This window comes from Vipera berus (assembly GCF_964194415.1).
Source record: "Vipera berus genome assembly, chromosome: 1".
NCBI classification, from domain to species: Eukaryota; Metazoa; Chordata; class Lepidosauria; order Squamata; family Viperidae; genus Vipera; species Vipera berus.
The window spans coordinates 163,996-226,620 of NC_138202.1; the positions used below are offsets into that span (position 1 = coordinate 163,996).

Genomic DNA, 62,625 nt, shown 5'->3' on the forward strand with positions numbered 1-62,625 from the left:
TAACCCCCCCCTCCTAGCCGCTGAGATTCCATCTAAGGCAAGATGTAGCTCGGGCAAGCTTTGAGCACCTCTGCCCCAAATCCAGCCCTCTGCCCCACATCCGAGTCCCATGGCCGCCCTGGGTGAGGTCACCATCCTGTACTGGACGCAGGAAGTGGTGGTTGGGGAGCCACTGGGTCTTGTGGGAAATCGGGTGATCCAGTCCTCACGATGGTGGGTGGGAAGCTGACCTGCACTTGTGGGGGCCGACTGAGCGCAGGGAAAACCAGGCAGAGCCCCCCCCCGCAGTGCCAGTTAACACAGCAGGCGCCGTGTCCCCGTGGCACTCCAGGCCGACAGCCCCTTCTCATTCTGCAGGATCCAGTCTGGATCGCTCAGAGGGACCGGCTGCCTCCGCTTCCCGTTCTTCCCTGCCTCTCCCCAAAACAGCCGCATGAAACAAGGACTTGTGCTGGGCTTTTCTCTCCTCCTCCCGGGAATGTGACCCGTTTTGGGATGAAGAGGAAGGGCAGACGAGCCCAGCAGCCCTGCCCCCCCCCCCGAGAGTCCCGGCAGGTGGCCCATCCCTCTCCTGGCAGCTGAGCTGCCCCCAGGCAGGCCCCATCCCTTGGGAAGCCCCCCCCCCCGCTGGCCGGGGACCCTCCTGTCCTGAGCCCTAAGGGGGGGGAGCGGACAGCCCAGGACCAGCCGAGCTTGGTGTCTGCATGGCAGGCCGCTTGAACAGGAAGAGGCCAGCTCTGCCCCGGGCGGGCGAGAGGGTCCGGGAGGGAGGCCCAGGACAGGCCTGGCGCAGGAGCCTCTCTAGGCCTCCGGCCTGACCAGACAAGCGTCTCAGCCCGGGATGGGACAATTCAGCCAACCTATTTAATCATTTTAAGTAACTAAAACATTATTTTTCGTCATTCACATTTCATTCTGTCCCTCCTTTAGCATCCTTTCTTTAATGATTCTATTCCACTGTTTCTTCGATATTAGTGTCACACACACACACACACACACACACACACAAACACACAGGACTGGCTCCTGCAACAGCGCTGAGGCACCGATGACCGTCCGTCCCCCTCCCCCCCCCCATGCCCAGCAGGAGGAAACCCAGCATGTACGAGGCAGAAGCCCCGGGGACCAGTCGGTCCTAATAAGGGAAGCCCAGAAGCTGGACGACGGCCTCACGCCGAGCGCCCTGGCCAGGATCTGCCCTGCGGCCGATGGACAGGTGGGAACTGCTGGACTCAGCCAGAGGAGCTCCGGGCAGAAGGAAGATGCCAGCCCTGCAGGCTCCCCCTGCCCACCTTGGCCATTCCCAGGCCAGCAACACAGGCTGTGGGGGCCACCCCCGGCTCCCGGAAGCTCCCTGCCCCTCGGGAGAGGCTCCCTCCAACCCGTGGACCCACAGAGCCTCCTCGGGAAGCCAAGCTGCAGCTGTGTCGGGGTGGGGGCAGACCCCCGGCTCAGAGGGGCACAATCCCCGGGCACCGCAAATGCTGCCCTAACCTTCCCCCACCTGGGGTCTCCCCCGGGTAGAGCAGATACTCTCCCCAGAAGGTGCTTCCGTCCACGCCTCACCCCCCCCCTCGCCCTCCCCAGCACCGCCAGCACAGAATGAAGGTGAGCAAGCAGTTTAATAATGTTGCCCCCCACCCTGTAAAGGAGTGGGGGCCAGCTTCAATCCAAGAACACCACTAGATCTACCACGGCAGCACCACGGGAGAGGGCCATGCCCACGGCGGTCTCGCGGAGGGGCAGCAGGGGCTCAGCATGCCGAGGGCAGGGGGCCGGGGGCCACGGCCAGCCCCTTGCTCTCCAGGAAGGCGTCCTGGTTGGGGGCCCTTCCCAGGAACCGCAGCAGCATCTCCACAGCGTCCAGTGAGCCGCCGGGCCGAAGGATGCAGTTCCGGTAGTCCAGCCCCACCTGCAAAGAGCCAGACAGGTTCTTTCGGGGGGGTTCCTGCCCCTCGGCAAATGGGGCCCATTGCTGTGGGGGAAGGGTCCGTACCTTGGAGCTCATGACCCCCTCCTGCTTGAAGCGGGTGTAGAACATGTCCATGGAGTAGACCTCGCTCCAGAGGTAGCCGTAGTACTGGGCGTCGTAGCCTCCTGCTAAGTGGCCGAACGTGGCTGGCATGTTGGTGCCTGAGGGAGAGGAGGCATCAGGAGAGGGCAGCATCAGGGCCCGCTGCGGCTTGGGGGGGGAGGCGGCCGACCCCTCCACCTGAGGCTGCGCACTTGGGGGGGGGGTCTCTTAAAGCCCTTCCAGGGCCGGCTCTGAGCAACTTCCTCCGCCTGGCTCTCCCCTGGGAACCCAAGGGGCTGGATTTGGTGTTGGGGGGGCACCCAGTGAGGTCCCTCACAAACTGGACCTCCTGGCCGAAAATGCCCCCCCCCCCATGGATAAGCTTCTGCTGTGCCTCCGTGAGGACGGGCCGTCCCCAGAAAACTGGCCCGGTCCACGAAGGAAGGTGGCTGCTCCCTGCGTGGACTTTGGGGTACCCTGACGAGCGCCCCGTCTTCCATCTCCAGTTCTTAGAGGCCGGCAAGGCCTTGGCTGGCAGAGCTGCTGCTGAGGTTGGCGCTTTGCTTCCCAAGGCCAAACTCTCCTCTTGGACGTGGCCGATGCTCTGTGCTGGCAACTGCCTGCCAGCCGCCCTACTTCCCAAGCCCCCAAAGCGAGGGTCGAGAGGATGAGGAGAGGGGGGACGCTCTCAGCATGCCAGGCTGCCCGCGGCCTCCCTGCCTGCTACCTGGGCTGGCTGGGATGCCCAGGATCTCCTCGCTGAGCCGGGCGTATTCCTGCGCAGGATCCGCTTTCGTCTGCGTGTGCAGCGCCTGGTCGAGCTTGGCCAAAACGATCTGGCGCAGGTTGAAGAGCCCTGAGGAGCCCAGGGGAAGAGACGGGCGTGGGCCGCAGGGCTCCCCTCCGAGGCTCCCCAGCCGGTCCCTGCACCGCCCTGGGCCAGCAGGGGTGGGTTTGGTCCCTGCCGGGGAGGAGGCCGTGCACCGTGGGACAGGCAGACCCCATGGGGACCCTGGGAGAACCATCCCTGCAGGAGCGCGGCTCCCCCGTGAGGGTGGGCTCCTTGCCCCGGAGACCCCCTCGTCTCCCCTCCCTCGGCTGCCAGGGCGCTGCTCACCTGTGTTGGCCTGGCGGGAGCGGATCAGCTTCTCCAGCAGCTCGGAGGGGATCCGCTCACCCGTCTTGTAGTGGCTGGACATGCGCTGCAGCGGCCCCTTCTCCCACACCCAGTTCTCCAGCATCTGAGAGGGGGCCTCCACGAAGTCTCGCTCCACGTGGGTCCCGCTGAACATGGCGAAGTCGGCCTGTGGGGGGAGGGGGTTAGGACAGCCCCTCCTGGAGGGCACTCCCTGCCCCCTCCCCTTCCTTGGGGCCGGGGGGGGCTCCCCTCCGGCCCCCGCCTCACCTGGGAACACAGCTGGTGCATGACGTGGCCGAACTCGTGGAAGTAGGTCTCCACCTCGTCGTGCTGCAGCAGGGAAGGTGCCTCCTGCGTCGGCTTGGTGAAGTTGGCGACCATGGCAGCCACGGCCATCTGGCGGCTGCCGTCCGGCAACAGGCAGCCAGGCTGCAGGCCGAAGCAGGCCGCGTGCCCGTACTTGCCCTCCCTGGAGCAGAGACGGGAGTCGAAGGGGGGGTCAGGGCAGCCCAGAGCGGGCGATGGTCACTTCCAAAGGCTCAGAGTGGCGGCCCCTTTGGCCTCTGTGTGCTCCAGCCGGCAGGCCTCAATGGAGACCGGCCGGCTGCCCTTAGGCAAAGAGCCCGGAGGCAGGAAACCTTTCAAGAAGAGGCTGGACAGCCCCTCGTCTGGAACGGAGTAGTAGGGCCTCCTGCCTGAGCAGGGGGTTGGACTAGAAGACCTCCAAGGTCCCTTCCAGCTCTGATAGTTTGTTATCAGCCTGGTGGTGCAGTCGTTAAGAGTGCAGTGCTGCAGGCTACTTCTGCTGACTGCCAGCTACCTGCAGTTCGGCAGTTCAAATCTCACCGGCTCAAGGTTGGCTCGGCCTTCCGTCCTTCGGAGGTCGGTAAAATGAGGACCCCAATTCTTGGGGGGAGGGCAAACAGGCCGACTCTGTGAACCGCTTAGAGAGGGCTGCAAAGTCTAAGTGCTACTGATATTCTGTTGTTTGGATATACAGTAATTGCAGTGTGCTGATCCCCACAAAAAGCAGGTTATTCCCCATACACAACCTTTGAAAAGCTTAGTGGTTATTTCGAAAAATAAACAGAGGCCTTGAATAATATTGTTTTGTTATTTCTTATAAACTTCATGGAAACTTACAGGGGCGCTATAAAAAAATCTGCAAGAACGGCTGCGGGACTGGGGTTTGGCTGGTCTAAAGAAAAGAAGAAACGGGTGACATGAAAGCAGCATTCCAGTATTTTAGGGGCTGCCCCAAAGAAGAGGGGGGTCACGTTATTTTCCAAAGCACCAGAGGGCAGGATGAGAAACAATGGTTGGAAACTGACCAAAGAGAGAAGCAACCTGGAATTAAGGAGAAACTTCCTGACAGTGAGGAGAATTAACCAGTGGAACAGAAGTTGCCTCCAGAAATCGTGGGCGAAGAGGCTAGACAGTCACTTGTCTGAGATGGTATAGGTACCTCTCCTTGAGTGGGGGCTGGACTAGAAGACCTCCAAGATCCCTTCCAGCTCTATTCTATTCTGTTCTAAATTTGGTATCTGCATATTTTGCTCAGACCGTTTTCAGGCTCCTGCTTTTAAATAAGAACAGGTGCTGCTCTGTCTGTTGAGGCAGGAAGTGATTCCCCCCTGGGGGCCCGATCCACCCTTGTGCAAGGGGAAGATGAAGCCAGAACTTCGATGAGGTTCCTGCCGGGGATCTAGAAGGCAAAGATAATCCGCCCTCACCAGGCTGCAGAAAGTGATGGTGGCTCAAGCAACAGACGAAGTTCCTAGGCCAGCAAACCTGGAGAACAACACAGTGGCCAAAACCCATTGCACGATTTAAATCTACACTCCGACGCACACAAAAGGAAATTCAAGAGAACGACCCTACGTTTCCCACGTTGGCAAAATGACGCTTAGGATCACGCAGCACAGATTAGATCCTGACACGGAAGAAAGTGATGCCAGGTGCTCAAGCTGGCTTTAGAAAAGCCCGGGGGTGGGGTGGGGTGGGGTGGCATCCCTGCTGATGCCTGCTGGCTAATTGAGAAAGCCAGGGAATATCAGAAAGAAATCAGAATCAGCTCCACCGATTGTAGAAAGGCCTCTGTGCTGATCAGACGAAGCAGTGGGATGTTGTCAAAAAAACGGGAATTCCAGGTGGTCTAGTGAGAACCTGACAGGCAGGCCAGGAAGGCGGAGAAGCAGGAGGGGTCCAGGCTGGCCAAGGGGGAGGGGGGGAACAAGGTGACACACCCCCTCCCTTTATTTATTCAACCTGTGCGCAGAATGGGTATCAGGGACCCTGGGCTGGCAGAGGAGGGGCAGGGCCTGAAAGGCAGAGGGCGGACCCTTGGCAGCCTGCCAGCTCTGAGGAGAGGGGCCGAAGGGCTGGAGAGATGGGGGGCAGGTGAAGGCCAAACCAGGGTCAGCAGCCTCAGGATGACCCACCAGGAGGTTATCCGGGGTCAGTTCTACCGCCAGCCAGGGAGGAATCGGCCGTCAAGACACACGCCAAAGGCTGAAGGCAAAGCAGCCACGGGGGCCTTGGAGAGGCCCGGGGGCCGCTCTCCCTACGAAGAGGGTTCGATCGGGGAAGCCGGGGGGCTCCCCTCTGACCCTCCAAGGGGGCGAAGGTGGGACCCTGCAGGGGAGGAAGGGGACTGGTGGCCCTGGACGCTGGGGCCGGAGGAAGCCGGAGGGTCCCTGCACCAGCCGCCCGGAGTTCCCCCTGGGGGCATCAAGGACCCCGCCCCAAGTGTCCTCCTCCAGCCGCCTCAGGCCAAGGCCCGGCTCTGCTGGGAAAGGAGGAAGGAGAGGAGGATGAGCAACAGCCACGGGGAAGACTTGGCCACGGGGGCAACGGAGGCTCTGTCGGGAGACCTGAAAGATCAAGGCGGGGTCTGGCCCTCAAGGAAAAAAAATCCATGTGGTCGAGCAAGACTGACGATTTTGTCAATTTCTCTATTTTTCTCTTTCATTTTACGTTTGAACCCAGGAGCGCTGCAGCAAACTCACAGAGGCTCTGCGGGATATTTTAAACTCACAAGAGAAACGTGACAACATTCACCGTCTGCCAAATTCCACGCAAACCACCAGCCTAGACGTGCCACGACACGATGGCTGAGATGTTGGGGGTGACACAAATCGAAAGAATCAGGGAACCTCTGCTCCATGTGGCCACTATGCCCCCCAACCCCTGCTTCCCAGCTTCTGTATTTCAGGAAAAGGGCTTCAGACATCGCCTCACTACGCGTTTCTCCCTCCCCAGAGCAGGGCCTCAGCCGTGCCAGTGCCGTGAATTTGGAAAGGGGCAGCCAGAGCTCTGCAGGGACCCCCAACGGCCTCTGCATGGAGGGCAGCCCAGCAGCCCGGCCTTCCCGGAGCAGCCCACGTCCTACTGCCCACCAGGCTCACCGCGGGTAAAGGTCCAGGTAGAACTGGCCGAGGGTCTCTCCGGAGGCCAGGTCCTGCACGCTGTAGAGCTGGACGTCCTCGTGCCAGGCCTGGGCGTCCTCCTCCTGGTGGAAGGCCAGCCCCAGCAGCTCCTGGTAGATGCCCAGCAGGCCGGCCGTCACCACTTGCATGGGGAAGAACTCCTTCAGCAGGTTCTGGTCCACGCTGTACTGGGTCTCCTCCACCTGGTTCATGTAGTAGCGCATGTCCCAGGCGTTGATGCGCCCGTCAAAGGGCAGCGCCCGCTGCTCACACTCCCTCTGCTTCAGGCTCAGGACCACCGCCCGCTCCTTCTCGCCCAGCGGCTTCAGCTTGGCTGCCAGGTCATCTGTAGGGTGCCCAGGAAGTGAGCAGGGACTGCCCGATCGCCCGCGAGTGCCCAGGCTTGCCCCCTCCCTAATCCTCCAGCCTGGCATAGGGGAACCCCTGCCAGGGCCTTCTGGGGGGGGGCCTTTCTGGCCACTGCAGCCAAGTCTCCTTTCTGCTCAGACGACCCTCCGACCCGCAGTCACGGGCTCTTCCGAATTTCAATCTATAAGCTGTTTCCCCTTTATTCTCCCTCGCCCAGCAGACACGACCCCCGGCATTGCTGTAAGAGCTCCACGCATCCCAGGAGAAAGGAGTCCTCAATCCCTGAGTAGCCAGAAGATGCCGAGGCAGGCATGGCGCCTCGTTGCCTCGCCCCCCCGTCTCTCTGCTGACCACTCCTCACTGGCTCCCTGCAGCCCTCGCCGTCCTCTCCCTCGCCTCACCCAGGAAGGCTGCCACAGTCTTGCAGTCCTTGGCCATGTTCATCTCCAGCACGAAGGCCGCGTGCGTCTCGAACCCCAGGAGCGCCGACTTCTGGGCCCGCAGCTCCACCAGCTGCTGGAGGATCCGGCAGTTCTCCTATGTCGTTCGGGGGTGGGGAGCAAGCTCAGCCTCCAGGTGGTGGAACTCTGCCCCGCCAGTGCGCGTGCAGGGAAGGGGACCCGCCGCCCCCTCCCCCATACCTCTTTGCACCGGGAGTTGAAGCGCTCCTCCATCCGCCTACGGGTCTCGGGCACGTGGCACTTCTTCATCAAGGGAAAGTAATGGGGGTACTTGAGGCTGACCTTCAGCTTGCCGTCCTCTGCCTTCTCCAGGGAGGTCAGGAAATCCTCGGGGAGACCCCCTGGAGGGGAGAAGAGGGGGCCCTGCTAGGCGGGCTAAGCGCTGCGCAGCGCCTCCAGGCCGGGCCCAGAGACAGCCCAGAGCCGGGCCCTGGCACGCCTCCGTGATTCATGGCGAGGACCGGCCTTTTCTCACCAGGCCCGCTGAAGGCCGTGGGCGCAGTTCTTCTGTAAGCCCCCCACCTCCAGCCCCCCAGCCGTGTGACTTTGGGTCCCGACCCGTTACAGCTGGGACAGGAGAAGCGCACCGAACAGGGCTGGAGGACCCAGAGAGGCAGCCCAGCTGCACTGCCCTAAGCGTCCCCGGAGGGGCTCACAGGCAGAGGGGATGAGGCAACCTCCTGGCCCTCCTGCACTCTCTCAGGGCCAGCCAGAGGCCTGGCACGGAGGCCCTTCGCCTTTGGCTGCTTGAGCAGGGAAAAGCAGCAGGGAGGGAGGGGGGGGAGAGGAGGAAGAGATTGCAGGCCAGGAAGCAGGGCCAACCTCCCACCGGAAGCCAGAGGGAGAAGGGAGGGAGAGGAAGGATTACTGAAGTTCTGACAGAAGAGAATCTCTGTAGCTCAGGGTTCAACTGGGGCGGTGTCCTTGGTGCTCTCTCAGCTGCTTCTTGACGATGTTTCATTACCAAACCAGGGAACATCAGCAGTGCGAGACAAGATGCTCAGCTGACGTTGCCGGCTGTACCGACAAGACACGTTATGCTAAGCCTGCGAGAAGCCTTCCTTGGACTAATTCTCCTCGACAGGGCCGCGACGTGGCTCCCAGCCCTCTTTGAGGGGGAAACGTGGCACCCCAGAAGCTACGGCCGAGGGCCAGACTCCTCCCCACCATGGCAGCCAGGCCTCACCCAGCTCCTCCCTGCTAAAAGCCAGGAAAGTGGCGTCTTCGTTGAGGTTTTTGTTGAAGTCGATGCAGAGCACGCTCAGCTTCTTCTTAATCTCCTTGATTTCCTGAGAAAGCGAGGAAACGATGTGAGCAGCCCGGGGATGCCCAGCAGAGATCCCACCCCACCCCGGACTCCTGTGCCTCGGTCTGCCCGCTCACCTCCTGCACCTCCTGGGCCAAGTGGAGGCCGCTCCGTTGGCCCAGCTTGACCAGCCTTTCCAAGTAGCGCTTGGCTTCCGGCTTTAGGGAAGCACCGTCCAGCTTCTCCTGGGGAAGGAAAGGGGTCTCTGAGAGAGCAGGCGGCCTCACCCGCCCAGGGCTGCCTGGGGCTCTTCTGAGCGGCGGCCACTCTGGCCCCAAGGTGCCCGGGTCCGCAGCGCCCACTGGCGCGCTGGGCGTGAAAAAGTCCGAGTAGGAAGCAGCCAAGGGAGTCACAGGAGCCAGACTTGGGGGGGGCGCTGGGGGGCGGAGTTCGGAGCAGAGGTGCCCTCCGAGGCTCCTGCAGGTGTGGGTGCGAGGCGGGCTCTATCGCCAGAGCCTTCTCCGCTGGCCGAGGGCTCTCGACTCGCCCTCCTCGTGGCCGCACAAACCGCCCCGTCCGGTCTCGGCGGGGCGAGTCTCGGCTCCTCCCTGACCCTGCCCGAAGCCAGGCGGGGCCAGGCGGGGCGCGGAACGGAGCCGGCCGACTGACCTGCAGCCAGGTGATCCGCTGGTAGACGTCCTGCCGCATGCTGGTCTCCACGTCGAAGGCGGAGAGCTGCTTGTCCGCCTCGGTGCTGGCGGCGCGGACCTCCCGGCTGGGGGAGACGTGTTGCGGGAAATCCAGCACGTTCCGCTGCACTGCGGGGCGGGGGGGGCGCGCTCAGTCCGGGTCGGGGATCCCCCGCCGCCCCCCCCCCGCCGCCCCCCGCCCACCTGTGTACTCGCGCTCGGCGGCGGCCAGGGCGCGCAGCGTGTTCTCGCAGGAGACCTCCCGGCGCTCGAGGGCGCCCACCGCGTCGTACACCCGCCGGGTGCGGGCCACCAGCTGGGCGGCGGCGCTGCGGATCTGCTGGGCGCCCAGGTCCCATCGCAGGCGGCTCCCGCGCGGCGCCGGGCTCTCCGGGGCGCTTCCTGGGCGGGGGAGGAAGAGCGCGGCGCCGTCAGACCCCCCCGCCCCTCCCCCCTCCCCCCCCCACGGAGACCCCGGCCCCCCAGTTACCCGTCGGGGGGGCCATGCCGCCCGCTCGCTCTCGCCGGGGGGGAGGAAGCCGGGGGGGGGATCGGGGCCGCCCCCGGAGGGTGGAGCTCCCCTGCGCCCCGCCCCCAGCGCAGTGGCGGGGGGGGTTCCGTGGGCCCGGCGCTCGGAGGGGAGCTCCGCCCGTGTCCCAGACCCCCCCCCTTGCGCTCCCGCGGGCGCCGGCCCCCTCCACTCCCGCGGGCGGAAGGCGGGTCCCGCGTGTTGGCGCTCCACGAGCGAAGCGGACCTGGGTGGGCCGAGCGCATGGCGCTCCCTGCGCGCGGTACTCGGAAACGGGCTCCGTCCGACAGGGGCGGCCCCTCTGCGCTTTCCTAGCTCCGGCGGAGGGGACCGGCAGAGCGGCGGCCGGCGGAACTTCGCCCGGCGCGCAGGCGCGGCGCCCTGACCCGGCCTGCCCCGCTCGCGCCTGCGCAGTCGGCCGGAGGGCGGACAAGGGGCCGAGCACGCCCGCTGCGACGCTGGGGCCGCCGCCGCCGCCGCCGGGGGTGAGCCGGGCCGGGAGCCGCGCAGGGCGCCGGGGGCGGGGGGGGAGGGTCGGGGGGAGGGGATCCCGTGCTCGCCGGCGGGGGGGGAGGGGCGGGGAGAGGGGCGGGCCCTTCCGGGTGGCCTCCCCGCGGACCCCCCCCATCTGGACGCCTCCCGCTCCCTCCCCTCCCCCCCCCGCAGGAAGCGCCTCCGCGAGGGACCCCGGGCCAGCATGGCGGAGCAGCAGAAGCGCCTGGCCTTCGCCATCATCGAGTTCCTGCAGGAGCAGCTGCAGCACGGCGGCCTCTCCCCGGACGCCCAGGAGAGCCTGGAAGGTGGGCGGGGAGGGAGGGAGGGAGGGAGGGAGGGGGCGGCGACCCCCCCCCACACACACACCTTCCCCCTCCTCTCCTCCCCCCCTCCCCTGCAGGGGCCCGGGGGGGGGAGGGGGCTGCTGCTGCCAGCGACGCAGCCCCCCCTCTCTCTCTCTCCTTCCCCCCCCTTCCCGCAGTGGCCATCCAGTGCCTGGAGACGGCCTTCGGGGTGTCGGTGGAGGACCGGGGCCTGGCCATCTCGCAGAAGCTTCCGGATATTTTCGAAGCTGCGGCCGCCAAAGTGAGCGTCCTGGGGAGGCTCTTGGGGTCCGGGAGGGGGGAAACCTCTTCGCGCCCCTCCCTCCCGGCTGAGCGAGGGAAGACCCGGGGGGGGCCGGGGGGGCAGGGCTGACTCTGGGGCCAGACCCCGGAAAGGGGCGCTTGGCGAAACGCACCACCAGCCGGGGGGGGGGGGGTGAAGCCGGCATCCGCACCTTTCTCCCCCTGCAGGAAACTCTCCTTTCGTTCCTTGTTAGTTTCCGAGTTTGGGGCTGGCGGTTTTACTTCCCAGCACTGTTCTGTAAGGAAGCAGAGACCTGTAAGTCGACTCCTGGCCTGGCCGGAGCGGACGGTTGCTGCCTTTTGCGGGATCCGCTGCAGTCGCACGGGGTCTGCGGCATTGTAAAAGATGCCCGTCTAGGATTCTTTAAAACCTTAAGCTGTTGATTGGCTAAAATACGGCACTTCGGTTCCCCTTTTATCGCCTGTCAGCTTGCCCCAAAACCGTTTATTGGCAATTCTCAAACAAAGACTGTCCGTGAGGGTCCGTTTCCGACAGACCTAGGGATTAAATCCCAGTTTCCTTCTCTGTACGATCCGCATCGATCTTGAGGCTTTAATGCAGGAACAGCGGCTGCTTCTTGAGTAAACCTGGAACCACCCCCGTGATCCAATGGCAATTATACTGGCTTTCAAGTTGCGCCAGAGGGGATCCGGAAAACAAACTCGAGAAGAACAGGTCAAAACTCAAGGCCTGGAAGATCACGTGCACAGGCGGCCTTCTTGATTAGAGAGCTGTAATCGCTGGCTGTCTCTCCTTGTGCTAGCCTTCTGAAGTCCCTGGCAGGGATTGAGATGAAGCCGCTTCAAAGAGCGTTTACCTGGGCCAGGTTGCTCTTTGCAACGTCTTCCGGGGCACTGAAGACCATTTCTTTCTAGAAAGGCAACCGAGACCCGGGCTGGGTTCCCACCATCCGGGGGAGGAAGAGGATGGGAAGGGTGCAGGGCTGGGGCCTCTGGAGGGGGCTGGGCAACCGGCAGCTGCTGGATTAGGCCCACCCTTTCCTAACTCGGTGCCCTTCAGGGCAACAGGCGGCCATTCCCATAATCCCCGGCCAGCGTTGCCTTTGAAGGAGACTCGTACAGACCTTTGGAGGAGAAGCAGCAGCAGGGGTGACAACAGGGGAGGCCATCCCAGGCCCTACTGGCCAGAGGTTCTGGACAGCCACTCTGACCTTGCAAGTCCTGGGCTATTCAGAGTGTCCGTCACACACACACGCACACACACACACACACACAGGTGCCTTCCCTTCTTCCCAACAGGAGCCCTTGCAGAGCTGCCCCGTTGCTGAGCCCGCCCCTCCCTCCGAAGAAGATGCGGCTGAGGCTGAAAGATTGAAAACTGAAGGTGAGCCTTTGGGTGGGTGGGGTCCTTGGCACCCAGGGAGGGTGGTGCGGGCAGCAGGGCGCTCCCTCTGAGCATCCCCAGCACCTGGACGGAACATCGGGGGGGGGGGGAGGCTGGGAGGACGTCATTGTCGTGCACCAAAGAACAGGAGAGACACGCCGAGTTGCTTCAGAGCCGTTCCCTGTATTGCTCCTTGCCCAGAGGCAGAATCCTGTCCCAACTCCAGCGACTGTTTGCATCATCCTAGAATGGCTGGGGGGGAGGCCCTCCTCCGCCTCACTTCCTCCTGAGCAAATTCTCTGAGCTTCTTGCTGCTGCTTTGCCCTTTGGAGTACAAGGCCCCTCCCGGGAATCCAGGCTGCATTCCGCCCCAGTCATGCTCCCATTAAAAACTGCATGGGGGGGGGGGCAGGAGCCTCCATTGGCCTCTAATTAACTGTAGCCCGAGAAGCCACCATTGCTGAGGGAGGCTTGTCATCCGGCCCAGGCAACGTTCTCTGCCTCCCGCAATGAGGAGGGGGCCTTTCCTGCAGTACCCCTGACTGCCGAGCCAGACAAGCAAGGTCGCAAATGGAAAAGGCCCTTAGGAAGCTGAGGGGCTGGCAGCCCTGGCACAGGTGGGAGGAGGCGCCCAGGCTTGCCAGCAGCGACCCTTCAGGCGAGACCCGGCTGGGGATCCCCAGAGCAATGTTGGGAGTGCGGCTGGGGTGGGGGGGGGTCAGAATTCCCCTCTGGCGAAATTTAAGGCAGCTTCCCCCTCGTTTCTTCTTTCCAGGAAACGAGCAGATGAAAGTGGAGAACTTCAAAAGTGCCGTCTCATTCTACGGAAGAGCCATCGAACTCAACCCGGCCAACGCCGTGTATTACTGCAACCGGTGAGAGGGCTTCTGCCTCCCTTCTCCAGCAGCCCGATGCGAAGGGCTGCCTGGAAAGGGGGAGGGCGCCCGGGGAAGAGAGAAAAAAAGCCCCACCCTGGCTCGTGGGTGCCGAAGCAGCGGGGGCCGCCTAGGGCCCAGCTGGAGAGCCCCTCCCAAGGAGCTCCCTCTCCCCCCTCAGGGCCGCCGCTTACAGCAAGCTCGGAAACTACGCCGGGGCAGTGAGGGACTGCGAAGAAGCCATCCACATCGACCCCAAGTACAGCAAAGCCTACGGCCGGATGGGGTGCGTGGCTCCAGCGCTGTCCTCGGGCCTGGTGGGGGAGGGGAGAACCTGGGGCTTCAGAGGAAGAAGAAAGGCGCCTGCCCCTCCCTTCCTTCAGAGGCCGTGGGGAGTCCCTCCTTTCGTGCTGGCCGTGCGTGGGGGAACGGTGGCTTGTGGCTCCACGGGCGAAAGAGCAAAGACGACCCAGCATTTATTTATTTATTTATTTATTTAATTAGATTTGTACACCGCCCTTTCCCAAAGGACTCAGGGCGGTTTACAGGGTAATTAAAACAAATATAAAAGTTAAAAACGATTTTAAAAAAATTACAACAGTCCCTGAAAAAGTAAAAGCCCCAAATTAAAATTAAAATTAAAATTCTCAGCCTGGGCCAGAGAGCTCGAAGAGCCAGGTCTTCAGTTCCCGGCGGAATGAACGGAGGTCGGGGGCAGTCCTGAGCTCCACGGGCAGCTGGTTCCAGAGGGCAGGCGCACCCACTGAGAAGGCCCTCCCCCTGGGTGTTACCCGCCGGCAATCTTTTACCGGCGGCACCCTGAGAAGTCCCTCCCTGTGGGAGCGCACTGGACGAAGGGAACTTGATGCCGGCAGCAGGTGTTCCCTCAGATATCCCGGACCCAAGCCATTTAGGGCTTTATAGGTCATCACCAGCACCTTGAATCTCACCCGGATGAATTGGGCACAAAGCATTTCTGCCTCCCCGGAAGGGGCGTTGTCTGGCTCCGTGCCCCTTTCCTCGGGAACGGCACAGGTTGAACGCTCACACAGAGGTGGCAACCTGGATGTGTGTGGGGAGGTGTTTCCCTGTCATCCGGGTCACAGTTGTCCCGAAGGTGCTGCCTCGTGAAAAAAGCGCCCTTGGGTGGCCGTGCAGGGCCTGGTGGTGCCCCTCCCTTTCTGGGGGCCTCTTGCCTGCAGGAGAGCGGGGGGGGGGGGAGGAGGCCGCCTCCCTCATCGCTGCCCGTGTCCTCTGCAGGTTGGCCCTGTCCAGCCTCAATAAGCTCTCGGAGGCCGTCTTCTACTACCGGAAGGCACTGGAGCTGGACCCAGAGAACGAGACCTACAAGTCCAACCTGAAAGTCACCGAGCAGAAGATGAGGGAGGCTCCGAGCCCGGTGAGTGTCCGGCTGGCCGGCTAAGACCCCGGGGGGGGGGAAGCCTCTGCCCTCAGACGCCTGGCAGGGGGCTGTGCTGATGCCACCTTCCCACGTTTCCCCACAGACGGGCAGCGCCGGAGGGTTTGACCTGGCTGGGTTGCTCAACAACCCCGGCTTCATGAGCATGGTGAGCGCGGGGCCGGAGGTGGTCTTCAGCTGCCTGAGGCGGGTGCTTCAAACTGAGGACTCGGCTGAGGCTGAAGGCCGGGGAAACTGCCCGTGTGCGCCCCAGAAGAAGGGACAGTGCTCACTGTGGGGCACATTTTGGGGGGCTGCGAGGGTCAGTCAACCGGCCTCTCCGTGGCACCGGTGGCCTCAAAGGGCCACTTCTCCCAGGTGCTTCTTGCCTTGGCAGAGGATTGTGGGAAGGGTGGTTCCCCTCGTCTCGGGGGCAGCCCAGAAAGGCCGGCCAGGCTCCTGGGCTGCTCTCTGACCGGATGGTCCGGCTCCACTGAGTCAGCAACATCCCTTCCCTCCCTTCACAGGCCTCTAACCTGATGAACAACCCACAGGTGCAGCAGCTGTGAGTGTGCAGGGGGATGGTGGGCCTCCCCACCCTTCCGGAAGGATCTGCTCTGGGGAGGGGCGGTTGAACAGCCGGCCTCTCCCTGGCCACGCGACCCACACGGAGGGTCACGGATCTCCCCCTCCCTTTTGCAGGATGTCCGGGATGATCTCCAGCAGCCAGAGCCCCATGGCCGCCCCAGGAGCCAGCGCTGCCCCCCACGATCTGGCCAGCCTCATCCAAGCGTGAGTAGATGGGGCCGCTTCCTTCCCCCCCAACACCCCCCCCTTCGTTCCTTCAGGCGCAGGAAAGCAGCCGCCGGCTTGGCCCCCTTCCTTGCTCCCCTTGCCTCCTTCCCATTGTGACCCCTCCTCGCCAAGCCCCACGGGGGATTTCCCCACAGGCCACTCCTGGCCTGACGGTCAGTACGGGTCATCCTTTCCAAATGACCCCTCAGCCCATTCCTCTCCTAGCTGGTGTCCTAAAAAGGGGGGGGGGGCGGCACAGCAGAGCCCTTCCTGCCTGGCAAGTCCCAAAGAAGCTGGGGAAGCCCCCCAGCCCTCGGGTGGGACACGGGTTCCCCTGTCCTTCTGTTCGGACTCTCGTGGGCCCCTCACCCTTCCCATAATTGCAGTCCAGCTTTCCGGGAGGAGCAGATCTTCTGTTATGCCCCCCTTCCCACCCCCACCCCGGGTCTTCTGGTCCCAAGGCTGAACCAGCTCTTCCGCTGCTCCTCGTAGGACTTTGTTTCCCCTCCCCGGGCCTTGGGTCTTGCCCTTTGCTGAGCTGGCCTCTCGTTTGTTTGAATCCTGAATGCGGCCCAGTTCTTGAGCTGGGGTCCAAGCAAGGACCGGTAGAGCGGAATGGTGGCTTCCTGCGATGATGGCTTAGCAGTTACACTGCAGCTGTGGCCTGACACCCTGCCTGCCCCGTTTACGGCAACATCACTGCTGGCGCCTGTGCCGTTTGTGATCGGAGTAGCTCCCTTTGTCATGTGCCCCGAGACCTCCGATCCGTCTCTCAGGTGGAGGACGCTGTGCTTGTGTCCCTGATCCGTTTGGTTCTCTACCTTTTGCCAGATTTATCTTGCCTATCGAGGGAGCTTTGCATTTCATTCCTGCCTTCTGCAGCTGTCCACCCATTTATTTATTTATTTATTTATTTATAAATAATTTCTATACCGCCCTATTCCCGAAGGACTCAGGGTGGTTTACAGGGCAGCATAAAGTACAATATAAAAATAATATATAATTAAAATACATTAAATTAATTAAGCCCAATTAAAACAATATTTAAAAAGCTAAAACCCCTTCAGTCCAGGCCCGATAGATCGAAAAACCAGGTTTTCAGGTCCCGGCGAAATGAACGCAGATTGGGGGCGGTCCTAAGTTCCACGGGTAAATCATTCCAGAGGGCAGGCGCGCCCACAGAGAACGGTCTTCCCCTAGGAATAACCCGCCGGCATTCCTTAACCGGCGGTATCCTGAGAAGGCCCTCCCTGTGGGAGCGCACGGGACGAAGGGAGCTTGATGGCGGCAGCAGGTGTTCCCTCGGATAACCCGGACCCAAGCCATTCAGGGCTTTATAGGTCATCACCAGCACCTTGAATCTCACCCGCAGATCTAGGAAGGACTGGATTTTGTTACTTCGACAGACACCCTCTGTCTCCCGCCCGCTTAAAGAGGGGTGTTTGCAAAGTAGCTTCTAAGTAGCTTTTGAGCCAGCTCTGTGCCCACCTGGCTACTGTGCCGTCCAATAGGAACGTCCCCTGGATCACACCCACAGTCAATGGTTAACGTGACTGTTTTCTCTCCAGGGGCCAACAGTTTGCTCAGCAGATGCAGCAGCAAAATCCGGAGCTCATAGAACAGCTGCGCAGCCAGATCCGGAGCCGGACCCCCAGCGCCAGCAACGAAGAGCAGCAGGAATGAGGCAGCCACCGGTGAGGGGGTGGGGGGCATCTGTGTCTCTCTGCGAGGTACCGTGTGGATGACCTTCCTGGGCCCCCTTGCATGGCTCCTGCCAAGTGAACGGAGGCCAGGAGGGTTACGGGGGTGGGCTTACATGGGATGCTAAAGGCCGACCTCAGGGCAGGAACGCAAAGGGAAGCCTCCTTGGCGCATGGCAGCCTCTCCAAGGTGGGGGAGCCCACCCCCCTCCTCGGGAGAGACACCAGGGCAGGGGAGCCATCCACTCCTGGCCGGGAAGGGCTTATGTTCGTCTCCATCTTTCAGGACCCCGCTCCTGGCCAGGAAGACCCCCTTTGCCCCAGGGGAAGGACCAGCTGAAGAGCCTCCCAGCTGCTGCCACTGCCGGCCATTCCTGCCTTGGAAAAGCCCACAAGGAACCGGGGGGGGGGGGGGGACTGGTCCGATCTGCATGTTAGAGACTGTAGCCTCCCCACCCGCTTCCTCCCCGCCTCGCCCCTGCGTGGACTTTGCCAGGGAGCGGAGAGCTACTGACCGCAGACCAGCATCTCCCCCCACCCTGGACCCTCCAAGGCAAGCTGTGGGGAAGCGCTGGGGCCGTCAACGCCATCCATGCCTTTCCTATTGCTCAGAAGAACACACACACCCTGAGACTGTGCCCTCCTCCAGCAGGGAGAGTCACCTTTTCCAGACTGGGATTTCCTTCTCGTTACCATTGCTGGATCCCGGCAGACCGAGGCTGGATGGCCCCCCTCTTGGGGAGAGGCCCAGTTGACTGGCTGGGAGGGGCAGCTGCTGGGACTGGCACCGGTGCCCGGGGAAGAAGACGTCTCCTGTGCTTTTCAGTAGGACGTTTCTAAGGATCGTAGCTAGTCTGATGTGACTTTTCTGGGGGGGGAGCGGACTTGCTTGCTTTCTTTGGGTCGGGGCCTAGGGGGCTGGGCTGGCTAACAGGGCACTCTGTGCCCAGCATGAAGGGTGCCGGGGGGGGGGGGGGCTCGGCTGCCTGCCTGCCTGCCCGCCTGGGATTGGGCCACACCAAGCAGCTCCTTCCTTAAAGTGCCCTCCTTGTGGCCGGGACTCCCCTTGGCCTCTGGTGTCCAGAGGGCGGCTCTCGCCCCTTGAGGTGCCCCCCCCAGAGGGTTAGTTGAACCTGTTGAAACTCCCGGATCCCCTCCAGCCAGTAGGATGGACAGGAGGGCAGCCCAAGGAGCCTGGGGGAGGAGGGTCACCTGCCAGAAGCCCCCTGGAGACTGCCCCCCCCGTGTTAGCCAGGGGGCCCCTTTGCTGGCCAGAGGAGCGACAGGCCCAGGAGCCCTTCCCGTGCCCCCTTGGTCAGCCTGGGTGCGCCTGCCCCACGGCTGAACCTTGCAGGGTGCCTTTCTCACCCTGGCCTTGGCAGGGGCCACCGGCCAAAACCCAATTGTGGAATGATGGGGGGGGGGGTGCAGATGGAGATTTTAGGGCAGCAAAGCAGGTAGAGGGTGGGGTGGCCCCTTCCGGCATGGCGGGGCACAAGGAGGGGGGAGCTGCCGGGCTAGTAATTTGGGGTGGGTGGGGGGGACCTGGGGTGCTTCCAGTAAGCAAGGGGGGGGCGCTGAGGAATCGCCGTTTTGTCTCCAGCAGTGGCTTTTCTTTGATGTAGGAAATAAAACTTATTTGGACACTGGCTGGTGCCTGGAGGGCAAAGGGGGTGGGGTGGGGACCGTGACCCCCCCCCAAGCGGCTGCCTGCGGTGAGGGGGGTGGGGGCTTCTGCTCTGTGGGAGGCCAAAAGCGGGGGCGGGGCAGGGAAGTCTACCCTAGAGCTGGGGAGGGGGGGATGGGAGCGGCCCTCGGCGCCCTTTTTTTTTTTTAAATCCCATTTATATCCCGCCCTTCTCCGAAGACTCAGGGCGGCTTACAAGCTTAGCAGTAGCCTTCATTCTGTGTATATGCCTGCTTGTTAGGGCTTTCACACACACACCCAAGCGGCATTATTACAAAGTCAGCTTAATTGCCCCCAACAATCTGGGTCCTCATTTGACCTACCTGGGAAGGACGGGAGGCTGAGTCAACCTTGAGCCTGGTGGGACTCGAACCTGCTCTAATGGCAGGCAGCCGGGGTGACCTCCCAGGGCGGGCGGTGCGGGGGGGGGGGGTTTCTGTTTTCGGCCTTGGCGATCGGAGAGCTTCAGCTGGGGCCGGAGGAGGGTTTTCCGCGGGGGGCGGGGGGGCAGCGCGGAGGGTCGGTCCGTCGCCCGGAGAAGCGGCCGCTGAGCGACGGGGGGGGGGCGGCCTTCCCTCCTCCCCACGCGCGCAGAAGGCCGGCCGGGGGGGGGGGAGGGAGAGGCCCCCGGAACCTCCGCGCGGGGCCCGAGTTCCGCCGGGGAGCCTCTTCCGGCGCGCACCGTGGGCGGGGCCTGGTCTCCCGCGGCGTCGGCGGGCGGGGGAGTCGGCCGGGGCGGAGGCCGCGCGCGGGGGAGGGGGGGCGTCCCGCGACCCCCTTCGCAGAGCCTCCTGGGGGGCCTCGCCCTCCGCCCTTCCCCGGGGCGGCGGCCATGGAGGCGGCGGCGGCGAAGGCGCTGTGCCTGGTGGGCACGCTGGTGCTGATGCTGGCGGGCGCCCTGTTGCCGGTGAAGGTGCTGGAGGGGGACCCCGAGCGGGCGCAGCGGTCCCGGCGGGCCCTCGGCCTCTGCAACGCCCTGGGCGGCGGCGTCTTCCTGGCCACCTGCTTCAACGCGCTGCTCCCCGCCGTGCGCGAGAAGGTAGGGGCCGGTGGGGGTGGAAGGGGGGGGGTCCTCTGCCCCCCCCCGCTTGGCCTTTCCCCTCCCCCCACCGGCAGGGAAGGGAGGGAGGCGGGGGCGCCTCGGCTCCGCTCCCGTCGACTGTGCCGGGCTTGGTCCGCGGGTGGCCCAGCATCGCCCGCAGCCTCCCAGATAGCGTCCCCGGGGGGCGTCTCCCCTCCCGGGACGGCCTGGCTCGGGACCCCACCGGCAGCCTGGGCCTGTTGGGCTCCTCGGGTCCCCCCCCCGTCCTTTGGGGGCTTCCCTCCTCCTCCTCCCCCCCCCCGCGCTCCCCCTTCGTACTCGGGGGACGCCCCCCCCTCCGCTCGCCTCGCCGCAGTTGGGACTCCCCGGCGTCGGTTCTGGGAAACCCCCCAGGCTCCCGGGATCCCGAGGAGATCCCTTCTCTCCGCTTGTGGGAACGGGCTCTCCCGGGACCCGCTTTGCGCTTCTGGCAGTTTCTCCTCCTGCCTGGTCCTGATCTCCGCGGCCACGTCTTCCCAACGGGCCCTAGGCTGAGCCAGGAGACCCCCGCCCGCCTCTTCTGGCAACGGTCACAGGGCCCGGTGGGGGGGAATTGGAGGGTCTCTGCCGCCGCGGCTGAGTTGCTTTTCCACTTGGTGCCCCCCCCCGCTGCGCTTCTCCCCTCCGTTGTGTCGGCCCTTGGGGGCCTGCAACCCGGCTCCCCCCCCTCCCCGAGTTTCCCCCTTCAACCGGGACATTCCAGCAGGTTAAGATCAGACCCAGGTGAACAGACCCCTTCTTCAGCCTTGTAGAGAATGAATTGGGGGGACTTTTACGAGCACCCATCTTCTGCTCCCCATACCCACCCCTTTCAACTCTTTGTGTTTCCCAAGCACGCCAATTTTAGTGGCCGTTGGCCTCCTGTGCTCCCGCCCTCCTTAAGGTTTCTGCAGAGCCCAAAGCGTGGAGAGGGAGGGGTCAGGAGCAGTTCTGGATGCAGGCACCCCCGCACACGTACCCCTCTCCCTCCCCCCCAAGAGGGCTGTGGAGGTCTCGGCAGGTGAGCAGAGTTCGGATCCTCGGCTCCTTCTGTCTTGCAGCTCCAGGAGGTTTTGAAACTTGGGAATGTGACCACAGATTACCCTCTGGCTGAGACCATCATGATGGTGGGCTTCTTCCTGACCGTCTTTGTGGAGCAGGTGGTCTTGACCTTCCGGAAGGAGAAGCCCTCCTTCATTGACCTGGAGACCTTCAATGCCGGCTCCGACATGGGCAGCGACTCCGAGTACGAGAGCCCCTTCATCGAGCCTTCCTGGGGCCACGGCCAGCAGCCCGACCACCGCGGCCGCCACAGCCACGGGCTGCCCATCTGCGAGCTCTCACGCTCCAGCCCCCTGCGGCTATTCAGCCTGGTCTTTGCGCTGTCTGCCCACTCCATTTTTGAGGGCCTGGCCCTGGGCCTGCAGGAGGAGGGCGACAGGGTCCTGAGCCTCTTCCTGGGGGTGGCCATCCACGAGACGCTCGTGGCCGTGGCCCTGGGAGTCAACATGGCCAAAACTGGGCTGAGGATCAAGGAGGCGTCCAAGCTGGCTGCCGCCGTCAGCCTGATGATCCCCCTGGGCATTGGCATCGGCATGGGCATCGAGAGCGCCCAAAACGTGGCCAGCAGCGTGGCCTCGGTGATCCTGCAGGGAGTGGCTGGGGGCACCTTCCTCTTCGTCACCTTCTTTGAGATCCTGGCCAAGGAGCTGGAGGACAAGAGTGACCGCCTGCTCAAAGTGCTCTTCCTGGTCCTGGGTTACGCGCTCCTGGCAGGGCTGGTCTTCTTCAAGTGGTGAGGGATGGGCCGGGACCCTCCCACGCAGGGCAGGAGGAGAGCCAGGCAGCGGTGGCACCCGGAGGCCCACTGCCCTGAGGGCCGGGCTCTTCCCCGCCCATCTCACCACACTCCTGGGCGGAAGAGGGGGTCTAGGGGGCGAAGGCGGTAGCCCCCAAGAGATGGAAGACAACCCGGCATCGCACTGAGCGGAGCCACCTTGCCCTCAGGCACAAGCGGTGGATTGGGGGGAGGCTCTGAGGATAGGGCAGGTCTCCTGGCCCCCACCCCACGTCCCTCTCGGGGAAGCCTCTGCCTTGGCTCTGCTTTGGGGAGGCGCTGCCGGTTTGCTTCCTAAAAGTTGCTCTCCTCCCGCCCGGAGGTTATTTTGCACCTGGAGATGTCCAGGCTTCGGCCGCCCCGTGGGGGGATTTTCTTGTGATTTTGGTTTGGACCAACCCTGGGAATCCAGAAGGGGGCTGTGCGTCTTGCCGCCCCCCAGGCCAGGTGTCCAAGCAGAGGCCCTGCCCTTCAGCGTTGCTCTCGGCTCTTCCAAGGAGGCCCTCGGCTCCAGGACGGCCCAGAGGCCAGGCGTCTGCTAACCCACCCCAGGAGACTTTTCCTTTATGCGACTCGGAAGCTCCTCCTCCTCCTCCTCTGATGCTGCGTGTGAAGGTGAGATTGAGAGAGTCTCCTCCGCTGGGCCGGGTCTGAGCAAGCTGCTTGAGGAGCGAAGACTTCCAGGTGCATCCGGGCAGCTTTGGGGTCCTCGGGATGTGGCAGGGCTGAAACGCCTGCCGGCAGAGTGGCTGCTCCCTGCCCCAGGCCCATCGGCAGCAGAGCCCACAAGAACCACCTGCCTCGATGGGCCCGTCTCCTTCGCGGGCAGACAGCCGAGGCCAGGCAGGGTGGCAGCTTCTGCTGGCAGAAAGTTGGCCCTGTTGCCTTCTTTGTCAAGGCAAGGCCGAACGGGTGCCTGGCCTGCCCCTCCTGCTTCCGCAGCAAAGAGGCACTCCTGACGCCTGCCTGCGGGGGCTCCGCTCAGGGACCGCCTCTCACGCCCCACCCCAGCCATTGTCACCCCAAGGATGGGCCTCCCTCCCTCCCCCTTGGGCTCCAGAGAGCGGGTCCCATCCTGACCGAGGCAAAGCAGAGCTGGACCTTCTGCCCCACCAGACATAGGGTCCTGGCACCAGGAGCTTGTATGTGCGTGGGGGGAGGGGTGATGGAAGACCACCCACCACTCCTGCCAATCATTTGGCTGAGAGGATGCAGTTGCAGGGCGGGGGGCGGGGGAGGCAGCTGGGACCCAAAATAGCACCACTGGCTGGCTGGGAACAAGTGGTGATATTCCTCCCCACATGTGGCATCACCTGGCTGCTGGCAAGTCTTCCTCGGGCCCTCGAAGCTGGCAGTGTGTGTGTGGTCTGCCTGTGGGCTTGTGTGTGCGCACGCATTATTTATTGCATTCCTGCTCTGGGACAGGATCAGACCCATCATCTTGGTGGGTTGTTTTGTTACCCTTACATTAATCTCCATTGTGCTAAGATGGCCAGCCTTTGTGGGCTGAAATAAATCTCCTTTATTGCCCCTTTTGTGACTCCGTCTATTTGTAGGCAAACCAAGCCACTTTGGGGGAGCCACTGCCCTCCTTTTCTGTGGACAAAAGGCCATCCGGAGCCTCACAAGAAGCCTCTCACCTGGGCAGGAGGTGGCCAGACGTGGACGATGGATCGTGAGGGGCGGGCAGAGAGAAACAGCCTAGTTTGCTCCTCTGCGGCTCTCTCCTCTCCTGGCCCTCCGCTTCCTGACTCCTGGATGGGCTTTCCCGGCTTGGAAGAGGCCGTCCTCTCCCGCCTCGTCCCTCATTCTTAAGGTGGAGGTCCTGCTCCTCCCCACTTCCTGGAGGGAGCTGTGGGCTAGCTCTGCCCAGACTTAGGGGGGCTCAGTTCCCTGCCTGGCATTGCCACCCTTTGCAGCTTTGCTCTCTCTGGGGAACTGCTTCCTGTGTCCCCCCCGCCTCCTGCCCCTCTGCCTTCTGCTGGCCTTTTTGAATGGCCATGTCCAGGCTTCGGGGTCTCTTCCAGTGTCTCCCTGGGCTGTGTGATGCGTTGGGAGAGGATTCAGCCCTCTGCGCTTGGCAACTGGCGAAGCTTGGAGTGAGGGGGCATTCTGCAGACAAGGGCCTGGCTGACCTCTCCTTCTTGAAGAGGCCCCGAGTAGTGTGGGCCTCTGGTGGAGATTCCTTGCAGAGGCCTCCCTTCCCTTCCCCTGCCTTAGCTGGCCCGACCTGATCTGAGTTTCTTGCTGTCTCTGCCAGAGGCCTACCCACCCTTGAGCCTGCAGGAAAAGGGGTTTTGGACAACCCAGGGGGGCCCAGGAGACCCCTGTGAGGGAGAAAGCCAAGCGCCCTCTGGACCAGGGTTAGCACCGGCGTCCCAGCCATGGCAGCACTTCCCCATTCGAGGCTGTGCCCTGATTTGGGGGTTGTTGGTGGCAGCTGCGGCCAGCAAGGTCTTTGCACAGCTCCAACATATATGCCAGCTGTGCCACTTTCTGGCTCAGGAGGCCCTCCACACAATCAGAAAATACTCAGCTTGCAACTTGACCACTGCAGGTGCTGTATTTGGGGCTGCCTTGAAGACCACTTGGAAGGTGTAGCCAGTCTGGAATCTGCAGTGCAGGTAGAGATGGGCTCCGGCTGTGACGTGCTCAGGAACATCTTTGCATCAAGCGCTGCACCGGTTGCCCTTTGGCTTCTGGGCACAGGTTAAGGTGCAGGGAGTCAGGGACGGAAGGGAAGGGCAGCTCAATTCTGTGGGCCCCATTAACCAGCCCTTTCCCCTGGGCTTCTGTTGTCCAGTGTCTCTCCTCCAGCAGCAGATGAGAGCTGACGCAAGTTGCTACCACCACCACCACTGTATCACAAGGGAGCTCCCCAATTCGTGACAATGCAGCCCTATTCTGAATCCAAGTCATTGTGTATTAATTAATCTCTTGATAAGACCTCTATGGTCTAGATAAACAGATTTCCTTAACATTAACAGCTCTCTTCAGATAGTTGAACTTGTGGAAAACACCTTTTATCATATAGAAATACCTTTATTGCATGTAGATTAAGATGACGTTTGTACAGCATTTCCAAGATATTTCCAAGGTATCTCCAAGGTCAGAAAATGGTAATATTCCCAGCAACTGCACATCTGCTGTTGTCACATGTTAGCTGAATAATAATGGAGGATGGGATTCTCTCCAGAGACAAAGGAGGAGGAAGTCCATCCCAGAAAGGGGAGGGAAGAGGCAATACATCATAAGGTAGGAGGGTCTGACTGCCCACATTGTAATTTGTCCAAAACAGCCACGTGGTGGCAGCACACTCCCCGTCTGGTATTACATAATACCACTATATAAAATGATATAACGGTAGTTATACAAATGCAAATACACGTTTGTAATTTGCTAGTTGTCATAAAACACCTGAGAGATATAGGTAATAAACCTGAGATAGACATAAAACTTGAGAAATATAAAATAAACATGCATACATATAAGGCATAAAACCTGAAAGATAAAAATCAGCATGAGATATATGAGGTATAAACCTGAGAAATATAATAAATAACATGCATACATATTGCAATAATAAAAACTGCCATTTCAGGCTGAAGTTTTGCTTGTTGTGTTCAAGACCTGAAAGATATAAAAGAACGTGCATATATATTGCAGTAATAACAATTTCCTTTTCAGGCCTCAATAGTCTGGATCAAGTTGAATGCACTTTTCTTCTTGAAGTCAGGATTCAACAGGGAAAGCAATAAGTTCAGTCTTCAAGAGGCAAAAGCAGGACAAGTTCTGTGATGGGCCTGATGAAGGTTTTTATGATGCCTTGCTTTGCAACCCTTATCTCCACCTTACGTACCTTCCCATCATCACTAAGAATGGCCTTGATAAGTCCCATGGGCCACTCAATTCTTTGAACTTGTTGGTCCTTGAGCAGAACAAGGTCTCCAACTTGGAGATTGGGTTACTGATTTTTCCATTTACTGCGACTTTGCAAAAGAGAAAGATATTCCATCTTCCATCGATTCCAAAAGCAGTTGGTGAGGTTTTGTACTCTCCTCAATTGATCATGATACAGAGTTCCTGTTCCGAAATCTCCAGGTGGAACAGGAACAGATCCGAGCTTTTGAGTGAGAAGAGTAGCTGGAGTGAGGATGGTTGGGAATTCTGGATCTATAGACACTGGAACTAGTGGCCTTGAGCTGATTATAGCAGACACTTCTGCTAATAAGGTGGTCAAGACCTCATGAGTGAGCGTTGAGGAGTTCAAGTACATTTGTTAAGGAATTTGTTGTGCAGGGTCTCCTTGTGCTACCAAAGAGTTGCACAGACAAGGAAGGGTACTGAGAGCAGTAAGAGTCACACACAGGAGTACACTGGGTTGTAAAAGCAAAAAGTAGTTTACTTTAAGGTGGTGTAAGAACAAAAATGCACAGTCAAAAATAAACAGTCCAGGTCATAAACAATAGCAACAGTCCAAGGAGTAATCCAAACTACAAAGTCTTCTTACCGGTCCAGAGGTCAATACACAGTTCAGGTTACAACAGTAGTAAACCAACAGCAGAGCAAAAACAGTAATAGTAGAGAGCAGTGAATTCAGAGAGAGAGAAGCTACGTTCCTAGCTTCCTCTTATGGCTATGAGAACACTTACACACCCATTGGCCAATTAACTTCTTAAAGACATAGCATTATGGTTAATATATTTTCAACCCAACATTGTAGGCTAACACCATATGCCTAACATTCTCCCCTTTGGGTAGAATAATATATAACTCTTACAATCTTATGCACATTCTTTCACAATTAGCATTGTGTTTCACAGCACTTTGTACCTTCGTAAAATGGTCTGCAATATTTACATCAGATGAACAATACTCTAGCTGTATTAATTTATCTTTTTTTTTATTGAAAAGTTTTATCATACATTTTATCTTTGACAATCCCCCCTACCCCTCCCCTATCCCTCCCTCCTTACCCCTCCCCCCCTCCCCACCCCCCCCGACTTCCCAGAGCTAAGTACAAGGTATAAAAAACAAAGAAAGAATCATAAACAACCATATGCTAACAACCATAGACTCTAAAATCTATCACTCTCTAGCTCACATAGGATAACTACAAACACTATTAATATAGAATATATAAAAAAACAGAAAAAAAAAGAAAAAGGAAGACTTATTCAAATACTACATGAAACTTCTTAGTCCCATATTTGTTCTGGATATACTCAATCCATTCCTCTTAACAGTTTAATAGCCTCCTTAGACTTCACAACCTCTAGATTCAAAATCAAAGCCTTTTCTTTTTCCTTTATTTCATTCTCCAATTCTTCCCTCCTAGCTTCCACAGCACATCTATGTTTATTGTTCATATATATCAACACCCCTCTCAAATAGGCCTTGCTAGCATCCCAAACCATATCCATAGAGGTGCCCTTATTCATATAAATTTCAAAAAAAACCCCTTCATCCGCTGTTTACATTCTTCCACATCTCTCTAGTTTCTAAACAAATTCTCATTTACGCGCCACGTGCGCCTATCTCTATTCTCCTTATAAATCTCTAACCAAACTGGGCTATGATCAGAAATAGTTCTTGCACATATCTTCACCTTCTTAATCCTTAAAAAAAAGTCATTAGTCAACAAAATAAAATCGATCCTGAAAAAAGATTGATGTCTGTCAGAAAAAAAAAGTATAATCCTTTTCATGCGAATGTCTTTCACGCCAAATATCTCGCAGTTCCAAGTCATCCTTCATTTCAAAAAAAGATTTAGACAGTCTAGCATGACCTGGGCCGCGCTTAAAAGCTCCAGCCTTGTCCATCTGTACATCCAAAACACCATTCCAATCCCCCATAAAAATAAAAATTTTATAATCCAACTGGGTAAACTTAGTATGAAATAAACTAAAAAAATCAACTTGTTGTTGATTAAAGCATATAATCCAACTAAAAGCATCTTTTTAGCTACTAGCAGCAACTCTATCATAACGTATCTTCCATGCTTATCTGCTTCAATTAAGTCCGCTGTTAAAGCACTTTTAAGATAAACAACCACTCCATTTTTCTTATTCATTGCAGAAGCAACAAATTGCGTGCCCAACCTTGAGTTCGATAAATACTTTTGGTCCACAACCCTAATATGCGTTTCTTGCAAACATATAACATCTATCTTGAATTGTTTTAAATATTAAAAAAAACTTTCTTCCTCTTCTGTGATGAATTTAGTCCACTAACGTTCCAAGTTAAAAATTTAGTTGCCATGCATATCATCCCAAAGCTCTTGGAGCACTGCTTAAATAGGACTATCTTTTTTAGGCCGTGCTCCTCCCACTTCTTTTATTTTTTTTTGATCGTTTTAAAGCAGCACGCGTCTCCCTCTGCTCTCTAGAATCATCCAAAGAAGTTGTAGCTTGATCTCCTCCAGCACCATTCTCCTCTGTCTGTCCATCTTCAGCCTCTTGGTATTCTCCTTCTCCAGATCCCTTTGCAGCTTCCAGAAGTGATAGTGGGGTTGCTTTTAAAACATTATTGTAAAAATCACACGCCTGCATCACAGTAGCCAAACGGTACCTTTTACCTTCATGCATCACCATCAACCCAACTGGAATCTCCCATCTGAACCTTATATCTCGTTGCTTGAGCTCTTGCACTAAAAATGTAAAATCCTTCCTTCTCCTTAAAATCTTTGGAGGAATTTCTTTTAGAACCAAAACTTCTTGATCAGCAATCACGACTTTAGTACCATAAGCAGCTTGAATAACTTCATCTCTAATTTCCCTCTTTGCAAAATAAACCACCACATCTCTAGGTAGCTTTCTCTGTCTGGCAATCCATGAATTCACACGAAACACTTTATCCATGCCTCCCTTTATTTCAGATGCTGGCTGACTCAATACTACTTCCAAAGCCTCAGAAATCAGCTGCTTTAGATCTTCCTTAATATTCTCTTTTAAACCTCTGATTCTAACAGCGTACTGCATCTGGTAATATTGAGCAAGACTCAATTCTTTGTCCATTTTATCTCTTAAATCTTCATTTTCCAGTACTTTTGCTTCTAATATGGCATTTTTTTGAGTCAAATCTTCCACTTTTTCATCCAAATCTTCCACACATTCAGCCACTCTATACACTGAAGACAAAATGTCTACCTTCATCACTCTGAACTTCTCTTCCATCCTCTCTTCTATTCTCTCCTCCAATTTCTCCAACTTCTCCTCCATCTTTGCAAATTTATCACCCATTGCTTCCAGAATTACCTGGGCAAATTTTCCAAGAGCATCTTGTAAATCCTTCGGTGTCAATACATCAGGAAGAAGCAACGTTTGCAATGATGACTGTTGCACCGGAGAAGTTCCAGCACTCCAAAGAGCTTTTGGGGGAGGTTTAGCTGCCATCTTTACTTTCACTTACTACGCACTTTCACTTTTAAATTTATAAAATCCATTAAGCTAGAAAGCAGCAATGAAAATCTTCTTCACCTTTTCCTCCTGTACCTCTCTGCCTGCTCCTTTTATTCCATGGTCTTTCCTTCTGGCAGGGGTGGTCGCAAACGCCTGGCTCCGCTCCAGAAATCACGGAGCAGAGACGCTGACCAGCTGGGAGCAGCCCAGGCTACGGGGGAGTTCGATCCTTCAGCCGCCCAAGCTTTAAGCTCAGGCGGCCCCGGAGAACTCAACCCCTACCTGGGGGCTCACCCCCTCCTCTTCTCCCGAGGAGGGGGCTTCAAATCCACCCGAACAGCTGATCGACGCTGTTTCGGGTGGAAATAACACAGCTGAGCCGCGGGCAGCCCGAAAGGGCTGTCTCCGGCGCCGCGCCGCCACCGGAAGCCTGTATTAATTTATCTTTGACACATTGTCTGACATTTAAATAACGAAGATCAGTATGTTTAGATCTTGTTCTTACTGCAGCATTATTTGCCATCTTTATTGCAGCTTGATTGTCCTCATACACAATAAATGGATCATTTACATTTAAACCCATATCTAACAATAATTGTACACTAGCAGTTCTGTACATAACACTGATAGACATGAAAATTCAGCCTCCATTGTAGATAAGCTTATGTGCTTTTGTCTGATGGACTTCCATCCAATTAAAGAATCACCCAACATTATAGCCAACCCTGAGGTAGATTTACGAGTGCTTGTATCAGAGGCATGTATTTAATTACTTTTTAATTTTTGTAGCTGTGTGTTTTATTCTTGCCCTGTACACCGCCCTGAGTCCTTCGGGAGAAGGGCGGTATACAAATATTAATAAATTAATAAAATTAATTAATAAAAATTAATAAAAACTCGCATCTGCATATGCAGTAAGGATTAACTCACGATTTGGCTCTAAATATAACGAGTAGTGAATAGTCTGCTTCAAATACCTTAATACTCGTTTAGCTGATTGCCAGTGTCTAACAGTTGGATTATTGTTGTACCTAGCCAATTGGTTTACACAGTAAGAAATATCAGGTCTAGTCCAATTACTCATAGAGTCCAATATTCTACGTGTAATTCCTATCATTCTCTCCCATGAGCCGCCCATGTGGGAAGAGTGTGGAGGATTGAAGATCCAAGTACAGCCCTTTTCAGCTAAAAAGTCCTGGACTGACTTAGAATTGATTTCTAATTCTCTGCAGGCTCCAATGAAGTTAGTTCCACAGTCAGACCTTAATAACTTTACAGGTCCTCTTATGGCAAGAAATCGCCTTAGAGCATTAATAAAACATGAAGTATCCATGGATTCTAAAACCTCAATGTATACTGCACGCACACTCATACAAGTGAATAGGACTGCCCAACGTTTGTTATTTGCTTGGCCACCACGTGTTCTACACGCTGTTACCGACCATGGGCCAAAAACATCCATACCAACATGAGTGAATGGTGGGTCAGTGCTTAGTTTGTCGGCTGGCAAATCTGACATTTGTTGTTGTTGATGCCTTCCTCTTAATTTTTGGCATTGAACACAGCTGTGGAGTACAGCTGTAATCTGTCTTTTTGCTCCCACAATCCAGAGGCCTGCCGCTCTTATGGCACCTTCTGTGAAATGTCTGCCTTGGTGCTTAACCTCTTCATGGTGGTAGCGTATGAGCAAGGTGGAGAGATGATGGCGACCAGGTATAATAAGAGGATGCTGTTCTCGGTCTCCCAATTTGGCCTTATTTAAATGTCCACCAACCCTTAGCATGCAGTGATTGTCTATAAATGGGTTCAGGTTGGCGATTGGACTGTTTTTTGGAATGTACTGGTTGTCATGAATGCATTTGATTTCTGTGCTAAAAACATTCTGTTGTACACTGCGTATAATGATCAGCTCACTTCTAGCAATGTCTTTAGCTGATAGGGTTTTTTTACACAAGTGCCAGCCTTGACATTCAGTGTCCTTAGGCTTGGTGTGGTAACATTGTGCAATGTGAACTAACCTTGCAATGGTGCATACAAGCCTTGTCCACTTGGAGAACCGTTCAAAGCGTTGACAGTCTATGATGGTTCTCTGCTCAGATATGGTGAGAAGAGTATTGACTTCAGAACGAATCTCTGGATCGTTGTCAGGATCTTGAAGATCGAAGGCCTCAACTGTGTTTCCTTCCGTATGATCAAGCAGGAACTTAGGACTTGTTAACCAAGAAGAACTTGCAAAGGCACTTGCCGATAATGGCCTTGTAGCATGATCTGCAGGATTGAGTTCTGATGGAATGTAGTGCCATTGTTCTCGCTTTGAGGATTTCCTGATCCTTTCTACGCAATTGCTGACGTAGACATAAAAGCGTTTTGTCTGATTGTATATGTAACCCAAGACAACCTTGCTGTCTGTGTAAAATTTAATGTCATGTATGTGAATGTCCAGCTCACGCAATATAAAGTCTACAATCTCTACAGCCAGTACAGCCCCGCAAAGTTCAAGCCTAGGGATTGTATGCTCAGGCTTTGGTGCCAACTTGGCTTTGCCAAACAAAAACCCTACGTGGGTGAGGTTTGTAAAGTCCTTTACCTTGAGGTAGGCAACAGCTGCTATGGCCTCAGTGGATGCGTCAGAGAAAATGTGAATTTCCCTGGTCTGGCTTGCTGTAAGGGAGACTGGAGTGTAGCAGCGTGGTATGTGAATTCCATCCAAGGCATGTAGAGATTGTTTCCAGGACTCCCATTTCAGAAGCTTGTCTCTTGGTAGTGGTGTGTTCCAGTCTTTAGTAGACTCTGAAAGCTTTCGTAGTAAGGATTTACCTTGTATGGTGATGGGAGCCACAAAGCCGATTGGATCATATAGGCTATTCACTACTGACAAAACACCACATTTGGTGAATGGTTTATCAATAGAGCTGACGTGAAAACCAAAGGTGTCTTTAGATAGGTTCCACCGTAGGCCCAAACTTCTCTGTTCAGGGGCATGTCCACTCCCAGATTAAGGTCTTTAAATCCTTTGGCATAATCACTGGGCTGAAGGGCTTTCATAACTGCTGCACTGTTTGAGGCAAATTTGTGGAGTCTAAGATTAGCTTCAGAGAGCATACTTTGTGTCCTTTGGAGCAGGTCTATGGCTTCTTTGTCTGTGGGTAAGGATTTGAGACCATCGTCCACATAGAAGTCCCTCTCGACAAAATGTTGAGCATCTGTACCATAGTCCTTCTCACCTTCAAGAGCAGTCCTTTGCATACCATATGTTGCAACAGCAGGTGAGGGACTGTTTCGAAAGACATGTACTTTCATGTGGTATTCGGTGACTTCATTGTCCATGTTGTTATCACGGTGGCACAGAAACCTCAAGAAGTTCCTATGGTCTTCTCTTACTTTAAAGCAGTGAAACATTTGCTCAATGTCAGCGGTTATGGTGACGGGTTCTTTTCTGAACCTCATGAGTACACCTACAAGGTTGTTGGTTAAGTTTGGACCAGTGAGAAGAGCGTCATTCAGGGACACACCTTGATGCTTTGTGCTGGAATCAAACACTAGCCTGATTTGCTTTGGCTTGCGTAGGTGATACACGCCAAAGAAAGGCAAATACCAGCACTCATTGTGTTCTTGAAGAGGTGGGGCTGGTTCAGCATGGTCGTTGTCGAAGATCTTTTTCATAAAGGCAATGAAATGGTCCTTCATTTCAGACCTGTTCTTTAATGTTCGTTGTAGTGATTTGAGTCTAGATAGTGCTTGATTGTGATTGTTTGGGAGTCTGGCTCTGGTAGTACAAAAAAGTAAACGTGCAACCCAGTTGTTAGACATATCTTTGGAGAATGCGGTGTCCATCACGTTGATGAATTCTCTGTCTTCAATGGACATAGCTGTTTTGTTGTCATCACGTGTAGTATGAAACACTGTGCTACCTAAGCTGTCATCACAGGTGACAGAGGTAAAATCAGATACCTGGACGACGTCAAGAGGTTTCTCCTTCACTTCATAGTGGTGAGGACATTGTCTGAAGTGAGATGCACGCCCATTGCTTAAAATGTTAGTTTTAAAGGAGTTGATCTCAGATGGTGTGCGCATCCTATTTAAGCATACATCTCCCACTATTACCCATCCTAGGTCAAGTCTTTGTGCATATGGGGCATCGTCAGGTCCTTCACACTGCTGGCGTATTCTATGAACTCTGAAAATGTCCCTTCCCAGCAGGAGTAAGATGTCAGCGTTCATGTCCATTGGTGGAATCTCCGTAGCCAGGTGCCTTAAGTGGGGATGGTGATACGCAGCTTCTGGGGTGGGAATCTCTTCCCTGTTGTCTGGTATTTGATCACACTCAACCAATGATGGTAACAGTATGCCCTTTATTGCTTTGATATGAGAGATCATGAACCCTTCAGCTCTTCTGCCAGAAGTCTCCACCCGACCAGAACAGGTGTTGAGCATGTATGGTGTTGCATGTCCTTCTATGCCAAAGATATCAAAGAATTTGGGTTTGACCAGGGATCTGTTGCAGTATGTGGATCGAGAACTACCAGAAGTACAGGCAGGATTTCGAACAGGCAGAGGAACTAGAGATCAAATTGCCAACATACGCTGGATCATGGAGAAAGCTAGAGAGTTCCAGAAAAACATCTACTTCTGCTTCATTGACTATGCTAAAGCCTTTGATTGTGTGGATCATAACAAACTGTGGCAAGTCCTTAAAGAGATGGGAGTACCAGACCATCTTATTTGTCTCTTGAGAAACCTATATGCGGGCCAAGAAGCAACAGTGAGAACTGGACACGGAACCACTGATTGGTTCAAAATTGGGAAAGGTGTCCGGCAAGGCTGTATACTGTCGCCTTGCCTATTTAACTTATATGCAGAGCACATCATGAGAAAGCCAGGGCTAGATGAATCAAAAGTTGGAATTAAGATTGCCGGAAGAAATATCAACAACCTAAGATATGCAGATGATACCACTCTAATGGCAGAAAGTGAACAGGAACTGAAGAGTCTCTTGTTGCGAGTGAAGAAGGAGAGTGCAAAAGTTGGGTTGAAACTAAACATTAAGAAAACCAAGATCATGGCATCCGGCCCTCTCAATTCCTGGCAAATAGATGGGGAAGAAATGGAGGTAGTGACAGATTTTATTTTCCTGGGCTCCAAGATCACTGCAGATGGGGACTGTAGTCAAGAAATTAAAAGACGCTTGCTCCTCGGGAGGAAAGCCATGGCAAATCTAGACAGCACACTAAAAAGCAGAGACATCACCCTGTCAACAAAAGTGCGTATAGTCAAGGCTATGGTCTTCCCAGTTGCAATGTATGGCAGTGAAAGTTGGACCATAAGAAAGGCTGAGCGCCAAAGAATTGAGGCCTTTGAACTCTGGTGCTGGAGAAGACTCCTGCGAGTCCCTTGGACTGCAAGGCGATCAAACCGGTCAGTCCTAGAGGAGATCAACCCTGACTGCTCTTTAGAAGGGCAGATCCTGAAGCTAAAACTCAAATACTTTGGCCACCTAATGAGAAGGAAGGACTCACTGGAGAAGAGCCCAATGCTGGGAAAGATTGAGGGCAATAGAGGAAGGGGACGACAGAGAATGAGGTGGCTGGATGGAGTCACTGAAGCAGTAGGCGTGAGCTTAAATGGACTCCAGAAGATGGTAGAGGACAGGAAGGCCTGGAGGAACATTGTCCATAGGGTCGTGATGGGTCGGACACGACTTTGCAACTAACAACAACAACAACTGTTGCTCTGCTCATCTATTATGGTGTACATCCTGACAGCCTTTTCGGGCTGACCCTTTGGATATATCTTTGGATATATCTTAACTGGACATATTTTGGCACAACATTTATGAGTGAAATCTTGCCCACATACTTCAGTGCATGAAGATGACACATTTGTAGCTGGAGCACGACGTTGTTGCTCCTGGCCATGATTTGTTACTGGAGCACGACATTGTTGCTCCCCGCCATGATTTGAAGCAGGGTGGGATGCAGGTGGTCGCCATGGATTGCTCGGAAGTGGAGCAGGATGCATAGCTGTAACATGCTTGTCGCTGTTGCATTCTGTGCACTTGACTGGGGCTTTACAATCTTTAGCAAGATGGTCATATGAAGCACAGCACCTGTAGCATATTCTAAGTTTTTGGAGAACCTCTTTCCGCTCTTGTATAGTCTTGGCTCTAAACTCACGACATTTCTTGAGAGGGTGAGTTTTTTTATGAATAGGACACTGACGATTAGGATGTTCATCTCCACCAGCTGACCCACTCCATTGATTAGGGGATGGTAGAGGAGGTGAGATGTCCGTCTTGTTTATAAACACAGGTCCACGTAAGTTTCTGTGTTTAACTGTGTTGTTATCATAACTAGATGTTGATGGTGCAGTAGGCACACTGGATTGAGGGTGATTGAAACTGTGGTCGTTTCTTGTCCAGGTGTGTCTGCCGGTGAATCTTGATGATGATGATGGAGCAGGCACACTGGATTCGTCAATGTCAAAGCTGGGATCGTTTCTTCTCCAGGTTTTGTGGCTGATGAACCTGCAGAAATATGAGAATGGAGGGAAAGAAACACCGTAGTATTCTTTGTAGTCTGCACCTTGCTCTTTCCATTCCTGTTGCAAGTCGTATGGCACTTTTGCCACCACTGGATTGACACCATGGGCGGTGTCCAAGTAGTTTAGACCAGATAGGCGTGGGTCTGCCTTTGCCAATTCTATCCCCCCCTCCCCCTCCCCTACCTACTTCTTTCCAAGCTTAAAATCTCCTTATACGTAGTCACGTCATGTTTGAAACCAACATTTATGTTTTCTATTGCATGTTTTGGAATTGCCCACAATGGTATCTTACAGTCTAACTTGTATCTATACTTCTTCCAAACTCTCAACAATGCCTGTCTTAAAATATGCACTCTAAACACATTATCTACCTTCTTATCATACAACAAATACGCATGCCAGCCAAATAACAAGTCGTGGCCCTCAAGATTTAATAATCTCTCTTGTGTCAAATTAATCCAATCACTTATCCCTGCTAACGCAGCAGCTTCATAATATAATTTAAGATTGGGCATTTTAAGACCACCTCTTTCACGAGTATCCTGCATAATCTTAAGTTTAACTCCTGGCCTTTTCCCTGCCCAAACAAATTTATTGATACCCCGTTGCCATTCTTCCAAATTAGAATCTTTCTTAAGAACCGGTATCATTTGAAATAAGAATAAAAATTTAGGCAGGACATTCATTTTCACTGCTGCGATTCTTCCCAACAAAGACAATTGCAATTTTTCCCAACTCTCCATTTCTTTTTGAATTTTACCCCATAGTTTTTCATAGTTATTTTTATATAACTTTGTATTAGAGGGTGACAAAACCACCCCCAAATATTTGACCCTTTTAGCAATCTCAAATCCAGTTAATCCTTCTAAAAGAGCCTTTTGCGATACTGTCATATTTTTGGCCAGAATTTTAGTTTTTTGTGCATTAACTTTAAATCCAGAAACCCTCCCATATTGCATTATTATCTCCATCAGGTCCACAACAGAATTTTCTGGCTGGGTCACTGTAACAACCAGATCGTCTGCGAACGCCCTCAATCTATAATCCTGATCTCTAATTTGAATACCCTTAATTTTTTCCGAGTTCCGAATTTTTATCAATATCTCCAATGTTAAAACAAATAATAAAGGTGATAACGGACACCCTTGTCTTGTGCCCTTCTCAATATTACATGCTTCAGTCAAACTATTGTTAACTATTATTCGGGCAGTTTGTTTTTGATATAATGCCCTAATTGGTTGCAAAAATTTATCCCCAAAATTCATTTTATCTAAAACTTTCATCAAAAATTGCCAATTCAATTGATCAAAAGCTTTTTCAGCATCTAAGAAAATTAGCGCCGCAGGGATCTGGTTGTTCCTTTCCAAAAACTCTAACACATCAACTATATGCCTCACATTATTTTTCATTTGCCTACCACTAATAAACCCAGTTTGATCCCCATGAATCACCTGTTGCAGAACCCTCATCAATCTGTTAGCCAAGTTTGGACTTCCGGTGGCGGCGCGGCGCTGAAGATAGCTGTTTCGGGCTGTCCGCTTCACAGCTGAGTTTTTCCACCTAAAACAGCGCCGATCAGCTGTTTAGGTGGGTTTGAAGCCCCCTCGGGAGAAGAGGAGGGGGTGAGGCCCCAGGTAGGGGTTGAGTTCTCCGGGGCTGCCTGAGCTGAAAGCTTGGGCGGCTGAAGGATTGAACTCCCCCGTAGCCTGGGTTGCTCCCAGCTGTTTAGCGTCTCTGCTCCGGGATTTTTGGAGCGGAGCCAGGCGTTTGCGACCACCCCTGCCAGAAGGAAAGACTTTGGAGTAAAAGGAGCAGGCAGAGCGGTACAGGAGGTTCAGGTGAAGAGGACTTTTATTCTTACTCTCTAGCTTAATGGACTTTATAAACTTAAAGTGAAAGTGCGCAACAAGTGAAAGTGAAGAAAGATGGCGGCTAAATCTTCCTCTAAAGTTCTTCGGAGTGCGGGAACTTCCCCGGTGCAACAGACATCGTTGCAAGCTCTGCTTCCTCCTGCACCTCCTGTGGCATTGACGCTTAAGGACTTACAAGACGCCTTTGCAAGGCAATCCCAGGTAATGTCAGAAATGCTGGATGATAAGATGGCAAAGTTGGAGGAGAAAATGGAGAAATTGGAGGAGAGGATGGAAGAGAAGCTTAACGAGAAGTTTAGTGCAATGAGGGTAGACATCTTGTCTACAGTGGAAAGCATGGCTGAATGTGTGCAATGTTTGGAAGAAAAAATGGAGGATCTTAGTCAAAAGAATATTATATTAGAAGTAAAGGTACTGGAGAATGAAAATTTAAGGGACAAAATCGACGGAGAATTGAGTCTTGTCCAGTATCATCAGATGCAGTATGCTATAAGAATCAGGGGCTTAAAAGAGAATCCTAAAGAAGACCTAAAGCAGCTGATTTCTGAGGCTTTGGAAGCAGTATTGGGCCAGCCAGCATCTGAAATAGATGTATGGATAAAGTTTTCCGTGTAAATTCATGGATTGCAAGGCAGAGGAAGTTACCTAGAGATGTGGTGGTCTATTTTACAAAGAGAGCAACTAGAGATGAAGTTATTCAAGCTGCTTATGATACTAAAGTTGTGGTTGCTGAGCAAGAAGTGCTGGTTCTAAAAGAAATTCCTCCAAAGATTTTAAGGAGAAGGAAGGATTTTGCATTTCTCGTACAGGAACTTAAGCAACGTGATATTAAGTTTAGATGGGAGATTCCAGTTGGACTGGTGGTGATGCACGAAGGTAAAAGATATCGTCTGGTTACTGTGATTCAGGCGCGTGATTTCTACAACAATGTTTTAAAAGCAACCCCTCTATCACTCCTGGAAGCAGCAAAGGGATCTGGAGAGGGAAAACCTCAAGAGGCTGAAGGTGGACAGACAGAGGAGAATGGTGCTGGAGGGGATCAAACTACAGCTTCATTGGTGGCTGCTGGAGAGCAGAGGCTGACGCGCGCCGCTGTAAAACGAGCAAGACAAGTACAAGAGCAAGACCAGCAGAAGTTTATGGAACTCTCAAAGCGTACTTATAGTGAAGCTGTGGGAGGAGCGCGGCCCAAAGAAAATATAGGGGCTATTAAAGATGTGCTTCAAAAGCTTCGGGATGCCACGCATGGCGACTAAATTCCTAACCTGGAATGTCAATGGATTAAACTCACCACAGAAGAGAAAGAAAGTTTTTCAATATTTAAAACAATTTAAGATTGATGTTATATGTTTGCAAGAAACGCATATTAGGGTTATGGACCAAAAGTATTTATCGAACCCAAGGTTGGGCACGCAATTTGTTGCTTCTGCGATGAATAAGAAAAATGGAGTGGTTGTCTACGTAAAAAGTACTCTAACAGCGGAATTAATTGAAGCAGATAAGCAAGGAAGATATGTCATGATAGATTTGTTGTTAGAAGGTAAAAAAACGCTTTTAGTTGGACTGTATGCTCCTAATCAACAACAAGCTGATTTTTTTAGTTCACTTCATACAAAGCTTACTCAATTGGATTATAAATCGTTTATTTTTATGGGGGACTGGAATGGTGTATTGGATGTACAGATGGACAAGGCGGGTTCTTTTAAGCGTGCTCCGAGTCATGCCAGATTGCCTAAATCTTTTTTTGAAATGAAGGACGACTTGGAATTGAGAGATATCTGGCGTGACATACACCTACGTGAAAAGGATTATACTTTTTTTTCTGACAGACATCAATCTTTTTCTAGGATTGATTTTATTTTGCTGACTAATGATTTTTTTTCCAGGATTAAGAAGGTAAAGATTTGTGCAAGGACTATTTCGGATCACAGTCCAGTTTGGTTAGAGATCAATAAGGACAATAGGGATAGGCGCTCGTGGCGCGTAAATGAGAATTTGTTTAGAAATCAGTGAAATGTGGAAGAATGTAAACAGCGGATGAAGGATTTTTTTGAAATTAATATAAATAAGGATACTTCTATGGACATGGTTTGGGATGCTAGCAAGGCCTACATGAGAGGGGTGTTGATATATATGAATAATAAATACAGACGTACTTTGGAAGCCAGAAGGAAAGAACTGGAGAATGAAATTAGGGAAAAAGAAAAGGTCTTAATTTTGAACCCATCGGATGTGAAGACTAAGGAAGTTATTAAGCTATTAAGAGGACAATTCGATAAATTGATGGCTGATCAAGTGGCAACCAACTTGCGGTTTGCTAGGCATAATACTTTTTGCAATGCTAATAAGCCAGGTAGATGGCTAGCTTATAGACTAAGGAAAAAGCAAAGGGCTTCTAATATAGATAAAATTGAACATAAGGGAAATGTTGTGTTTCAACAGGATCTTATTAAGGAAGCCTTTGTGGATTTTTATTCTAAATTATATGCTAAGGAAAAGATTAATGAAAAAGACATTGATGTATATTTGGAGAATGCTAGCATCCCGGTTCTTACGCAAGCACAAAAAGAGGAGATTAACCAGTTGATAACAGAAGAAGAAATTCTTATAGCAATTAGGGAATTGAAGTTGGATAAAGCGCCAGGTACGGATGGTTTGACTGCGGTTTACTATAAAAATTTACAAATGGAGTTGATAAAGCCGTTAAAGGAACTGTTTCAGACAATTCAGAGAGGGGGAAAGGTGCCTCCGTCTTGGAGAACTGCTTTTATCTCTTTGATTCCGAAGGAAGATCAAGATGCTACTCAAGTTAAAAATTATAGACCGATATCACTTCTAAATACAGATTATAAAATATTTGCTAAGGTGTTGGCTGAAAGTTTTGTAGTTTTTTGAATAAAGATTTCACTAATGTTTCTGGGCTTCCGAAAGCTTGTTCAAGCCGTGCCCATGCTTCAGCGAGACCTGTGTCTGGTGAGTCAGCATGCACTGATCTCAGTCTTTTAACACGATCTATGGATCCTTTATGAGTAAATCAAGTTCCTCTCTGGCGGTAAGGTTGAGATCATCAACAACAGCTTTGAAGGTTGCTTTCCAGGATCTGTAGTTTTCTGGAGTGTCGTCAGATCTTGAGAGGCTATTGGTGAGGAGCTCTCGATGAGTTGTATGTCTAGAGTAGTCAGAATGGTTTGATCTCTCTCTCCTTGGTGCCCAAGGAACTTGTAGGACTCCTTGGGTGGGAGAATTCTCTGGTGAATTAGGGTGAGGCATACCAGGATGAAATGATGTTGCACAAGCGTTCAGCTGTGGTGTAGTCTCTAAAATTTGTGCTGGTTGTCGATTCAATCGTTGATCATTGCTGTAAGTTACGTCGTCGTTGGCAAGAGGTGGTGCAGTTTGAAGTGTTAACACACCTGCTTCTGGGCATTGAAGAGGTGCTGGCCTTGGCAGGTGTGGGCGTGGAAAAGGTATAGGCAACCTGCGGCTCCGGAGCCGCATGCGGCTCTTTGAGCCGTCTCCGGCTCCCAGCCGCCCGGTGCGCGCGCACCACTTCAAACTTGCAGTGGTGCGACGTGCACCTCTCCAAATGGAGCGTGGCACCGCCCGTTTGGAGAGGTGCGCGCGCACCTCTCTGAATGGGTGGAGGTGCGCGCGCACCTCTCCAAACCTTTGGAGAGGTGCGTGCGCACCTCCGCCCGAACAGGCAGTGGCGCCGCTCGTTGGGAAAGCTGCCGTGGCCCGTTTGCACAGCTGCTGCCTTCAGAGGAAGGCGGCAGCCTGCAAATGCGCCGCGGCAGCTTTCCCAACAAGCGGCGCCACTGCCCGTTCGGAGAGGTGCGCGCGCACCTCCGCTCGAACGGGCAGCGGTGCCGCTTGTTGGGAAAGCTGCGGTGGCCCGTTTGCAGGCTGCCGAAGGCGGCAGCTCTGCAAACGGGCCGCAGCAGCTTTCCCAACAAGCGGCACCGCTGCCCGTTCGAGCGGAGGTGCGCGTGCACCTCTCTGAATGAGCGGAGGTGCACGCGCACCTCTCCAAACCTTTGGAGAGGTGCGCGCGCACCTCCGTGCAAATGGGCAGCGGCGCCGCTCTTTGGGAAAGCTGCCGCGGCACATTTGCAGGCTGCCGAAGGCGGCAGCTCTGCAAACGGGCCGCGGCAGCTTTCCCAACAAGCGGCACCGCTGCCCGTTCGAGCGGAGGTGCGTGCGCACCTCTCCGAACGAGCGGAGGTGCGCGCGCACCTCTCCAAACCTTTGGAGAGGTGCGCGTGCACCTCCGTGCAAATGGGCAGCGGCGCTGCTCTTTGGGAAAGCTGCCGCGGCACGTTTGCAGGCTGCCGAAGGCGGCAGCTCTGCAAACGGGCTGTCGCCGTCACGCAAACGGTTCCATCATACATTAAAAAATGGCAACTGTGCGCGTCCGTGCATGCGCAAGAAAAAATGTTTTGCGCATGCGCAAAACATTTTTTGCGCATGCGCGTGCTTGGACCCACGCACGCGGCTCCCACTTTTTTTGTGTGTGTGATGGAACCGGTTCCCAGTGGCTCTTTTCCTTTTTCAGGTTGCCGACCCCTGGTATAGGCCTTGGCAGGCGTGGAGAAGGTGTAGGCCTTGGTAGGCGTGGAGGAGGTGTAGGCTTTGGCAGGCGCGGGACTTCTATGTTGTTCATAGGAAGCACAGCTGACACCTGTGCTGTGTTGTTGAAGAGGTGTAGGCCCTTGCAGTTCTATGGTCTCTGGGTGGTGAGTGGGAAGTGCAGAGGATGCACTTGTGTTGTGGTGCTGAAGGAGTATAGGCCTTTGCAGTTCTGGGGTCTCTGTGATGTTTGTAGGCAGTGTGGAAGACGGCTCTGCATCGTTGCAAACGTTATGCTTTAAGACGTATTGACTGGTGCGTTCCATCGCAAGAGCCTCTAGTAGCTTGTCATGTATCGTTGAAGCCCTGGAGCGAGAGGATCTAGCAGAGCGTACTGTGTGTCTACTTGATGTAGACCTATGAGATCTGGTCTCTTGCAGATCTGCAATACGGATTTTTGCCTTATTCTTTGCATCTTGCACTAGGAGATCTCTTTGCTGGTTCAGATCCTCAATTTTGGTTATTTCTGCTGAGGAATCATCTATGTTAGAGTCATACAAAAAACCTATGTATTTTGCATACTGCCGTAGGTAACGTTCGTAAGCTGCAGATAGGTGATCTATAGAGTCTCTTAATGCAGCAGGATTATCATTAAGGCTCAGCAAAATTGTCATAGCGTGTGCAGTTCTGTCCCATAACTCTGACAATTCATTGGAAAGTTCATTCTTAGTTACCTCATAATTTTTTCTGAGTTTCTGGGTTGGTTTCATTGTACGCTTGGGTCTTACAACTTCTTGGTGCAAATCAGGATTGTCTGGTTGAACCAGCTCTTCTGAATCAATGGGACACTCTGCCATGGCTAGGACATGTACAGAAAACTTCCTAGGTATTTTTGACTAAATTTGGTGAACTTCGCTCTTTGACCACCAGGAGGCGCCTTCTGTGTGGTCAGAGACTTTGGGGAAGTTTGCCTTTTGGCCACTTGGGGCACCTTCTGCATGGTTAGGGACTTCAGGAAAGTTTGCCCTTTGACCACTAGGGGGCACTCTACATGTGCTTGAGGACAAGCCTTTTACTTGCTGAGCAGCCACTGGAATGCTGCTTGTGTAGGTGAGTACTTCAGTGAAGTTCACCCCTTGACCACTAGAGGTCGCTGTTTGGATGCAAGCCTGTTATTGTTTCTAGCTTGAATTTGGACACAAAATGAGGCAATTGTTCCTTCTTATGACCACTAGTCGTGAGCCGGTCTGGAACTCTCGAGGGACTTCCTGTCCATATTAAGAGTACCAACCATAGACTGCAAACTGTGTCTGACGAAGGTTAAGTTGATCTTTGTTCCTAGTTTATAGCTAGAGTACGATAAATCACTTGTTTATTCATATAAATGCTTGCATAGCTTGCCATAAGTGTGAATCAAAGTCTGTCTTTCTCTCACATGCATTCCAAATTTGCAGACAATTTAAGTGTTTCAGTTTGGCCACCAGGGGTTGCTGCCTGCCTTAGCATAAAACCAAGCTGGCCTTTTGTCTCCTGGATTCCAAGGCTGGGGGTCTCTTTGAGCAGCAACCAAGAGCTGGTTACTAAGGCAACTAATTGCTTTATTGCTCCTTATGGTTTCTCTCATCAGTCTTTAAAACAAAGAGTTAGCAAGCTAAAAAAAACTTTTTTCCTCTTTGAGTAAAGATTCAGCTCTGAAACAAATTGTTTGCAACAGTAAATCTCTGAACTTTCTCAGACAATTTAGGTGAGAGGCAATTTTTTTTGGAGAAAACAGACAGGAAATTCTAATGTTGCATCTTGATTTCACAAACTCAAGCTTACAAACACAGTCTCTCTTTGTAATTAGAAACGTTGGAGGCAGATCTGAGGAGAGATTCATTGCATTTCAAGCAAGGAGGCAGTAAAATTTTAACAAGCCTTTTGAGTGGTCTCCTCAGGAAAACAGGAAGAAACATCAATCCACACAAACAGAATCCTGACAACACGGCTCTGCTCTTTGCAGAATCAGCTGGAGAACAACAAATTACTCATTTTCCTTTTTACTGTAGGCATGCAAGTTTATAGAAGCACTTTTTGACTGAGCTTTAGTTGCAGAGAATCATGCACACTTTAGAAACAGACAGAAGGAATTCAAATTACATTTTCTAACTGTTTTAAACTTGATTGTAGAAAAACAGGCATGCTTTAGATTGCAGATATAAGGAATTCCAATTACATTTCCTGCCTAAGCTTGATTGCAGAAATATGCAGATAAGAGGAATTTAATACCATTTTCTGACTATTCTGAATCCAAGCCATTGTGTATTAATTAATCTCTTGATAAGACCTCTATGGTCTAGATAAGCAGATTTCCTTAACATTAACAGCTCTCTTCAGATAGTTGAACTCATGGAAAACACCTTTTATAATATAGAAATACCTTTATTGCATGTAGATTAAGATGATGTTTGTACAGCATTTCCAAGATATTTCCAAGGTATCTCCAAGGTCAGAAAATGGTAATATTCCCAGCGACTGCACATCTGCTGTTGTCATATGTTAGCTGAATAATAATGGAGGATGGGATTCTCTCCAGAGACAAAGGAGGAGGAAGTCCATCCCAGAAAGGGGAGGGAAGAGGCAATACATCATAAGGTAGGAGGGTCTGACTGCCCACATTGTAATTTCTCCAAAACAGCCACGTGGTGGCAGCACAAGCCCTCTCCCCAGTCCCTCCACCTGTCCCCTGTGCTGGGGCTGGTCAGCAGGCAGCCTGCCTGCCCTGGACCCATCATCCTGCCAGGGAACCTCCTCAGGGCTCCATAATGGAGCTGCCTGCCTGGCTCTGCTCCTGGGTGGGGAGGAAGGGGGAGGAATTCTCCAGGTTCTGCTCTCCAGGGGCAACTGGGAGAAGCCAGGATCTCCTCCAGGCACAAGACAGTGGATCTCATCCCCAGGTGGGGGGTGGAGCTGCAGACAAGTCAGTGAGGGGGGAGGTGCAAAGTGGGCAATGGAAGGAAGCCCTTTTCACTGAGACCCCGGGGGAGGGCTCTGGCCATCAGTCAAAGAGACAGGGTGGGGGGGGCAGGGGTGAGAAAAGGAGGAGGGTCAAGATCTGTGCCCACCCGGTGAAGGAAGCGGGTCTCCCTGCTCATTGGGTTGGGGGTGAAACCAAACATGGAGAGATTGGCATCAAATCTTTCCAGCTCTTCTGGCATCCTGCTCCGTTTGCCTGTCCCAGAAGCCCCCCCCCAGGGAAGAGCTGCCTGGGCATTGGCCACTTCCAAGAGGGGAGACTCAATGTCTTTTTTATGTTGCGGTAGCCAAAACTGGATGCAATAAGTGTAATCTTACCAAGATATGATAAAAGTGATACTAATAGCTCACGTGATCTTGATTCTGTCCGTCTATTAATGTACCCAAGTATTGAATTGGCTTTTCTGGCTGCTTGTATTTAAGTGATTGCCCAGTAGGACTGCAGAATTCCTTCCACAGTTCCTGCTGTTGACCCAGATGCTACCTACTCTATACCTCTACGTTTGGTTTTTCTTGCCTATGTGTTAAACCTTACTTTTCTTACTACTGATTTCCATTTTTTTAAAAATAGGGGCCGTTGTTCAGGTCTGTTGAGATCCTTCTGGATCTTCAGCCTATCATCCAGGGCAGGGGTAGGCAACCTCGGCTCTTTTATGACTCATGGACTTCAACTCCCAGAATTCCTGAGCCAGCATAGCTAGCTCAGGAATTCTGGGAGTTGAAGTCCATGAGTCATAAAAGAGCCGAGGTTGCCTACCCCTGATCCAGGGTGTTGGCTATTCCTGCCAGCTTGGCATTGTCTGCAGATGTGATGAATTCCCCTTCTATTCCCTTATCTAATTCATTTATGGAGATACTGAAGGGTCTGGACCTAAAATGGAATCCTGCGGCACCCCACTGCTTACTCCCCTCCTTTGAGGACCAAACTTTGAGCGTGGTTGGTCAGTCAGCTACAGATCCATCTAGTGGTGATGCTGTCTATACCATGTTTTAGTTTACCAAGAAGAAGGTTGCGGTCTATGTCAAATACCTTATTGAAATCGGAGTATACTACTGGTATGTCCACAGCACTCTGCTGATCCACTGATTTAGTCATTTTATTTTATTTTATTTTTTATTTTAATTCCATTTATATCCCGCCCTTCTCCAAAGACTCAGGGCGGCTTACAAGCTTAGCAGTAGCCTTCATTCTATGTATATGCCTGCTTATTAGGGCTTTCACACACACCCTAAGCGGCATTATTACAAAGTCAGCTTAATTGCCCCCAACAATCTGGGTCCTCATTTTACCTACCTGGGAAGGATGGAAGGCTGAGTCAACCTTGAGCCTGTTGGGATGCGAACCTGCACTAATTGCAGGCAGCTGGTGTTACTTAAGGAGGCATTAGCCCACTGCTCCACCAAGGCTCTAGAAATAAGAATTGGTTTGTCAAGAAATAAGATTGGTTTGGCATGATCTGTTTTTGTCAAACCCGTGTTGGCTTCTGATTGCAACTTTGTTTGCTTGTAGAACAATCAATCTGTTGCTTGATTATCTTTTCCAGGATCTTCCCAGGTATTGAGGTCAGGCTATTGGTATGTAGTTTCCTGGATCCATTTTTCCCCCTTTTTTAAAGATGGGAATCACATCAGCTCTTTTCCAGTCCTCAGGTAGTTCCCCAGTGCTCCACATCTGTCAGCTTCTTCAGACCTCCAGATGTAATCTATCACATCCCAGTGATTTCAACTCATCTAGGGTGGACAGGTGTTCACTTACCATTTACCTGCCTATTTTAATTTGCATTCTGTCTTTTACGATTCTGTTTTTGGTAGGTTAGGCTATTTTTTCTTTTTGCACAAAGGTGGATAGAGAGTAGAGTTTCCTCCTTTAAATTTCTGGGAGTCTACCTCTGCGGAGATCTGACCTGGAAAGTTAACACAACCCAGGTGGCTAGAAAGGCCCAACAGAGGCTTCACTTTCTCAGGGTCTTGCGGAAGAACAGGGTAGAACAACGGCTAATGACCCTCTTTTACCGGTCTACTATAGAGAGCGTCCTCTCGTATGGTATTGTGGTTTGGTATGCTGGTCTGACAGCCGCGGATAGGAAAGCATTACAGAGGGTGGTGAGCACAGCACAAGGCATTGTGGGCTGTTCCCTGACACCACTGGATGACCTCGCCAGGGCTCGTTGCCTTGGAAGAGAGAGGAAGATTCTCAGGGATGACTCACACCCTGGACGGTATCTCTTTACTCTCCTACCATCCGGTAGGAGATATAGGAATATAGCCAGCCATACCAACAGGCTGAAAAATAGCTTTTATCCGTGGGCTGTTAGGCTTTTAAATGGGACATAATCTCTGTGAACTTATGCAGAATTGACTTGGGAGGCCGGTGTGTGGTGTAGTTGGTTCACATGGTGTGGTGGGATGGAGGGTTTGTTGTCACTGTGTGTTGGGGGGAGAGAGAGCACGGGGGGAGGCTCAGCTAATCTCAATGTACACATGTTGTACTTTGACAATAAAGGTTTATTATTATTATTATTATTGTTGTTGTTATTATTATTATTATTATTATTATTATTATTATTATTATTATTATTATTATTAATGCAGAAGTAGCTCGCAGTTTGTCCCAGCTGGTCATCCCTTCCTTGCCATCTTCTCCCATTAGTGAACCAATTATTTCCTTGACTTTTTTCTTGTTTTTACATACTGAAACTATTATTATTGTTTACATTTGTTGCAAGTTTTAGTTCATTCTCAGCCTTACTTCGATAAAATAAGGGGACCGTATGCACCCCCTTTTCCAGTTCCACCCCATCCCATTGCTCCGAGGTCTGCCCTGGGTGTCACTTCCTGATCACCTTACAGCAGGGCTTTTCAACCAGTGGTATGGGTGCCACCAGCCTGAGCGAGAGACGGCTGGAGCTGCAGGGCTGTCAGGGCTCAGCGGAAGCGCCAGGATCAGCACCAGGCTCCAGCTGGAGCTCGACGCTGATCCCAACGCTTTTGCTGAGCCCAGAAGAAGCACCGATCAGCTGGAATGTTGCAGCATCTCCAGGGTCTTGTGATTTACATTCAGATGCTTGGCAACTGATTCATATTTATGACGGTCACAGTGTCCCAGGGTCATGTGAAGGGATCAAAACCTGCTGCAACCACCAGCGGGGGGGGGGAATAAAAACCAAACACCCCCCACTCCACCCCCACTGCTAAACCTCAACAGAAATGCTCACAACAATGAAAACCTCGGACAGGAGGAAGAGTGTCGCTGGGCGGGCAGGCAGGCGTCTTGCTCGGCTGTGGCTTGGGGGGCACTTTTTTCAGTGGCATTGTAACTTCGAACAGTCACTAAGCGAACTGTTGTAAGTCAAGGACTACCTGTACTTCATCACTTTTTTCCTTGGGTTTTTTTTTTGGTCACGTTTTTGACACCTTGCTAGGCGCCTGGTGGTACTCAGATGTTGCCATATCCTAAAAGTGGCACAATAGATGAAAAGGTTGAAAAGCCCTGCCTTACAGGTTCTCCAGCAATCAGAACTGGCGGTCTGGCGCACCCCAGATTCTAGAGGTTGTTCGGTACTTGTGGGTCAGTAGGAAGCCCCCCCTTTCCACCAGACGCCCGCAACGGGATCTCAGACGGCCTCTTCCGAAGGGCGCCTGGCGGATCTGCGCCGCAATCCCCGCAAGGGGAGGCCCGGCAGTCTGGCGAGAAGCAGCTTCTCCAGGCTTCGCGGGGAGAGGTCGATGTCTTCCGGCCACCATCCGCTCTCTTCCACCTGCCTTTCCGGTGGTCATCGCGGGCCTCTGGTTGCTGTCATCGGAAAGTCCCCGCCTTCTCAGGGCACGCAGGGCAGAGCATCCCCGCAGGGGTGGCTGCGTTTCTCAAGGGCGGAGGGCCCAGCTGACCCCCCCCCCCCACTCTGGCCAGACTCAGGCGGGGAGGACAACGGGAGGCTGACGAGGGGCGGGCGGAGGGGGAGCCGGAAAGACGCGGCTGGAGTCTTCAGTTGCCGGGTAAAACAGCTCAAGCCACCGAGGCAGCCACTCCGGCGGTTGGGCGGGTCAGCCGTTTCTGCCCGGCTTCTCTCTGGCCCCGGAGGGGCTTTTGGCAAGGGAGGCGTTTCTCCGCGGCTCAACCGCCGCTGCTCCAGATCTCGCCCTAGTCGGGAAGGAGCCCCGCCCGCGCCTCGCTCCCAACCGGCCGCCGCAGCGTGGAGCCGCCAGAGCCCCTTCGAGGAGGGGGGGCAGAAGAAAGCGGGGCGCGGGCAGAGGGACCGCCGCGGACTCGCAAGCCGAGGGAGCGCTGCAGAAGCCGCGGCCGCGCCAGCAAGCGCCTCCCCGTTCTGCCGTGTGTCAGCGACATTCAGACGTGACGCGCACCCCTCCTGCCCCCCCCCCCGACGCAGCAGCAGCATCCCTGCCGCCGCCGCGACCGTCTTCCCGCGCCCGCCCGGAGCGCGGTTCCCGGATGGCTGCTTGTCGTCCCGGTCGACTCCGCGGTCCCAGGACAAGCTGAGCCCCTTCCCGCGCCAGGTAAGACCCGAGAAGATGACGGGGGACGCGGCGGGGAGGGGGCTGCGATGCGGAGAGACTGGGCGTTGTGACCCCCGAGGGGCCGCAGATCCTCCGCTGCTGCTGCTGCTGCGGCGGGGGGGGGGGAATCAGCGCACGGGACCCTCTCCTGCCGGGAGCTCCAGCCGGAAACTGCGGCGACAGTTCTGGACCCGGGACGGGCCCGCTGCCTTCCCGTCGGCTCCCTCCCCTCCCCTTCCCTCCCCGCGCCCCGCGCCCCGCACGGCCTGACTTAGACGAGCGAAGCGCTGGGAAGGAAGAGCAGGGCAGGGGCGGAGGGGGCTCCGTGGTCCCCCTCGGGAAGCGCGAAAGCCGCCGCCTCCCCTGCTCGGCCTCCCGCTGCTCCGCACTCCGTCCCCGGCTTCCCAGGGGAAGGTCGCAAGCGGGGGGCAAGGCGCGGCGCTCCGGGATGCCTTGCCGCGGCGCCCAGCGCCCCGCCAGTCCTTGCGCGCTGCACTTTGCCGGCCGAGCCGCGACCCTCCGCTCCTCCGCCAGCCCGGGAAGTAGCGCCTTTCCGCCACCTTGTTGCTGCCGTCGTCGCCTGCTCACCGGCAACCAGGTAGGGCCCGGCCTGCGTCAGTGGCTTCGTGGTAGAGTCCGACCGGAGCGACGCGGCGCGGCCCCTGGCGCGATCTTGTCCTCTTACTGCCAATCTGAGTCGGGGGGGGGGCGGAACTAGTTGAGTTCCACCATTGCGGGGACATCGCCCTCTGTGACCCGCTGGGCGGCCGAAGAGGGGGAGGCCGTTTTGCCTATTCACTCACACACTGTGTCCCCCCCCACTCCACTGGGCTGGGACTACAACTTCCAGACTTCTCTCCCCAGCCAGAAAACTGCCACTCCGGTCCCCACCCAGCCTGTTCCGCCCATCCCCAGCCTCTGGGAACATCCCCGGGTCAGCAACCTTATCTATGCCTGCTTTTTCCCCAGTCTGCAATCCCCACCCCACTCCCCGGTTGGTGTCAAGAGGTGGGGAGATGAGGTGGCCTTCCTCAGACCAAGTTGTGACGGTGGGGGGAAAGCCTGACTGGCTCTAGAGAGCGACCGGCAGAAGCCGGTCCCAGGCCTGGTGGGGCCCAAGGCCCCCTTGCCAGCAGAGGCCCAAGGTGCCAATGCTTGGATGTGGATGCCTGGCTCTCTTCGTTCCCCCGTCTTGCTCACAGAATTTCAGGGTGCCCATAACCCCCCCTCTGCGTCAGTGCTCTTGGCCGGTGAGAGCGGATTCTCCCTTGGGAGCAACAGCTGAACAGGAGGCCAGCCGGATGCTTGCGTGGGCTGCAGGGTGCTTCTCTCCCCCCCCCAGCACACGGAAGCCTCCAGAGATTGTGCTCCCCACTTCCAGGCCCACTCCTGCTCCCAAGGAGGCTGAGCTTTGCTGAGCAGAGGGAAATCCCTAAGGGAGCCCTTAGTTACACAACAGAACCTCTCTGGAAACTATAGGCTTCCACTCGGCGGGGGGGGGGGGGGTGCCTCCTGCCTTCTTACAAATGCCCTGGATGAGCAGGCTGCCGACACCCTTAGCTGGCAGGCCAGCCCACCCGGTCACAGTGGACCGAGTCCCATCCAAGGCTAACTGGGAAAGGGGGACTTCGTTGAGCTTGCAAGAAGTGAGGGCATTGTGGCCTAGTGCCAGCCTGAAGAGGTCTTGTGGGGGGGGGTCCTCTGGGGTTTTTGCCCAGGCAGGAGCAGCCCCCCAACACCTCACAGCCATCTGCTCCAACAAGGGATAGCCTAGTTCCCCACTGGCTCCCTGGGAAGAGGCTGGCTGCAGCGTTTCTGTGTGTATTGTGGGAAGGGGGTGTTATCCTGTTCTGTCTGGTTGCCACGGCTGAATGCGCACTTTCCCACTCCCTATTCTGCCACGGTTTCTGGGGTGGGGGCTTCCATTCGCTAGTGAGGAGACTGACAACAGTGTGGAGATTCTTCCACAAACTGGATGGTGAACACTTGGCGTCCTTCTGGGTTTCCCCACAACATCCCTGTCAAGCAGCCCATCAGCTTGACCTGGGCTTCTCTGGCGCCCCACAGAGCCCCCCCCCCCCCCCCCCGTCTGTGGGAAAGAGGGGCAGTTAAGAAGTTTGATAGATGAAACAAACATATCAACCAATCAACAAACAAAGAAACAATTTCCCCACCCATTTGTCCTGAAGAAGAAGGCCTCCCCTGAAGGCCCTGGGCAGGGGGGGAGCTCCTGTTAACCCAGGATGTAGGAACACTCACCCTGTCTGGGATGGGGGCTCAGGTGCTGGGGAGGGGAAAGGCCCCTGCAGGAAGCACCCAACAGATAAACTGGAGAGAAGGGCTGGCTGACCAGCCATTTGCTGACCTCCAGCAGCAGCCCCCCCCCCCCGCCTGCTCTCCCGATGGGTTCCAGCCTGGGCATGTGGGGGGCCCCTGCTGGCTTCTCCTTGCCAGGCACTCTGGGGGTTGCTGCTCTCATGGGCTTCCACTGTGGAGCTCTCGGCCACCAGAAGGGCAGAGGCCGCTGCCTCTCCCCCCCCCCCGCACTACTCCAGCACGACACCCTTGGTGCCCCCTGGGGGTTGACAGGGATCCTTGGGTGGGCAAGCAGGGAGGGGCCTATCCTGCTTCAGGATCCCAAAGATCCTTCTGGGCTTCCCCCAGGGAGACCCCCTTCTCTCCCCCCCACGTTCTGTGGTGGGTCAGGACAGTGATCAGTGGGCCCATATGGGGCTGCCTCTGAGACAAGGAGGTTCAAGGGGGGGAGGGGGGACTTGGAGGGTCAAGGCAGGGTGTCTCCCAATCAAAGGTAGGTACCCTCCAGTTCTCCATCGTCGTGGACGGGAGCAGGGAGACGGTCGTTGAGCAGGGACTAACCTGTTATGCTGGTTAAAGAGTGGTCAGTTTGTGGTGGACAGCCCTGTCCGGACGGCCCAAATCCGGGGCGGGTCGCTCAGCAGGAAGGGAGGTGGGCGAAAAACCGGCCGGCGATGCGGGGCGGTCACCTCCCACGCTTCTGGGGGGGGGGGCAGCAGGAGGTCCTTTCCCCCGTTGCCGGGTGGAAGCCCCCGCGCCGCCTTTGTTTCAGACGGCCCTCCGTCCCTCCCTCCCGCTGGCCGCTTTGGGGGAGCAGGCGCGGGCGTGGCGGAGACCCGCTGGGGAGGCGGCACGGGCGGGGGGGCCCGCAGCTCACAGGAGAAAGAAACTGGACGGGGGGGGCTGCTGGAGGCGTGGGGGGGGGCTCCGTCGCTCTAGCCCGGGCAACGCTGCTCGGCTTGACTCCCGAGGGCGGGGGTCGTGGGGTTTCCGAGGACATTTCTGGGCTGGTCGGTGCGGCGGTGACCATCAGCCGTTCCTCGGGCTCCGACTCCCGGGCCAGCTGCTCGCCCCGCAGCCTCTTCCGATCCGGATCCCTCCCGGGTCGGCCTTGTCCTCGAGCAGAGCTCGCGAGGGTCTCCGAGGCGGCTTCGTCTTGCCTGTGGCGAGCGTGGAAAGCCGCCCTATCGCACGCCCGGTCCCCCGCAAAGGCCGGCCCTTCTCCGACGCGGCTTCCCGCTGGGAGGAGGAGAAGGAGGAGGCCGAGCGGGGAGAGGGCAGCGCCGAGCCTCCCTGCTCTGCACCGGCTTCCCGAAGCAGCCTCGCTGGGGAGCCAGCAGGCCACAGGCCGCTTCACCTGGGGGCAGAAATAGAACTGCTGATCTGTCCCCCGCCCGCGGCAAAGCCAGCCTGCCTCCTGCTTCCCCGTGGCCAGGCTGCCCGGGGGCCGGCCCACCCATGTGAACCCGACCCCTGCCCAGCTGCCCCATCAGACCGCTTTGGGAACCAGGGTTGCAAGTGGAGGACAATTGGGCAGGAATTTAGGGGGAGGAGGTGAAACCCTCCCAGGCGGAAATTCTTTTCCGCACAACTTCGTCCCTTCCAGGCTGGAGTTTGGGGTGTTCAAGAAGGATTCCTGCAGAAGTCCCTGAGACTGTTGGATATTTAACCCTGAATGGGAAAACCAAGGAGTGGGAAGGGCAGCTTGAGGACATCCAGATCAACCCTCTGCTCAGCGACAGAATTCAGGTGAAAGCCGCCTGGCACATCTCCAGTTGCTGGTTCTCCTGCCAAATGGCTGGGAACATTTTTCCTTCCTTCCTTCCTTCCCAGTCTGCCTTCTGGTGGCCCTGAGACGGGATTCTGCCCTCCAGCCAGGGGTGGGGGAAGGGTCTTGTTCCTGGCTGAGGGGCTTGAAGAGAGCTGCTCCTCGCTCTGTTCCCAGGATTGGCTTCTAGTCCAGCTTCACCTTTGGCACTTTCCTCTGGATTTTGCAGGATGACCAAATGCCCGTAGTTTGGAAATTACTCTTCCATTGATGTAAGCGAAAACTGCCTCTGCGGTTTGTTTGTTTTTTGCAGCCAAATCATACTGCCTTCTCCTTTTAGCTTGCAATCAGCTCCTATTCAGAGATCTGTTTGCCATAATTATTGCCAAGCCAGGAATCCCATCCGGTACTGTAGAGCCCAACATACCAAAAAAAAAAAACCACAGCAAAAGACAAACTAGAAACAAAAATTAAAATAAAATAAATTAAAATAAGCAAGAAAATGGTAAGAGGACACCTATCTGATCCTGACGAATACAAATCACCGGGACCCGACAGATTACATCCCAGACTTCTGAAGGAGCTGGCAGATGTTATCTCAGAACTGTTGCACCACATCTTTCACAAATCCTGGAGCACTGGGGAAGTACCTGAGGACTGGAAAAGGGCTGATGTGGTTCCCATCTTCAAGAAAGTGAAAAAAAAAATGGAGCCAGGAAACTACAGACCAGTCAGCCTAACATGAATACCTGGGAAAATCCTAGGAAAGATAATCAAAACACAGATCTGCAAACAACCAGAAGTAAACAAAGTTATAACTAGTAGCCAGCACCGGTTCGTCAAAAACAGATCATGCCAAACCAATCTTATTTCATTCTTTGATAAATAGTAGACCAGCGTAATGCTGTGGACACAGTATACTTAAGATTTCAGTAAGCATTCGATAAAGTAGACCACACCTACTCCTTGGTAAGCTAAAAAAAAAAGTGGAATAGACAACATCACCACCAGATGGATCTGTTGGTGGCTGACAAACCGTACTCAACGAGTAGTCCTCAACGGCACCACATCCACATGGAGAGAAGTAAGCAGTGGGGTACCACAAGGCTCCGTCTTTGGCCCAGGACTCTTCAATATCTTCATCAATGACTTAAACGAGGGAATTGGAGGGGAACTCATCAAATTTGCAGATGACACCAAACTGTCAGGAATAGCCAACACCCCGGAAGGCAAACTCAGGATCCAAAACGATCTTGACAAACTTGAACAATGGGCCCTTTCCAACAAAATCAGTTTCAATGTGGAGAAAAGCAAAGTTTTACATTTAGGCAGGAAAAATCAGGTACAAGTACAGATTGGCCAAGATGTGACTTAAAAACAGCCCCTGTGAGAGGGACCTCGGAGTCCTAGTGGACGGTCACTTGATTATGAGTCAGTAGTGTGCAGCAGCAGCCAAAAAAGCTAATACAATCCTGGGTTGTATAAACAGGTATAGAATCAAGATCATAAAACCGTAGCGAGGCCACACCTGGAATACTGCAGTCAATTTTGGTCACCATATCACAAAAAAGATGTTGAGAGTTTGGAAAAAATTCAGAGAAGGTCAACTAAGATGATCCAAGGCCTGGAGACTAAAACATACAAAGAAGGGCTGCAGGACTTGGGCTTGGCCAGTCTAGAGCAAAGAAGAAATAGGGGAGACACAATAGCAGTCTTCCAGTATTTGAGGGGCTGCCACAAACAAGAGGAGGGGGTCACGTTATTCACCAAAGCACCAGAGGGCAGGATGAGAAACAAGGGTTGGAAACTGATCAAAGAGAGAAGCAACCTGGAATTAAGGAGAAACTTCCTGACAGCGAGGACAATTCACCAGTGGAACAGAAGTTGCCTCCAGAAACGATGGGCGCTTCATCAGTGGAGGTTTTTAAGAAGAGGCTAGACAGTCACTTGTCTGAGATGGTCTAGGTACTTCTCCTTGAGTGGGGGGCTGGACTAGAAGACCTCCAAGATCCCTTCCAGCTCTATTCTATTCTAATCACTCGGCCATCTGATTTCTCTGTCCCTGCATTTTTCTGCTCAGTGTCATTGTAAGTGCTTCCTAATTTGTCCAGATCCATTTTGTTTGTTGATGGTCTTCCCCATCTTGTGCCACCTCAGGGATGCTCCAAGGCTGTGGGCGGACTGGGGAGTGGCCGTGCCTTGACCCCGAGGCCTTTGCAACCAGGGAACCCCCGGGGAGAGCAGAAGGCGAACGCTGGAGCTACGCTAGAATTGCACCTGCCTGTGTTATGGGCCCGTCTGGGGCTTAATAAATGACAGCCATCTTCAGCTCCTTCCTCAGTACTTCTCCCTAAAGGAAAGCCAATGACCAGATGGCTGGACTGCTCTGCAAGATTGTTGTAACCTCACTAATTCAGCTGTACCCTCCAACAAATGACAACGCCAGGGTTGTGGTGGTGTGGAATGCTTCTGCCGCTTGGATCAGCCTCCTGAGGCCGGCCCGGAGGATTTCCTGGCCACTCACAGCTCACCAAGGTCCCAGCTTCCTCCGTGGCTTAAGTCGCCTTCGTGGCTGTGAGGAAGAAGCCATGGAAATAGCTGGTTGCCTCTCCAGCAGCTCCTTCTGCCCCTGAAGTTTAATTCTGCCTCTCCCTGGCCTTGCGGACTTTCCTGGCTCTTTTCAGCCCTGGAGCAGCGCAATTAACACGCAGAAGCCACTCGGGGTGACACACAATGAAAACGACAAAACGCTAAAAAAGGATCCATCCTAAGCGGTAACAAAAGACTAAACCATCCTGCTGAAGCAGTCGAAGAGCCAGACCCATAACGCCGGCCGGCTTTGAAGGCCGCCTGCCCCATTGCAGCTTTCGGAAAGGCGGAGGGCCTGGCTCAGAGCATGCGCAGAGAGGCCGCTCCAGAGGGCTGGGGCAGGGCCCGTCTCCTCCCTCCCCTGAGACGCCCCCCCCCCCGCTACAGGGACAGCCCAGGGGGCGGGGCCTGCAAGGAGCCAGGCCTGGCCGGCAGCCAGAAGCTGAAAACAACCACATGGGGGGAGGGGGGGCTGCCCCGCCTGGGGAGCTCATTTCCCAGGACCAGATGCAGACGGCACCCAACACACAAAGAGGCTTTAAAGCACACCTCTTACAAGCGCTTGTTGACCTTTGGGCCAAACTGATCCTTTAGTTCTGTCTCCGTGTACGTTTTTATTGTACGCATACGAATTGTTATTGGAAAGCCGGCATTTTGCGTGGGACGACTCTGATGGGTGGTTTAGAAGCCAGAGAAGAACAAAGCACAAGATCTTGAGGATGTCCTCTCAAAAGTTCTTGAAGTTCTCGAATCCACCCTAGGGTCAAACCTTTTGAGGAATATCTGGATGCATCTCACCAAGGGAAATTCTGGGGTCTCCCTGGAGGGCCGAGCATCCTTAGCATGTCTCAGGCAGCTGTATTTCTAAAAGCCTTGGACAGAGACCCTTCGTAATTGGGGGGGTACGCGTTGCCCCCCAGGAGGATCCGGGTGGGGGTGGGGCTTGGGACTTGCTCCTGGCTTAACTGAGCAAGTGATGCGTGTTGGGAAAAAGCTCTCGGCGTCACATCTTATATGATGGGGTCCAAGATACCTGAAGCCCAAAGATCTCGGGGTGAAGGTCAGAGCTGTAAAAAGGGCCCAGGCCGTGCCAGGACCGTCAGGAAAGGGTCAGGAATGAGGCTGCCAGGACGTCACGATGCCCTTGCAGAAGTTGCCTCCATCTCCCCCACAGGGCAGGAATCAGCAAACTGAGACGGCAACGTCTGATATTGATGGGGGGGGAAACTGAGGCACGAGTCCAGGATGGCTGAACCATCGCAGGAGGTGGCCGGTGGGTCACCAGCTAAATTTGAGCCAACAGCAAGACTCAGCTGCAAAAAAGGCAAATGCCATCTCCCGGGGAGTGAGAAGGCTGAGCCTGGGAAAGAGATACGGTTGACTTGCCATCTTCAAGAAAATTCCAAGAAGCCAGGATTTCAGCTGGATCTCTGAAAAGTTGCTCCAAGGGAAACTGGCTTTCCCGGGAGGTGCCCCCCCACTTCCCCCCTTGCTCAAGGCCTGAACCAGAGGACCTTCTGTCTGAGAGGCAGTAATGGTGGGCTTTTGCACTGGGCAGAAGGTTGGGTTAGATGGCCTCAAGCTCCCTTCACATGCTTCCGTTTGAATCTCCTCTGCCTCCCAAGTGCTTTAGGGATCCTGAAGGGGGGGTGAAGGGGTCCAAGAGGGTGTGGGCAGAATCCTGAGGGGGGGGGAGCCCCTGGCCAGGTGATGAGAAAGCCCAGCCATGTGGCTGGAGGGGGCCTCTCCTCAAGGGCATCTCTTGACAAAATGGAGCCCCCCAAAAGGGGACAGTGATGCCACCCAGAGGATACATTTCAGACAAATTAACTCTGTGGCTGGGTGATGGTCCACCCCACCCCCGCTTTTCCCTGCTCCCTCCTCTGGCAAAAAAAAAGGAAAAATAGGAAGAAAGCAAAAAATGTTAGACATGTGACTTTTCTACATGCTGAGAAGGAGAAACGGTCAGGATGGTCTGGGCCCTTCGTGCCGCCAGGCGGGTGGGCAGTGCCTGTCCAGAGGGCGGGGGTGGGGGAGGGGCATTGTTGCACACCTGAAAGATGGGACGATTCCGCCCCCCTCCTTCCTGATCCGGGGCCCTTGGAGCTGATCTTCCTGCACTGGATGGTCTGTTCCTGCCCCAGGGAAGCTCCATCAGTGGATGCACCATGCCCCCCCTAAGCCCAGACCTGATGCTGCAGGGAACGTGGGGGCTGGAGGGGGCCCCAAAGCCCAGCTGCCCTGTCTGGCTTTGCTCGTTTTGGATCAGCCTTTCCACAACTGGGGGGGGGAAGGGGCGTGTCTTGTTCTTGCTCCCCAAATGCTTTCTCACCAACCCTGCCGGAAGGGGGGCTTTTGCGGCCCCAACAATGCCCTGGAAAAGCTCCTGTCCGGAGCCCTCCGGCTTCACGCCTGGCTGTGCCCCTTTTTTCTGCATTTGCTCTAAGTCAAGAAGAGGGAAATAATAAGATATCCGAGTCCCAGATTTCCAAGGGGTGATTGAGTCTCCTGCATTCTGGAACATCAGAGGGGCAGAGAGGAACCTGTCCTCCCCCTCCCCTCTCCCCTCCCCTCCCTTCTCCCCTCCCCCCCCCCTCTCTCTCTCTCTCTCACACACACACACACACACACACACATGTACAATCTTCTCAGGGCCTTGTCCACCCGGGTTCTTTTTTTTAATTTCAATTCCATTTATATCCCGCCCTTCTCCGAAGACTCAGGGCGGCTTACAAGCTTAGCAGTAGCCTTCATTCTATGTATATGCCTGCTTGTTAGGGCTTTCACACACACCCCAAGCGGCATTATTACAAAGTCAGCTTAATTGCCCCCAACAATCTGGGTCCTCATTTTACCTACCTCGGAAGGATGGAAGGCTGAGTCAACCTTGAGTCTTTGGTCCCAGGACACGATCCTAGAGCATCTGTCTGCTCTGTAGGGCATCTGAGAGGACGCTAAGCCCAGGATAGCCTCTGGGGTGGAGGCCAATCATCCACAGCAAAGTTGCTGCAGGATCTAAATCAAGCCTTTGACTTAAGCCTTGACCAAGCCCAGGTGGGGGGGAGGGGGAGGGAAGAAGCTCACCTCACTGATGGCTGCAGGGTGGGGGGGTGGGGGGCATTTTGGGGGCCTGACAATTGGTGATCCGGGCCCTTCTCTGCATCCTTCCCTGAAGCCATTGGGGCGGGGATGGCCTCTGCCTGCCTGCCTGGGTTGACGGTCCTTCTTCTTTCTCCTCCTCCTCCTCCTCCTCCTCCTCCTCCTCCTCCTCCTCCCTCAACCAGGTGGGCAGCCGCTGACCCCTCCCTGCCAGCCGCCCGTCCAAGATGCCGGAGCAGAGCAACGACTACCGGGTGGTGGTCTTCGGGGCCGGGGGCGTGGGCAAGAGCTCGCTGGTGCTGCGCTTCGTCAAGGGCACCTTCCGTGACACCTACATCCCCACCATCGAGGACACCTACCGGCAGGTCATCAGCTGCGACAAGAGCGTCTGCACGCTGCAAATCACCGACACCACCGGCAGCCACCAGTTCCCGGCCATGCAGCGCCTGTCCATCTCCAAGGGCCACGCCTTCATCCTGGTCTTCTCGGTCACCAGCCGGCAGTCGCTGGAGGAGCTGCGGCCCATCCACCAGCAGATCGTGCAGCTGAAGGGCGGCGGGGAGGCCTTCCCCATCATGCTGGTGGGCAACAAGTGCGACGAGACCCAGCGGGAGGTGGAGACGCGGGAGGGGGAGGCCGTGGCCAAGGAGTGGCAGTGCGCCTTCATGGAGACCTCGGCCAAGATGAACTACAACGTCAAGGAGCTGTTCCAGGAGCTGCTGAACCTGGAGAAGCGCCGGAACATGACCCTGAGCATCGACGGGAAGCGCGCCAGCAAGCAGAAGCGGACAGAGAAACTCAAGGGCAAGTGCAGCCTCATGTGAGCGGCCAGCAGGCGCCCCCCGCCCCTCCCCACAGCTCGCCATCCATCCGTCTGGTCTCCCTCCGGCCCTCCGCTTGCCCCTCCTCCACTGACGCCCCCTCCTGGCCTGGCTCTCTTGGTGCTCCCCGGATCCTACCGCCTGCCCGCCTGCCCCTCTGGCCCTGCCCTGGACTCCCCCCCTCCTGCAGAAGCCAACCACTCGGACTCTGGGGCTCAGCCGGGGCCGGCCTCCCTGCCAACTGACATTCTGGCCGGACCATGGCCAGCCCCCTCGGCTCCCGCCCCTGAAGCCAACCTCGGGGGGGGGGGCACAGAGGAGAGAGGATCTGCCTCCACTCAAGGCCCACGTTCCTGGGATGGGATGGGCTGAAGGTGCCCAGACTGACCTCGGCCTGACGACGGAGAGCCAGCGGTCCAGCCAGCAGTCCAGCCTGCCCATTGGCCGGGAGCTACAGAGGACTCTGGATTTGTTCAAGCGGGGACCTTGGGTAACAACGGCCCTGCCAGGCCTGCACAAACTCCTCTGGGGGATTGCTTGGCTCCCCCACCCCACCGCATCCCCCTTGCCAGAGCCCAGCCCAACTTTGCTTCATCACCCAGGCCCAACGGAGGGGACCACGGGGACAGCCCACCCACCCCTCTCCACAAAAGGCCTCTCTCTGCCCTGGTGCTCCAGAGCCTGCAGGCCAGAAGGGGGCACCTTACAGGACCCCTCGCCCCATGGAAGCGGCAGCTGTCCACCACAGCAGGGCCCCGGGTGGTCCTCCCTCCCTCACCCTTCCCCCCCCCATCTGCCATGCCAGACTGTGAACACGCAAACATATTGTGAGACACTCCTCTCATTATTTACTTTTAATTTATGGGTGTGTTTTTTTCTGGAACAAAGCAACAAAAAGAGCCACAGCAGCACATGTCCGAATCAGGAAGGTGGGGAAAGGACGGCCCTGAATGCGCTGGGGAGCCATGGCTGAGCCAGCCGACTATGCCTGTCAAAGAAGGGCATCGTGGCGCTCTCTAGGCTGAAGAGCCCAAGAGCAACATCGGCCGGGACGTGGGATGGAGGAGGAGGCAGTGTGCTGGGTGACCATTCAGAAGCAGGTCCTCTCGGGCAAAGGAGATGGGGGGGGCTTATGCATCCCAGCCTCCATCTGCTGGAAACCCCCAACACACTGCCCAAGCAGTGGGCTCCTGAACACAGCACCCCACCTACCAATAAGGATGGAAGTCGCCAACTGGGGTTAGGGGACCCCTGGCACCATAGCAAGTGCTTCTCCTCACCACCTGCGGGATCAGCAGAGCCCCCCTCCCCCCCTGGGCTGGTGGAGGTACCCTGTCACCCATCTCGCTCTGAAGCTAGAGGAAGGGGGGGCCCTGGGCTGCCCCTGGCAGGGAGGACAAGGGCACCCCCCTCGTTCCAACCGTTCCAACCGTGCCCTGTAGGTGCCCTTCAATACGGCGCTTCACTTTTATTTTTAAAAATTGCAGCGGAAGCAGTTGTGTTTCACCGTTGTAAAACCAGAACTCGAGGAGCACAGGCAAGGTCCTCCATGAAAAGGGTGAGTGTGCGTGTACAGGGTGTGTACAGGGTGTGTGCGCCTGTGCACACTTGGGCAGGTGGGAGAGACCTCTGCTTCTCCCCAGACAGTCTAACTGGTGTGGCATTCCTCCCCAGCTCCTTCCTCCACCTGGTGGCTTTGAGCAGCCAGCAAGGCAGGTGGGGGGGGAAGAAGCTCGGGGGGGGGGCCCTCCTCCCAAGAGGTCAGTTCTCTGTTTGCAATCTCAGCAGGGATTTGGCAAGACCTTTGGGGGAGCAGTTGCGAAAGGCCCTGGGCATTTTCTGAACTGTACACATGCCAGCTGACAAGACCCACTGCAGGAGGGCAGGGGGCACTCCTTCCTCTGCCTGCCCCTCCGCGCAGGCCCAGCCCAGTGCTGGGCAGGAGGACTTTTCTCCTGGCTGCGGTTCCCCCACCCACGCAGGGAAGCTCTCATAGCACCAGGGTGTGGGTGGGGGGCAAGTGGGCTGGGCAGAAGGCCTGGCTGTGGGGGAAAGGGGGCCTGGAGGTCTCTGGCGCTGCCCACCCTTCCTCCATCCCTCGCAGGGGCTCTTCTGCCTTTGCCTCCCTGCATGCTCCCCCCGCCCACAGGCTGCATCCCTCCCTGTGGGGGGTGCAGAAAGAGGCGGGCTGCCCTCCTGTCCCCTGGGCTCCGCCTGGCTGGGCAGGGCAAGGGAGGCCTCCCTTTGGAGGGGAAAGGCCTGACGCCCCTTGCCCGTCTTTGGGGCTTCCGGTCAAGTGCATCTTAGTGCTTTCCAAAGGGATTAAGCAGCCCGGGACACTGCAGAGAACTTCTGCCCTGGACCACTTTGGCTGCCAGCTGCCCCCCCAACCCGCTTCGTCGGCGCCCCGACCCATCTCTGGGAGGAGG

General features: G+C 54.8%; 4 protein-coding genes across 6 annotated transcripts; 3 read left to right on the forward strand and 1 right to left on the reverse strand.

Annotated features, from left to right (window-relative positions):
• Positions 1-1,603: 1,603 nt before the first annotated feature.
• Positions 1,604-10,271, reverse strand: THOP1 (thimet oligopeptidase 1). 3 transcript variants are annotated; one of them, XM_081314594.1, is made up of 13 exons: positions 10,101-10,271; positions 9,550-9,747; positions 9,326-9,474; positions 8,794-8,901; positions 8,597-8,699; positions 7,591-7,751; positions 7,351-7,486; positions 6,560-6,926; positions 3,420-3,621; positions 3,132-3,318; positions 2,742-2,870; positions 1,997-2,133; positions 1,604-1,912 (listed from the first exon to the last, which is right to left on the reverse strand). In XM_081314594.1, exons 1-13 carry the CDS (start codon positions 10,117-10,119, stop codon positions 1,754-1,756), a joined length of 2,055 nt encoding a protein of 684 aa, XP_081170720.1. In that variant the 5' UTR covers positions 10,120-10,271; the 3' UTR covers positions 1,604-1,753. The 3 variants fall into 3 exon arrangements, with proteins under 3 accessions (XP_081170720.1, XP_081170721.1, XP_081170722.1); XM_081314595.1 differs by lacking the exon at positions 10,101-10,271 and adding an exon at positions 9,836-9,910; XM_081314596.1 differs by lacking the exon at positions 2,742-2,870.
• A 28-nt stretch (positions 10,272-10,299) lies between these two features.
• Positions 10,300-18,615, forward strand: SGTA (small glutamine rich tetratricopeptide repeat co-chaperone alpha). The gene is made up of 12 exons (XM_081314597.1): positions 10,300-10,359; positions 10,541-10,674; positions 10,851-10,954; positions 12,256-12,340; positions 13,116-13,215; positions 13,397-13,501; positions 14,476-14,614; positions 14,721-14,783; positions 15,142-15,179; positions 15,317-15,406; positions 16,978-17,103; positions 17,396-18,615. The coding sequence occupies exons 2-11, from the start codon at positions 10,572-10,574 to the stop codon at positions 17,090-17,092; spliced, it is 942 nt and encodes a 313-aa protein (XP_081170723.1). The 5' UTR covers positions 10,300-10,359; positions 10,541-10,571; the 3' UTR covers positions 17,093-17,103; positions 17,396-18,615.
• Positions 18,616-19,553: 938 nt separating this feature from the next.
• On the forward strand, positions 19,554-23,225 carry SLC39A3 (solute carrier family 39 member 3). Its single transcript, XM_081318799.1, has 2 exons — positions 19,554-19,835; positions 20,918-23,225. Exons 1-2 carry the CDS (start codon positions 19,629-19,631, stop codon positions 21,653-21,655), a joined length of 945 nt encoding a protein of 314 aa, XP_081174925.1. The 5' UTR covers positions 19,554-19,628; the 3' UTR covers positions 21,656-23,225.
• A 36,377-nt stretch (positions 23,226-59,602) lies between these two features.
• On the forward strand, positions 59,603-60,199 carry DIRAS1 (DIRAS family GTPase 1; the record flags this gene model as incomplete). The annotated part of the gene is made up of 1 exon (XM_081327571.1): positions 59,603-60,199. One exon carries the CDS (start codon positions 59,603-59,605, stop codon positions 60,197-60,199), a length of 597 nt encoding a protein of 198 aa, XP_081183697.1.
• Between the last annotated feature and the right edge of the window lie 2,426 nt (positions 60,200-62,625).

What these genes read in the sequence shown, in the direction of transcription:
- THOP1 (XM_081314594.1), bottom strand. An exon ending in TGGCCCAGGAGGTGCAGGAG is followed by an intron (nt 8,700 to 8,793) that starts GTGAGCGGGCAG and finishes TCGCTTTCTCAG; the next exon opens with GAAATCAAGGAGATTAAGAA. An exon ending in TGCACCAGCTGTGTTCCCAG is followed by an intron (nt 3,319 to 3,419) that starts GTGAGGCGGGGG and finishes CTCCCCCCACAG; the next exon opens with GCCGACTTCGCCATGTTCAG.
- SGTA (XM_081314597.1), top strand. Translation starts at nt 10,572, where the DNA reads ATGGCGGAGCAGCAGAAGCGCCTGGCCTTCGCCATCATCGAGTTCCTG. An exon ending in ACCCCGGCTTCATGAGCATG is followed by an intron (nt 14,784 to 15,141) that starts GTGAGCGCGGGG and finishes CTCCCTTCACAG; the next exon opens with GCCTCTAACCTGATGAACAA. An exon ending in AACCCACAGGTGCAGCAGCT is followed by an intron (nt 15,180 to 15,316) that starts GTGAGTGTGCAG and finishes TCCCTTTTGCAG; the next exon opens with GATGTCCGGGATGATCTCCA.
- SLC39A3 (XM_081318799.1), top strand. Translation starts at nt 19,629, where the DNA reads ATGGAGGCGGCGGCGGCGAAGGCGCTGTGCCTGGTGGGCACGCTGGTG. An exon ending in TCCCCGCCGTGCGCGAGAAG is followed by an intron (nt 19,836 to 20,917) that starts GTAGGGGCCGGT and finishes TCTGTCTTGCAG; the next exon opens with CTCCAGGAGGTTTTGAAACT.